The following is a 72,089-nucleotide window of genomic DNA, read 5'->3' as shown; positions in this document are numbered from 1 at the left end:
TAATACACAAGGTGTTGGTCAAGGAATTAGATATAGATGAAATAATAACACACACACACACACACACACACACAAAGGTTCTCTCTAACTTTTGGATAAATGGGTTTTGGATCTTGATAGTTCTCATGAGCTTTATCAACCATGAATCACTACAAGGTTGATCAACTCTCTTTTTCTGGTTTTCCTCAAATAACAGAAAATTACACAAGAACAGTGTGTAGTAAAAAGAAATGAACCTGACATGGATTACCATTCAAGAAGTTGTTCTTTAAACAAGAGAAAGAATCAAAAGTGATAGGAATATACACACTAGAGAGGAGAAGACAAATTAACATTTTTGTCTCAATGGGTTTCACACACATTGTTTCGTGCATTTTTTATTGGATCACAGAAACAACCATTTAAATATAAGGTGGAAAATTGAATTTTTTATGTTATGATTCAAGTTAAGAAGAAGTCATGATTTGAGTCCCAATATGTTGGGATTCGAGTCAAGTTTAACTCATGATTCAAGTCAAATTAAGCAGAGCCCAAACTTAGCTTTTAAGGAAAGCTATGATTTGAGTCAAGTTGTTTAAACCATTCTTCGACTCAAATCACCCACAAGACAAATCCAATTTTCACAATGAGCTTGATTCGAGTCACATATTACACATGATTTGAATCAAAGTATTTTGCACCTTGATTTTAAGTGTTCTAACTTCTAATTCAAGCAACACTTGATGAAACGACAAAAATTAACTTGCTAGGCTAAAAAACAAACATTATCATGGATCAAAACTCTAACTTATTGAATAATGAAGGATCTTAATGGTACAATGCTAAATAGTTGAGGCGAACACGATACAACTCAAATTGTTAATGAATTACAAACACGCAAATACTTGAATAACAAGCAAATTACAAATAAGTGAATAAACACTATCATATACACTCAAATTGACAAAAACATCAAAATAAGTAAAACGATATCACATAATAATGTGACTGCAATTTCAATCTCCCCCTTTTATGTTTGGAAATTTTTTAGATATTATCGTTGATTAATTGATTTGAGCGTTTATTTGGAATTTGAAGATAAAGTAAATTCAATGAATTTCCTTAGCGCACTATAGATGAGCGTATAACGCATCGCTTGAGCTCTAAAGCTTCCTCTACATTAAACACTTATTGCGTGTGGATATCAATAATATCACGATAACTTCTCCCCTTTGACAAATATCAAAAAGAGAAAAGAGAAAGAGAAGAAGAAAAAAATGAAAACAACTTAATCCATAATAACATAAATATCCAAAAATAGAAATGTCATGCTAGTGAACCAAACTTACATCATAGAAATTGTATATGATATAAACTACCACAAACAACGCGGTTTAAGAAAATGATCAAGATAAAGATAACATAGAGAAGTAATACAGAGATACCCAAAATACGTGACTAAAACTTGTCACTACGTACATAGCCAAAACATAATGTCAATGTCACAAAATAGTATCAGTCAATCCAAAATGACAATAATTATATAAAGTGCAAATGTCATGATATGCAATGCATGAAAGGAAAAAATAAGCCATGATAAGTTTGCTGGAAGATCAGTAGAAGGAGCATCAACAGTAGGATTGGAAGAAACATCTATAGGATCTGGAGCAACATATGAAGGAACAATTGCAAAAACAAAAGTGGAACTATGAAGATGTTCAACAACACCTTTCAAAGTTTCCACTTCAGCCATGACTCCAACTTCACTTGATTTCTTCTCAGCTTTGATCTTTTCCTTCATCTTCTACCTGCCTTCTTCAGCTTTCTTAGCAACAACCTCAATGTCATCCATGATTTGGCCTTACGAACCTAATTATCTGTCACGATTTTCCCAAACAACTCATTAAAGTAAGCTCTAGCATTTGCAGACAAAACACCATTACCAGATGAACCAGCCTCATGAGTAGAACTCTTTTATGGCTCTACAATTTGATCATCATATACTTTCCTGTCTGATTTTTCCAAGCAGTAATAGACGTCATCCTTATCATGGTAAGAACTCATCATAGAAATCACAAGCTCTTCCATAATCTTTGGATATTCCAGCAGTTCATCTTCCTTAAATACAATGCCATTAAGGTCCAGAATCAGTTGAACGAAGGATGTGAAAAACAAGGACCTGCTTGGGTTCTCCTTGCAATGAAACATTCTTTCAAAATGAACTCTACCCAATCAAATCCTTTTCCAGAAAGAAGTTCCCACATTAAATAAAGGTCAAAATCATCAGCCCTAGCCCAATTCTTTGGCTTCCTATAGAAAACTTTGACAATAATCCAGTGTAGAATCTGCATATCAAACTTAACTTGGCTAATGTGCAAATTCACCATGCCAATATGATCAAATCCATACATAGAAATGGACTGTACAAAGGAAAACATATCATAATCAAGTGATCTCGCAACAGCGACGCCCATTCCCTCTGATTTCAAACCAAAATTTATAGTAAATTCAAGGTAACTAAGCTTTACTACATGATCTTTAAACTTACTTTCAAGTCATGCAGTAGTCAGCTCAAGGTTGCATTAGAAGGCAATGGCATGATGAAGGTTGAACTATTTGTTCAATCCTATAAACCTCAGTAAATCATGCTCAGCAAAAGGTTGAAGGAATTTCACCCTCAAATTAACTTTAGCACTTTTATTAACATAATAGTCAGGTTCTATTGGTTTGTTCAAAAACTTCTCAAAGTACAACTTCAAATTTTCCTCAGGAAACAAATGTTTTACTTTGTGGCACATAGAAGAGAGATTTTGATTTTGAGCAGATTACTTACTTGCCTTTTTGTACATTCTTGCGTCAGATGAGTCTTTGCTTGCTTGCATCTTGCTTCTGGTTTTTTAGGGATTGGAGGAATGTCAAATGACGATGATACAACCCTATTTTCTTTTTGCTTCTCAAATAAGCTCTTTTGTTGGAGGCTTGAGGAGATTGTGATAAGGTTTGGAGAAAATGGGTTTGATGATTATGTGATGATGATAATGTTGAAAATGATATGAGATGAAGGTTGATGATGAGGAAGTTTCAAAAATGGGTTTTGAGAGAGTGAGAAGGTTTAAAAAAATTGAAATAGATAGAAGTGAGTGGAAGTTGAAAAATGGTTCAAATCAACTTTTGGGTTTGTGATTTGAATCAAGTTGCAATTGTGATTCAAATCACGCGTTTATATTTTTTTTGTGAAAAAACACTTTGATTTGAATCAAGTGCATGTCCTGACTCGAATCAAACTGAGCAAACCCAAAATTCACCAACTTTCAGACTTGTGATTCGAATCAAGTTATAATGGTGATTGAGATCATGAGTTAAATTTTTGAAAAGTTTTTTAAAAAATGAATGCATGAGTACGTGTTTTAATGAAATGCAAGATTTTGAATGATGATTTTAAATGCAAAATATTTTTTATGCAAATTCCAAAATGATTTTAATGCTAGGAATTAAATGTTGATGCATGAATGGATGAATGATGCACGTGTAAATCCTATGAAGGGACGAAATAAAATTAAATTGATGAATGTAATGATTGAATGAATGAAATATGATATGCACAAACATATCACATACACATACACATTTCAAACAGACAACACATTTAAGTAAAGAAATAACTACAGCGATGTATACTATAACAAGAAATAAAACAGGGTTGGAACGACCATACCAATTTAGACGATCTAGCTTTCACTTGCTCCACACAAAAAATGTTAGTAATCAACAACAAGAACATCATAAACTAAAATACAATCAATTATAAACAAATGGGATACAATTCCTTCTGCACGTCTGAACATTATCAGACTTTCCTTCATAAGACTTCAGATGAATTTAAACAGTGTATGTTATACTTATCATTGATTGACATGTCTTAATAATCTCAGATAATTTATTCAAGTCTTTGAGGGTCATTAACATTTCAAACAATACATTTCTACCCTTGAATCTTTTGTAATTATTGAACTGAGAAAATATTGCTAATAACATTTAAGGTTCAATTAAGTAGTAAAAATAACAATTACTCTACCATCATGTTCAATTTGTATTAATGTATGAAATGATAGTAAAACATCCATGCTATCGGTTTCTAACTTTTATATTGCATAACAAAAACGTTTTTCTTTAACAATATAATATTAATATAATAATTAATACTATATAATTATGATATATAATAACTATTTAAAGAATAATGATGTTGACTTTAGGTTATAGAGACCATCCAAATAAAATAAAAAACCAACGTAATTCATAATAATACCACTTTTTCTTTTGATCAACTCATAACAATACCTCCATATCGTTTTTTTTAATAACAAAAACTTGGTATAATAGAACATTCAAAAATAAAACAAACAGTTAAATCATATTTAGGGACCATCATATGAAATTCATTTCAATGTGCATAATCTAGAGAAGAAGAAACAAACACACTTACTCTAAATTAAAGGAATTCATTTTTCCCTAAGAATAAAACTTAATTAAACTGAATTTTAGTATTCCTATCGTTTATTATAAGGCAATATATGAAAGAAAATAAATAGAAGCGTAATTCTAAATAGTGCAAAATGTCAAACAACAACTTAAACAAGAGATTTGGTTTTCAAATATCATCCAAGCCAAAAATGCATTATAGATGAACATGAATAACATTATTTTCACATACTATATATTAGTGATAAATAAATAACACTAAAACCTTTAGAATCATACTAATATAACATGAATTTGAAAATATAAAAATGGAAGGTTTAAAGGGCCGACTCCAGTCTGTATGGATCCCAAGTTTTAGAAGATCCACTTTTCTTTTTTTAATTTTTAAAAAATACATTTTACACCTATGTTTTTAAAAACAGATGTAGAATCATAATTTATTTTCAAAATCTTTTACATATATTTTTTAAAATGAGGTGTAAAATCATAATTTATTTTTAAAATCTTTGCATTTTTATTGATTTTTTAAAAAAATTGATATAAATTAATATTTTTAGATCTATTTTTTAAATTATAACATGACCTTGAATTGATTGGGCCGACCTTGACTAAGACAAAGCACAGATCCTTAAGATTGTTATAAAATTTGGCATCCGCATAACCTGGTTCTCTCTTCTCGTAATAGTAATCATTAAGCCTACAAAATAATAAATAGTTAAATAAATCTGAGGTGTGTAAGAATATTGTCTTTAAAGATTCATCAGTCTCATACGCGTAAATCCCTCAAGATTCAACAATTAAATAAACTCGAGGCGTGTAAGAACATTATCCTTAAGAATTGATATGCCTTATACGCACAAATCCTCCAAGATTCAACAAACTATTCTCGATATAAATATGAAGTAACAGAAGAACAAAATGTAATATCCAAGATAATTGGAAGATGTAACGAGGAGAAAAATAAAACAGAATAAAAGGAAGTACAAAAGGTGTTTTTCCGTTCTATTATCTACTTATTTTTCTTGTTTGTCTCTTGTAAAAAGGTAGGGACATTATATAAGAAAGAGAAAGATAGAGCACTGAATTTCACTAATTTAGATCAAACTTATTAAATTTTTTGGACCAATTCAAAATCATCATAAAATAAAATAAATAATAATAGGTAATAATAATAATCATTAATATTAAAAAAAAAATCTAATATTTGTTACTTAAAGGTGAGATAAAATTATTTAAAACCTTTGAAATATAATCAAGATTTACAACCAAATTTTGTAGTTTTTTGATTTTGAGAAGGTGGTTTGATTCAAGATTGAAGACATTGAAGGATTTTCAACCTAATGAGATTTGTATAGTAGAATAAGAATCGAGATTCAGGTATGTGTTGCTTAGCACTTTTATTTAAGTTTCATATTGTCTGTTATTAACTTTTGCATAAAAGACACTGGTAAATTTCATATTAGTGAAAGACTTAATGATTTCTTATGATTTATCATCACATATTAGATTAGGTGCAAGTGAAGACGGCGCACCGAATCAATAGAAATCTTGGTATATATTTTCTCTATTCCTTCTTTCTTTTAATTTCTATATAGAATTTTCATATTTTTAGGTTTTATTTTCTTTCTAGTTTTAAAGTGATTAGGTATTTTTTTTTCTCATAGAGATTTAACGTTTAAGCTTAGATCTTTGTTAGATCTAGTCTTCCAAACATTTCTTTCTGATGATTATTTTGGAAAACTATAATTCTAGACTTGTGTATCTACTAATCAAATTTTATTTAAATATCTTTATTTAGATCTAATTAGATTAATTAACATATCGTTGATTAGTTAATGCATTATCATCTTGTTATTATTGAATTCATATATACATCAATTTGATCATGTAATCCTTTTTAAAATACGCTATTTAAAATTTCGCTCCCGTGTTTTTTAACTATGAATTTGAAAACAAATTTCATTGGGGAAAGGTTTATATAACCCCTTTCTAGACCATTTTGTGTCGATATTCCACCTAACACTCAAATCCCCCAACGTCAGGTTCCTTTGCATCCCTGGCCTTCTTCTTGGAGTTACTTTCCTCGCCCTTTATATAGCATTAAGCATGCACTATAATCTATTCCATGGAATCTGTGGCCTTTTGGATAAGAGACTTGTTGAAGTGCTCATCTTTGAGTCCGTTTTGAAAAGCTCTCACAAACATTTCTTAGTTGAGGTGGAACACTTTAAGGGTCTCCTCATTGAACCTGGATAGGTAATCTCTTGGGGATTCGAAATGTCCCTAACGAATACTAAACAAACTAGTCGTTCAGACCCTCATATGCTTTCTTGTGGAGAACCGATAAGTCAACTTCCTATAGAAGTCTTGGAGCTAGTAATGGAGAACCTAGCTAGGTTCATATACCATCTCAGTGTCGCCTCCTTAATTGTTCTGAAAAAGAATTTACACTATAGGAAGTCAATGACACTATTATTTTCATCTGAGTGTTGATGAGAATAATATGCTTTTGTGGGTCACTATTCCGTCGAAGGTTGCTAGCGGCGGCAACGACTTGAAATTCTCTAGTATTTGCGCATTTCAGATTTTCTCGTAGAAGGGTTTGGGATCTAGAATCTCAATTCTCTACGATTGATCGACCTCGTGTTTTTGTTGCTACTAAAGATATAAAACTATGTCTTATAGTGTTTGTTGTGGCAACATGACTCTTCCATAGTGGCATGCATCCCTGATATGGCTTCTTGATCGAAATTCCTGTTGTTGATGGTGGATCTCGTTATTGTGGAACGATGATCAAGTCGACGATTTTTTTAGATAAGAGTGTGATCCGGGATAGTTTTATCATGCCACACAGTGGACACCAATTCTACTTGCGTTAAGTACAATAGATGTTACTACTTGCGATAACGTGCGCAAGAGGGCTCAACTTTCTAATCTGTAAAAAAAGTGAATGGTTTACTCAACTACCTAACTAAGTATCTATACAAAATTCTGATTGAGGGGTCAATAGAGAGACTGGTTCTGACGGCTACAAAATCGGCTACATATCTCCCAAGTATGATTCATTACATCAGATACTTCATCTATTTTTGACAATCTTATTCTACTCGCTTGAGTCGTGGTTTACCACGTCCTCCACAAGAGGGAGTGGGTCAGACTAGATCACATACTTGTCATGTAATCTCCTCGTATGCTACTCAGGTATTTGTTGGGGAAGTTTTTTTACTATGGAGCATTGAATATTGTGGGACTTCTTTTCTAGAGCAACACTTTTGTGAGGGACACATCACATATTCACCCAAAATCTTAAGGTGATAAGTGAGTGGATTTTCTCACTTATAAATGTTCAAGTCTCCATATTTCCAATAAATGTGAGACTATTACCCATACTACTCACACTTGCTACATTCTCGACACTCCCCCTCAAGTAGAAATTCTTCTTACTTCCACAAACTCTTGTATCGCACAGAACGTTACTTACTCACCATCCTTATGGCGTCGTTGACTTTCGATACAAGTAAGTCGGTCCCTTTCTCGAACCAAAGGCTCATGATACCATGTGTTGGGGAAATTTTTTCACTAGGGAGCATTGAAGAATGTTGTGCCATTTCTTTTCTAGAGTAACACTTTTGTGCGAGACACATCACATATTCACTCAAAATCTTAAGATGATATGTGAGGCGATTCTCTCACTTATAAATACTCAAATCTCCATATTTTCAACTAATATGTGACTATTGCTCACACTACTACACTCGTTACATTCTCAAGAGTATTTGTCTCGTTAATTAAATGTTGGGAGAGTTGGTGGACCAAACACTTTGGACCTCTATGGAAGATGTCCAGTTCCAATTCCTAATATAGTATGAATTGCTTAGTATATATGCATTTTTCTTAAATAAATGATGATGAGTTTTATAATCAGTTAGTTATGATATGATTCTTTCAAAAGCATCTGTATATATGATCGTAATTTGGTACTAATCATGTAGCATAATGTTAGGCTAAGGAAAGTATATAAAAAGAATAAACCAAGAAGATCCTTTGTAAACCATAAGAGTTTTTTTATTCATTGAATAACTTAAAATTTGCAGTAAGTATAGTTTTATTCTAAAAGTTACTTTTAGAGTGTAAAAAAGTCGGGTCAAACGGAACCTAAGTCTTATCCCACTACGTAAGATCGGCTAATACATGGTTAAAAAAACATATAATTTTTATCAAACTAATTTTTTTTCACTAACATAAAGGTAAAGTAGAATATAATACTTTGAAAGAAATGTATATAATATAAATTTAAAAAAAAAAATCAATTTTTGTTTAAAATAATTATGTTGGGTGAGAATATGGATAAAGAGGTCTATGGATAATGTATTACAAGATATCACTATGGACTTGATACTTTCTAATGCAACTCAATTACAAGATAACCAAAGTCATTTTAAACAAAGCAATTTAAAAACACTTTCCGTAGACACTCATTCAAGGCATAATTGGACTTATGATGATCCAATGAGATTTTTGTACCGCACACCTAAGTTTACAAACTAAATCTTCATAAGTCTAACCTAAGTGACATACAAACGATGCAGTTTTACACTAATGCAATAACCATAGTAATGAATTCTATAAAATTAAAGGAGCTAAGGGAAGAGAGAAAAGATACACAGAGATATATAATTTATCGACGTTCATCCTCGATTTTTCTATTTCACTCTTCAATGGTGTTAAAAAACCATCAGAGAATAGTTATGATCTTTCACTATTTTGATAAGTTTGATACAATAATTTTGATTACAACGAAATATCACACGATAATTCTCTCTGTTGATACAGACACTTAAACTGCTAACAAAAACAAGATCTCCAAAGATCTTGATCCAATAAGCTTGTTATCAACAATAACCTGCTCCAAGTCTTCGTATGTGGCGATCCACTTTGACCTCACCGATTTTCTTTTTTGAGCGATTGTCATTAGCTAAGATTTGATTAGACAACTCCCAACTTTGTCTATGATCTTTACACAACTTCACCAAAGTTGGACAACTTCTAAATCCGACTTACGAAAAGTTTGTACTCGGCCTCACCAAAGTCTTCCATGGAGTATATTGAAACTCTCTTCTTGATGGATAGCAATAAGAACTAAATTGAATTCAAGAAATGATTCGTGCACATGTTCCAAACAAAAACATTAGATACCTTAATGTACCACTAGTCTCCCTTAAACACTCAATCTTTAGAGATGAAGGTCAACAATAAAGGAAAAGGACTAGGGTTGAAAATGATGAACAATGTCAAAGGAATCTCACAAAAAATCTAATACACAAGGTTTTAGTTAAGGAATTAGATGTAGATAAAATGATAACACACAAAGGTTCTCTCTAACTTTTGGATAAATGGGTCTTGGATCTTGATGGTTCTCACGAGCTTTATCAACCATGAATCACTACAAGGTTAATCAACTCTCTTTTTCTGGTTTCCCTCAAATAACAGAAAATAACACAAGAACAATGTGTAACAAAAAGAAGTGAATCTGACATGGATTAACACTCAAGAAGTTGTTCTTCAAACAAGAGAAAGAATCAAAAGTGCTAGGAATAGACACATTAGAGAGGAGAAGACAAATTGACATTTTTGTCTCAATGGGTTTCACACACATTGTTTCATGCATTTTTTATTGGATCACGCAAACAACCATTTAAATATAAGGTGGAAAATTGAATTTTTTATGTTATGATTCGAGTCAAGAAGAAGTCACGATTCGAGTCGCAGGCTATTGTGATTCGAGTCAAGTTCAACTCATAATTCGAGTCAAATTAAGTAGTGCCCAAACTTAGCTTTTATGTAAAGCTATGATTCGAGTCAAGTTGTTTAAACCATTATTTGACTCAAATCACCCACAAGACAAATCCAATTTTCACAATAGGCTTGATTCGAGTCACACATTACACATGATTTGAATCAAAGTATTGGACACCTTGATTTTAAGTGTTCTAACTTTCGATTCAAGCAACACCTGATGAAACGACAAAAACTAACTTGCTAGGCTAAAAAACAAACACTATCATGGATCAAAACTCTTTAGAATCATCCAAGCCAAAAATTCATTATAGATGAACATGAATAACATTATTTTCACATACTATATTATTAGTGATAAATAACACTAAAACCTTTAGAATCACAAACATATTTTAACAATCATTGAACATAAAAAATAAAACTAATATAACATGAGTTTGAAAATATAAAACTGGAAGGTTTAACAACATCAACTATGACAAAGCATAAATCCTTAAGATAGTTGTAGAATTTGGCCACCGGATAACCTGGTCCTCTCTTATTGTTATAGTAATCATTAAACCTACAAAATAATAAATAATTAAATAAATTTGAGGTGTGTAAGAACACTGTCTTTAAAGATTCATCAGTCTCGTGTGTGTAAATCCCTCAAGATTCAACAATTAAATAAATTTGAGGCGGGTAAGAATATTGTCCTTAAGAATTTATCTGCCTCATACGCGCAAATCCTCCAAGATTTAACCGACTATTCTCGATATAAATATGAAGTAACAGAACAACAAGATGTAATATTCAAGATAATTGGAAGATGTAACAAGGAGAAAAATAAAACAAAGAATAAAAGGAAGTACAAAAGGTGTTTTTTGTTCTCTTATCTATTTATTTTTCTTGTTTGTCTCTTGTAAAAAGGTAGGGACGTTATATAAGAAAGAGAAAGATAGAGAAGTGAATTTCACTAATTTAGGTCAAACTTATTAAATTTTCTGGATCAATTCAAAATCATCCTAAAATAAAATAAATAATAATAGGTAATAATAATAATCACTAATATTAAAAAATATTTTCTCATATTTGTTACTTAAAGATAACATAAAATTATTTAAAACCTTTGAAATATAATCAAAACTTACAACAAAATTTTGTAGTATTTTGGTTTTGAGAAGGTGGTTCGATTCAAGATTGAAGACATTGAAGGATTTTCAACCTAATGAGATCTGTATAGTAGAATAAGAATTGAGATTCAGGTATGTGTTGCTTAGCACTTTTATTTAACTTTCATATTGTTTGTTATTATCTTTTGCATAAAAATACACTTGTAAATTTCATATTAGTGAAAGACTTAACGATTTCTGATGATTTATCATCACAGATTAGACTAGGTGCAAGCGAGGACGGCGCACCGAATCAATTAAAATCTTGGTATACATTTTCTCTATTCCTTCTTTCTTTTAATTTCTATATAGAATTTTCATACTTGTAGGTTTCATTTTCTTTCTAGTTTTCCAGTGATTAGGTTTTTTTGCTCATAGAGATTTATCGTTTAAGCTTAGATCTTTGTTAGATCTAGTCTTCCAAACATTTCTTTCTGGTGATTATTTTGGAAAACTGTAATTCTAGACTTGTGTATCTATTAATCAAATTTTATTCAAATATCTTTGTTTATATTTAATTGGATTAAACAATATATTGTTGATTAGTTAATTCATTACCATCATGTTATTAATGAATTCATATATACATCAATTTGATCAAGTAATCCTTTTTAAAATACGCTTTTTAAACTTTCGCTCTCGCATTTTTTAGCTATGAATTTGAAAATAAATTTTATTGGGGAAAGGTTTGTATAATCCCCTACTAGACCATTTTCGCCGATATTCCACCCAACACTCAAATCCCCCGATGTCGGGTTCCTTCGCATCCATGGCCTTCTTCTTTGAGTTACTTTCCTCGCCCTTTATATAGCATTGAGCATGCACTATAATCTCTTCCATGGAATTTGTGGGCTTTTGGATAAGAGACTTGTTGAAGTGCTCATCTTTGAGTTCGTTTTGAAAAGCTCTCACAAACATTTCTTGGTTGAGGTGGAACACTTTAAGGGTAGTCTCATTGAACCTGGCTAGGTAATCTCTTGAGGATTCGAAATGTCCCTAACGAATATTAAACAAACTAGTCGTTGCGACCCTCTGATGCTTGCTTGTGGAGAACCGATGAATCAACTTCCTATAGAAGTCTTGGAGCTGGTAATAGAGAACCTAGCTAGGTTCATATACCATCTCAGTGTCGCCTCCTTAAGTGTTCTGAAAAAGAATTTACACTTCGGGGAGTCAATGACACTATTATTTTCATTTGAGTGTTGATGATAATAATATGCTTTTGTGGGTCACTTTTCTGTCGAAGGTTGCTAGCGGCGGCAACGACTTGAAATTCTCTAGTGTTGGCACATTTCAGATTTTTTCGTAGAAGAGTTTGGGATCTAGAATCTCAATTCTCTAGGTTGATCGACCTCGTGTTGTTGTTGCTTTTAAAGATATAAAACTATGTCTTGTAGTGTTTGTTGTGGCAACATGACTCTTCCGTAGTGGCATGCATCCCAGATATGGCTTCTTGGTCGACATTCCTGTTGTTAGTGGTGGGTCTCATTACTTTGGAATGATGATCAAGTCGACGATTGTTTTAGATAAGAGTGTGATCCGTGATAGTTTTATCATGCCACAAGGTGGACATAAATTGTACTTGCATTGAGTACAATAGAAGTTACTAGTTGCGATAATGTGTGCAAGAGGGCTCAGATTTTTAATCTGTAAAAAAGTGAATAGTTTATTCAACTACCTAACTAAGTATCTATACAAAATTCTGATGGAGGAGTCAATAGGGAGACTGGTTCTAATGGCTACAAAATCGGCTACATGTCTCCCAAGTATGATTCAGTACAACAGATACTTCATCTATTTTTGACAATCTTATTCCACTCGCTTGAGTCGTGGTTTACCACGTCCTCCGCTAAAGGGAGTGGGTCGAACTAGATCACATACCTGTCATGTGATCTCTTTGTATGCTACTCAGGTATTTGTTGGGGAAGTTTTTTTACTATGGAGCATTGAACATTGTGAGACTTTTTTTCTAGAGGAACACTTTTGTGAGGGACACACCAAATATTCACTCAAAACCTTAAGGTGATAGGTGAGTGGATTTTCTCACTTATAAATGTTCAAGTCTCCATATTTCCAACCAATGTGAGACTATTACCCATACTACTCACACTTGCTACATTCTCAACACTCCCCCTCAAGTAGAAACTTTTCTTACTTTTCCACAAGCTCTTGTATCGCACATAACGTTTCTTACTCACCATCCTTGTGGCGCCATTGACTTTTGATACAAGTAAGTTTGTCCCTTTCTCAAACCAAAGGATCATGATACCATGTGTTTGGGGAAATTTTTTCACTAGGGAGCATTGAAGAATGTTGTGCGATTTCTTTTCTAGAGTAACACGTTTGTGAGAGACACACCACATATTCACTCAAAACTTTAAGGTGATATGTGAGTGGGTTCTCTCACTTATAAATGCTCAAATCTCCATATTTCCAACTAATATATGACTATTGTCTCGCTAATTAAATGTTGGAAAGTTGGTGGACCATGCACTTTGGATCTCTATAAAAGATGTCCCGTTCCAATTACTAATATAGTATAAATTTATTTTAATGGCTACAAAATATTCTTAATAGCAAAGACTGTTTTCTGAAAAATTAAAAACTTGATTTTCTTTTGCATGAATTGCTTAGTATATATGTATTTTTCTTAAATAAATGATGATGAGTTTTTTAATCAGTTAGTTATGATATGATTCTTTCAAAAGCATCTGTATATTATCGTAATTTGGTACTAATCATGTAGCATAATGTTAGGCTAAGGAAAGTATATAAAAAGAATAAACCCAGAAGATCCTTTGTAAAGCATAAGAGTTTTTGTATTCATTGAATAAATTAAAGTTTGCAGTGAGTATAGTTGTTTATGACTTTTAACTAAAACCTGGTGTCTAATAAATAAATAAAACCACCAACTCTGACTCTAAGAAGTTGACATAACATAACTACTTTCATGACAAAAATAAATAAATAATATTGCATCATTGTTCATATGCTTCAGTACATTACATGGTTTGTTTCCACCGTATATTTTTGTACTTGCTACTGATAGGGAACAATTTACAAAAATCAGTAACCAACGGTTTAAAAAGCATCCAATGGAATCTCAGTTTGACCAATGAAGAAACAAATACACATATTAAACAACACATGGTTTCTATACCATATGTTAGTGGTTAAAGAATAGTATATGCTTTTAAAACTGATTACCATTTTCTATATATATAGTAGGAATTTTTCAATTCTTCTCATCAACCTACTAGCATTTTCAAAAACATTACCTCTTTTTTTTGTCCAAACAAACTACCTTCTGATTTTTTATCAAGTAAAAGAGAAAGATGAGTGTAGAAATTCTTGATGGTGCCACCATTGTCCACTTTCTTGAAGATGAAGAAGCATTTAATGACACTGTAGGTAACCGATTCGCTCGCCTTGACACAGACAATGATGGTCTTCTCTCTTATGACGAGATGTTAAAGGAGCTCCAGGGTCTAAGAGTTTTCGAAACACACTTCGGTATTGATGTGGAGTCTGATCCAGATGAGCTTGCCCGTGTTTATGCATCCTTGTTCATACAATTCGAGAATTTTTTTTTTAAATATCCAAAAATTTCAAAAAAATTTCAAAAATATCCAATTTTTCAAAATAATTACACAAATGGCCAAAATTGGCCATTTTTTACCCTTAGGCGCCACCCTAGTTGGCGCCTACCCTTCATGGGGAGGGCAAGTCGCCACTAGGGGTGGCGCCTATGCCCAAATCCTTTTTTTTTTTTTTTTTTTTTTTTTTTTTTTTTTTTTTAATGTTTTTTTTAATGTTTTTTTTTTTTTTAATTTTTTTTTATTTATAAATTTATGTTTTTTATTAAGTATATTAATTTATGTTGACACATATATTTTGTCTAAATTTTTTTATTTATATATATATATATATATATATTAATTTTATATATATATTAATTTATATATATATATATATATATTAATATAATTTATAAGTAATTAATATTATTTGTAAATTTTTGGAAAAAAAATTAATTTATATATGTATAAAGATATGATAGACAATATTTTTAAAGATAAAGATAAAGATATAAAGATAATAAACAGAAAATATTTTTATTTAAATAATAAACAAGGCAAATATTACAAAGATATGATTAATCACATATGATGCGGTCCCTTGTACGATCCGCACGGGGGAGGTCTAGTTACTCGCCTAGACGGTTCACGTGGTGGTGGTGCTTCCCTATTACCACCCCTTGCCCTAACGCGCCCCCTTGCCGCTTGCCGTTGTGGTTCGGTCGAAGTCCCTTCAGTGCTGTAGGAAAGACGGGTCCCCTCTGCGCCCTCGAAGCTTTGTCTCGGTGGGACAAACTGACTACTGCTGGGTGCGCCCTCGAATTGTGGTCTTTGGTAGTTTAGGGTTGAATCGGGTTGGCCAAAGTGCAATGTTTGTTGTGGTGTGTAGTAGTCCTGTTGGTAGTCCTCTTGTATACCCGTGTCGGGGCTAGGTGGAGGACTGGAAGAGCTTGGGAAATTGCCGTGTTGGAATTGTTGGGATTGGTGGAAGTAGGGGGATTGATATTGTGGTAGGTGTTGGGACTGTTGATGGTGGTGGGAATGTTGAGTTTGTTGTTGGTAGTCTTCATGGTATTGGGATTGAGTTTGTGGTATGTATTGTTGATTTGGTTGGGGGGTGGACATGTGTTGTGGTTGTTGTTGTTGGTAATATGGTGGTGGTGGTTGTTGTTGGTAATAAGGTGGTGGTGGTTGTTGTTGGTAAAATGGTTGTGGTGGTTGTTGTTGGTAATAAGGTGGTGGTTGTTGTTGTTGGGAATACTGTGGTGGTTGTTGTTGTTGGAAATATGGCTGTTGCATCCGGGGATCGTCCAAATAGAACGGGTCAGACACAATCATTTCTGGATTGGTATTTGCTCTATACCATTCCACATATTCCCTTGTCGGCTTCATTTCGTTGGGCGCCACCGGAAATTGTAGAACATAGTGGGCACGGTCTTTCCACATTTTTCGAAACTCCTTAGCAAATTCCTTCCAATTTTGGGCATACCACTGGTGGCTGACTTTTTTTAGATGCCAAGGTTCCATGGACATTGGGGGGCCTGGGATGTCTTGATGCATTCCGAATTGAAGCTTGACACGGTCACTTTGGTGCATCTCCACAGTGGTGAACCGCATTATGGCCGTTTTTGCTGTCCAAACAGCTGCATCTTCGGGGTTTGGTTGATGTTCCAATCCCAAATATGGCCTCCAAATAAACTGCAAAGAAAAAAGTAAATATGTTATTTATCGATAATGCATGACATTAATAAATCAGTTAGAAGTTGAGTGATTTAGTGGTAATACATCCTGTGCTCGGAGACGATCCAACAGTTGACGATAAAATATAATTTTATTTTTGGGGGTAAGACTGTAATCCAGTCCGGTTGTAATGAACCTAAACAAAAAAAGATAAATAATATTAGTTACAAATATTTATAGAATAAATATACAAAATGAAATAAGATCATAAATTTACCTAGTTGCGTAGGGGAAGGAGTAGTCATTAGGATTTTCTGGGGCTAGCCTCGGCAATCTCCACCACCCCCATGTTTGAAGCAAAAAAGAACATCCAGAAAATGTACAGTGCTCATTTTGTGCATTTTTACACAAAGAGCTATATAGGAATGCTAATACTGCAGAACCCCAACTATATGTGCTTATTCTATCAATGTCCCCGAGCAAACTCAAGTACATAAAATTTATGCTATTTCCCGTCCCTTCGGGAAATAGCAAGTTCCCAAACAATAGCATAATGTAAACCCGGGTTTTTATGACTTTTTCTTGTTCGGAGGATTCCTCAGTCAAAGTTATGGAGTCGTGGTACAATTGTAGGCTAGATAATTTAATACCCTGACCCCTTGCTTTGGCAGACCCCTCACCCTCGACCAGATCTACCCCCAACATTTCAACACATATTTGGTTAGGCTGTTGAACATTTCCGGTGACAGGCTTACCATCTATTCTAAGACCTAAAAGCATGTACACGTCCTCTAATGTGACGGTACATTCACCAGTTGGTAGGTGAAAGGTGTGTGTCTCAGGTCTCCAACGTTCACACAGAGCCAAAATGAATTTGGCATCAATGGTGGCATTTACGACATGCATTACATGACCGAAACCCGCACGCTCTATGTAAGGTACGCACCATGGGTCTGGATAAGGCATTGGGTGTGAACGTTGACGAAATTTCTTGGGATCCTTTAAAAACAAACAATATAAAAAATTATTATATTGGACTTTTAAAAAACTAACTACAAACATACGAAAGAGGCAATGTTCAAGAAAAACTTACGAATGAGGCAATGTTTGCCCTAGTTCCTCTGTGTTCTTGGCCCATGGTAAGAAGCGACATGACTGCAATGTAGGAAGAAGCTTGGTGGATGAGAAGTTTCGCCTGAGTTCTCTGAATAAAAGTGTTAGTGGTAGATGAAAACTTGCAAGAATGACCCTCTATTTATACTCTTTTTCAAGTAAACTGAATATGCAAAAATGTGACAAGTGTAAGGCATGCGTGGTAGTGTTGGCATGCATTGGTGGAATCTGATGATGCAGAAACGTGACAAGTGTGAGGCATGCGTGGGAATCTTGCAGAATAGGTGCAGACTACGTGGCAGTGTTGGCATGCATAGGTGCAGACTAGGTGGGAGTTGTCTTGTCTTGGGGAAGACTTGGTGGAATCTGATGATGCAGAAACGTGACAAGTGTGAGGCATGCGTGGGAATCTTGCAGAATAGGTGCAGACTACGTGGCAGTGTTGGCATGCTTAGGTGCAGACTAGGTGGGAGTTGTCTTGTCTTGGGGAAGACTTGGTGGAATCTGATGATGCAAAAATGTGACAAGTGTGAGGCATGCGTGGGAATCTTGCAGAATAGGTGTCACACTGTACAGGTCAGATGAGAAGTTAAGTGTCACAGAGATAGTAGAATCCAATTTTAGCTTTGATATCCCCCAATAATTTATTTAACGGTTGAAATTTGACTTTCAAATATTTATTATTGTGGTGTACGCGTGCACTTTCAAATATTTTTCAAAAAGAAAAACAAATAATTATATTGTAATTAAATTATTTTATGTTTTATTACAACTTTAAATTAAATACTTCATTTAGTTACGCCATACTAATTGGCGTATATGTGTTATAAAAGTAGAAAAAGTCCAAAACACCTGCATGGGATAGGTTGGAATGCATTAGTACAGACTAGGTGGGAGTGTTGCATTCAAGGGTGTGACACATGTAAGGCATGCGTGGGAATCTCTGAGACTTGGTGGTGAAGACTTGATGGGGAACAGGCATGCATGGGAATCTCTGAGACTATGTTCAGGCTAGGTGGATAGGTTGGAATGCATTAGTACAGACTAGGTGGGAGTGTTGCATTCAAGGGTGTGACACGTGTAAGGCATGCGTGGGAATCTCTGAGACTTGGTGGTGAAGACTTGATGGGGAACAGGCATGCATGGGAATCTCTGAGACTATGTTCAGGCTAGGTGGATAGGTTGGAATGCATTAGTACAGACTAGGTGGGAGTGTTGCATTCAAGGGTGTGACACGTGTAAGGCATGCGTGGGAATCTCTGAGACTTGGTGGTGAAGACTTGATGGGGAACAGGCATGCATGGGAATCTCTGAGACTATGTTCAGGCTAGGTGGATAGGTTGGAATGCATTAGTACAGACTAGGTGGGAGTGTTGCATTCAAGGGTGTGACACATGTAAGGCATGCGTGGGAATCTCTGAGACTTGGTGGTGAAGACTTGATGGGGAACAGGCATGCATGGGAATCTCTGAGACTATGTTCAGGCTAGGTGGATAGGTTGGAATGCATTAGTACAGACTAGGTGGGAGTGTTGCATTCAAGGGTGTGACACGTGTAAGGCATGCGTGGGAATCTCTGAGACTTGGTGGTGAAGACTTGATGGGGAACAGGCATGCATGGGAATCTCTGAGACTATGTTCAGGCTAGGTGGATAGGTTGGAATGCATTAGTACAGACTAGGTGGGAGTGTTGCATTCAAGGGTGTGACACGTGTAAGGCATGCGTGGGAATCTCTGAGACTTGGTGGTGAAGACTTGATGGGGAACAGGCATGCATGGGAATCTCTGAGACTATGTTCAGGCTAGGTGGATAGGTTGGAATGCATTAGTACAGACTAGGTGGGAGTGTTGCATTCAAGGGTGTGACACATGTAAGGCATGCGTGGGAATCTCTGAGACTTGGTGGTGAAGACTTGATGGGGAACAGGCATGCATGGGAATCTCTGAGACTATGTTCAGGCTAGGTGGATAGGTTGGAATGCATTAGTACAGACTAGGTGGGAGTGTTGCATTCAAGGGTGTGAATCATACAAACAACTACCACGCTACCTGGCTGCACTACGATTGTATTCACCTGGGACGGTTACTATAATGGAGACCTTGCCTGCACAATCCCCTGACGGAACTCGTCTAGAAGGTAATGGAATTTTCCATAGACTTTTCTGGGCATTCCGTCCATGCATCATCGGGTTCACATTCTGCAAACCACTTGTTCAAGTCGATGGAACTTGGCTGTATGGGAAATACAAAGGATCGTTACTGATGGCGGTCGCACAAGATGGCAATTCAAATATTTTCCCAATAGCCTTTGCATTGGTGGAAGGAGAAACGGCAGCTGGTTGGAGTTTCTTCCTTAAGAATCTTCGAACGCACGTGACTCCACAAGCTGGCATCTGCGTTATTTCTGACAGGCACGCCTCAATAGACAGTGCATACAATAATCCAGCAAATGGCTGGCATGACCCCCCGTCTACCCATGTCTACTGCATCAGGCATATTGCACAAAATTTTATGCGGGAGTTCAAGGATAACTTTTTGAAGCAACATTTGATAAACGCGGGGTACGCATTAAACCAGCCTGGATACCAATACTATCGCCGGGAAATAGTGTTGGCAAATTCTGATGCAGGGAGGTGGATTGATAATATCGACAGAGCGAAGTGGACTAGATCGTACGACGATGGGGTGAGGTGGGGCCACATGACAACAAATCTTGTGGAATCAATGAACGGCGTGTTTAAGGGCATACGTAACCTCCCGGTAACCGCATTGGTGAGTGCGACCTATTTTCGGATGGCAACGTTGTTCGTAACAAGGGGCAGGCGCTGGAATGAAGTGTTGCAGACGAGTCAGGTTTATAGTGAAGCCTGCATGAAGTTTATGAGGCAGGAATCCGCCAAAGCCAGCAGCCATCGGGTTACGGAGTTCGACCGCCATGGCCACACTTTCAGTGTCAAGGAAACAATTGACCACAACCAAGGGCTGCCCAGACAAGAGTATAGGGTCCTAATACCAGACCGTTGGTGCGACTGTGGTCAATTTCAGGCGTATCGTATGCCTTGTTCCCATGTCATTGCAGCGTGTTCACACAGCCACTTCGATGCATTATCGCTAGTGTCTCCAATCTACAAAGTTGCAACATTGCTCAATGTATACGACAATCCCTTTCCGGTGGTAGCATTGGAGGCGTATTGGCCAGAGTATGACGGGGAAATTGTTTGGCACAACGAATCGATGCGGCGGAATAAAAGTGGTCGCCCAAATAGCAGGCGCATTAGAACTGAAATGGACGTCGCAGAGAAAATGCAGAGGAAGTGTAGCATATGTAGACAACTAGGGCATAATAAGAACAAATGTCCATATCGTGGATCTAGTTCCACAACTTAGTTTTCACTTTCATAAATCTGTGTACCAAAATCATTTTAAATTAAAGTTTACTTTTTATTCCAAATAGAAGATGACACTTGAACAACAAACACAAACATCTAACATTACAACACCAATTACTAAAACAAAAACAAATACTGGAACAAAAACAAGTACTAAAACAAGAACAAGTACTAGAACAATAACAAATACAACAACAACATGACAAACAACCATTAAAATCTAAGAAATTACAACAGTTAACACTATGTCGTCTGATCCATGCATCATTTGGATGCAATCAATGTCGCTTTCAACTTCAACCCACCAGCGTATCGTTTCTCCAGTTTCAAATGAGAACCTTGTTCTAAGCCTCTGAATCCTTCTGATGACTTCACCAGGTTGGTAATCTCCCTCTAACCAAGACATCAAGGACCTTTTTAGTTGGTCCAACGAACGGATGTTCCAAAATTTCATCTCCATTGGGGGTTTCAAAGGCGAGAAAATAACATGCCCATCCCTTTTTAAGATTACTGGTTCAGGATCCGGGCGCCTTGATGATGTTCGCTGCCATGACGACGGTCTTGGGGATGCCATGAACTCAACTTGATACAGAAGGTGGTAGGAAACAGTGTTGAAGAAAATGCAAGGAAATAACACTTTATTTATAGGAAAAGATCTGGGTTGTACACCAGTCTACCTAACCCTAATTCTCCCAAAAATTTATAAATAATATTATTTACTTATAAATTAAATTAATATATATATAAATTAATATATATATATATATATATATATATATATATATATATATATATATATATATATATATATATATATATATATATATCTTGTAAATAAATATTTATATATATTAATTAAATGTGTATAATATTAATTGTTTAAAAAATAATTTAATATATATATATATAAATTAATATATATATAAATTAATATATATATATATATCTTGTAATAATTTTATTTATATATAAGTGTTAATATAAATTAATATAATTTATAAAAAAAATATATTTATCAAATATCTAATATTTAAAAAAAAAATTAAAAAAAAAAATTAATAAAACATTTAAAAAAAAAAAAAAAAAAAAAAAAAAAAAAAAAAAAAAAGGGATTGGGCATAGGCGCCACCCCTAGTGGCGACTTGCCCTACCCATTAAGGGTAGGCGCCAACTAGGGTGGCGCCTATGTACACAATTAGGGCAAATTTTGCCCATTTGTGTAATTTTTTTGAAAAATAGGTTAATTTTGAAATTTTTTTTAAAATTCTGGATATTTAAAAAAAAAATTCACAATTCGACCACAATTTAAATGGCACGGTTGATCTGGAAGAATTCAAGACAGAAACAAAGCAGATGATGCTTGCAATGGCAGATGGAATGGGTTTCATGCCAATTCAAATGGTTTTGGAAGAAGACAGCATCCTTAAGAAAGCAGTTGAAACAGAGTACAATAAATTCGCAGCTTAAGTGCTGCTATGAGATCATGCCTAAGATTTAACTAATTCTGCAAGTATTGTAGTACTGTATAACATTCTGTTTGTTGTTCTTATTTGCTACCTTTGAAACTTCTTACACTGTTATGGATTCCAAATGTAGTCATGAAATAAACTATTTTAATTTGAGCCTTTACATCACTTTCAGAAAAGGAATTGTATTGTACTTAACAAGTATGATTGAAGTTATGACGAATTTGACATAGTGTGCAAACAATAGACTCAAGTTCCTCAATTTCCAACAAGCACTAGCACCCAACATCTAAAGCATCTACCGAAAGAAAATTGCATTTACCAGAAAGTAAATTATACATTTTATACCAAGTGATATTAGCTTGTTCTCAAAATCAAACATTACCTACAGGTTTTCCATGGTTTATCCTTATACAAGCTTGCTATAGTCCGCCTAAGTTACAAGAACGTATACATCTCACGAGTCTGAATGAATGAAAGGATGTTTTCACCAAACAGCTCAACCAGTGACGTTAGTATTCGTCCTGAATTCAGCTCTTCCTTCCAGACCTGGGCTAGGGCTGCAGAGATGTTTAAGCCCTGAGTATCTCCTATGCTACTTTTAACTTCATCTGTAGTGATCTGATTTTTCATCTGTCCAGAAGATGACGATGAACCAATTTTTGAATCAGCCGAAGAAGCCTGAGTTCCCGTCTCCTCTTGCTTATGAGATGGTGAAGAATTTTCCAGAACCACACTAGCCTCTCCATCAGTAGTTGTTTTCTTCAAAGGGGGCTGCTGTTCCAATTCCATAGGACTTGCCTTGCGTTTATCTTGATTAATCATGAAAAATGAGTCAGTACACAAACTAATCATTGAAATTACTTGTGAAACCTTCAAAAACTGAATCTGAATATTCCGTGTATTGTTTTCAAAGAATTGTACAAATATATAATCAAGAGAAACATTGTTGAGATCTTTCAATTTTTGAATTAAATCTCAATCAGTACACTATTTAATCATTTATCAAAAATTAGAGGAAAGTTTTGTTAATCACTAGCTTAAAACTACGACATTGATTATCATATATCATTTATATTTCATGTTCCAAAACATCATTGTATCTCTCAGAATTTGGATTGGTCTTAACTCATCCCTACAAAACCGGTTTGGAAGGTGAGGATTGCCCCCATTTATAAACACAACACATGTCATATCTCTAAGCAATGTGGGACTAAACCCACCCCTTCAAAGCCAACACAATGCAGGTGTTAGGGACTGCAATGAAGGCAATCCAAAATGCCGCAATTAAGGCGACTAGGGGTGGACCGCAATTAAGGCGGAAAGTCCAACACATCCCCTCACGCTTGGGCCTCAATGAGCCCGAAGCGTGGACGATGCAGGAAGCCCAACACAATGGATCTAGGATAGGCTCTGATACCACCTCAAAATTTGGGTTGGGCCTAACTCACCCCTACAAAACCGGCTTATAAGGTGAGGATTGCCCCCATTTATAAACACAACTAAGGCCATATCTCTAAGCAATGTGGGACTAAATCCACCCCTTCAAAGCCAACACAATGAAGATGTTAGGGACTGCAATGAAGGCAACCCAAAGTGCCGCAATTAAGGCGACTAGGAGCGGACCGCAATTAAGGCGGAAAGTCCAACAGTATCTTTGAATTTTACAATTCAATGCGATATACAAGTCATGGTCCAACAATAAGTTAGGCAAATACTCACTAGGTGGAGAAGTAAGAACACTTGCACTGGTTTTCCAGACAGTATGAGGGAGAGGAGATGGAAAAGCTGGGAACATCTTTAGTGGAACATATATACATTGACCTGCAGCACGCTGGAGAAAACATACATACAATCATCAGACCGCTATATTATACTGAGACTGATATACTGATGTTACTCAGTTGTAACAAGTATCTCACAAGACACAACATATCTTACCAGCAAGGCTCCATAAACACGCCAAGCTTCATGCCTTTTCATTACATTTTTCTGTGTCTCAAGAAGCATCTCTGGTTCAAGAAGTCGTATATATGTTTCAAGATTTGGCAGCAAAAGAAGGCGAACCTACCTCCAAAGTAAAGATATGCAATAAAATCACATCAAAGGCTCAAAGCCCCCCAAATGTAAATATCAAATCTGAATTGAGTTAAACAACTAAGAATCAGAGATTTTTTTTCTTGAGTCAAATAAATCCTTAAGATTTCATTTTATTAAATGTTGTTATGAAGACTTCAACTGGATTAATTAACAAAATTATGGTTATTATGTGCAAGATAGTTATCTTATATGAATAACATTTACAGTACACATTGCAGGGTTGTATTATATTCAAAGATAGAATAAATAAAATATAAACTGGTTTACTGATTTTTTTTCTTTCAAAATATTTATCATTTTATCTTGCTTTTGGTGTTTCACGAATTCCATAATAGCCAAGAGCATGGATAGGCATAATACCACGTTGGGTCCCAGTGCTCCTAACCCCTGAATAGCACCATAATGTTGTGTTATTGCCTTCTTCGGATCCAAGAATGCATTCAGCAACGTTTTTGTTAACCTGGACTGTAGACTACTATAAACATGTCCAAACCTGCACGACACAAGCATTGGGTTTTCAACAATAAAATCAAGGAGAAAATGTATAATGAATTACAACAAGTTAATGGGATACAAATAAAAATATCAAGTAAAAATACCTTCCATTCCCCTTGATACACAACACATCAATAGAATGAGGATATTTACCTTTTGCATATTGACGCAACCAGGTTAGCAGTGAAGTCTCTAAGTTCCCAATGGTTGTCTGTCAATCTACTTCCCAACCTTCTAGAAACAAGGCATGTCACGATAGATGGCATCAACTGGTGTAGCTGAAGCAGGCAAAAAAGGAAAGATAGAGAAATAAGAGATTATTTCTCATTAGCTCATTTAAGTGAACCACTTGTGCATAAATGCAGTGTATTAGAACTCCAATTGCTAAATGTAGAAATTGCAAACAAAGAATATAAACACTCAACTAGTCAATCAAATATCATGAAAAAACTGCACCTTTAATATTTTTTACTGCTCTACAACTACATCCACTTAAACCTGGTCTTGTGAAGCAATTTTTTTGGTTTTTTCAGTAAATTTTAGATATGACCGCTTGACATGGAATGATTTCTGTAGAACAATTTCAGGGTTTCCACAAGATACAGGAGGGCAAGGATTCATGAGAGTGATATGTTGTTTTTCACTAGCACATTGGGAAAAACTACTGACATCTTCCATAACTTTTCTCAGTACTTGGATTTCATTTGGGCTGCAGAATTTTTTAATGCAGTTTCTAATTATTGTTTTATGTTTCATCATCATGCCTTTTGCTGAGAATGATACAATATCTTCAGGTCTTTATTTACTATTTCTCCTATTTCATAATACTTCTCTTTTAGTCCCAAAAGTTAGCAGCTTAAGGAAATGATCAGGTGGAGATAACCTAATATATTAGTAGAGATTAGAGAATGGCAAAGGAAAACTCAGAAATAATTAAAACATATTTTGATCTAAAAGGCCGCTTTGAAACATTGGTCACATATCAATATGACATAATAAGTTAATAACAAAATGGAGTCATAGTTACTCGATAACCAAACTGATATAAACCGGTACCAAAATACAAATTAATGGTAGAAACTGACTTTTATTTATGATAGAATATGTTTACAACAGACACATAAGTACAAAGACATACATAAACTAATCCAAGAAATTTGAGAGTCTTTGGTCTCTTCCTCCAAGAATTAGAGAGCTTGGTCTCTCCCACCCAAAACCATTCAATAACTATCCCATAATCTGTTTCTCCTATCCTTTCCCTATTTATTCTAAATAATATAACTACCACAATAACTTCTCATAACTGCCTGTAACTTCTCAGCCTATAACTGCCCTTAGAAGAAGTCTAACACAAACCTACCTATCAAGAAAGATTTTTCTTGTTATTAATTCTACAACTCAACTGCATTTCACTACTTTACATACACCAACCAAGACACACATACATCATCTATATATTTACAAATTAAAAAATTAACATAGAAAACACTTAATTAGATAATTAAAGCCGTTGAATACGGATAAATGTGCCGTATTCTCTCAACATGGCCATTGCAACCTGGCATAATAAAACAGCCCATTATTTTGGGCCAGAAAATGGAACTCGTGCCTGGCCTTTCACAGCTGATGGGCCAGCCTACAGACCAGGCTTTTAGAAACTACATTAACTATGTTTTTTTTTTCATTTTAATTTACTTCTGAAATTTTTCTTAATCAATGTTGTTATAGCCATCTTGATGATGGAAAACCAACCTCAATACTAAAGCATAAAGCATGCTTATGTGATTCAATAAAAACATTATTCCAAATAAAATATGGTGATAATAATAATTTAAATATTAATAATACGGCCCTGTTTATGAAAAACCCATGTTATGTTATGTCAGAAAATAATATACAAATAATTTAAATCAATAACAGGTGAACTTACATAAGGTTCAATATGGATATGAGGGTTTTGCAAAAGGCTATTAACAACCCGCATCAAGGCAAATAGACGTGGAAAATTACTTAAACCATGAGAAACCTGAAAAAAAATTGAGAAGCGCACAATTGTAATGAGCTAGCCTAAAGTAACACTTTCATTCTTATCCACCAACACGAGAAAAAGACATATGGTTACCTCATCAGCTACAAAGCATGTAAAATAGGGAACTAATGGGTGAAGTCCTGAATCAGTAGCCAAACTTACTAATGCTTCTTTAAAGAGACCTGAATTAGGCTCATTTAAAGCTAGCTCAGTCACTTTATCAAAATAGAGCTGCAAAAAATAATAAGCTAACATAAATGAACTAAAGGATGATAGACAAGATAGCTTGCAGTGGCGTAATAATTTTGATACCTGAAGCTCTCTAGATAAGACATGCTTAACAGGTAATTTGATGTCAACTGGAAGGTTGTCATCCTTTTGTTCATGTTTTTTGACATCGGAAGGAGCTGAAATTACTGCAAATAAATAATGGAATAACAGATATTCTTAAACAAGGCATGAGAGTGCAACTTATAAGGTGAAAGATTTACAGAGAATCAAATAGTAGATCAGGTAGCATAATAGCATTAAGATGCCAAATGATCCCTATCTGTCTGCAGCATGTGCATCAGGTAGCATAATAGCATTAAGATGCCAAATGATCCCTATCTGTCTGCATCATGTGCATCTCCACAAGTATATATAGCTACCGACATCCACATGTGTAATTTATTGATAACTTCATTTATCGAAGAGTGTAGACATGTAAAGATGACAAATGCTATAATTACTTCTACAAATAGGGAAAACAACTTAAATACTCACAACTCACGATCTAATCACTAAATCGAGAAAAAAAATCAGGAATGGACAGAGAATACATAAGACACTGTAAAAATAATAACATCGAAAAAATATACATCAACCGTTACTAATTGTCTAGAGCTAAGTTTTATTCAACTTAAAATCTAGTTCAAAGAAATGTAGCATCAAACACTCATTTGTGAGCAAAAAAAAAAATACTGGTAGCACTTAAGGTTAGATACCTACCATCTACAGGAGCATTTTCTGGAATCGCAGGTTGCACTCCTTCAATGGCCAGCCAGTGACACGTAAGTGCAGTATCAAGGGGTGCTTTTGGTAAAGAAGCTTCAATGACCTATAATTAGCACAAACTATAATTTAAGACTTCAGGTTTAAATCCAATTGAAGTAACAATGATTGATTGCTCGCTTACATCTTTTAAATCTACATCCTTGTCATCAATATAAAATAAATCTCTGTGACCGACAGCTCGTTTGAACCGTAAAGGACCACCAGATGCAAATCCGTATATTGGCTGACAAAAGAAAAAACAAACAAAAATGATACTGAGATTAGAGACAAAAATTAAACATTTTCGCAATCAATAGACGTTGCTGAAGCTTCCAGACAGTAGTTGTAATATGCATAACTCTGAAAATAGCATAAAATCATGGCACTTTAGTTCTCTAGCTGTGTACAAATCCTTATAACAACAGTCAAGTTCCCAGTAAGTACAAAAATAAATACACATCTTCCTACAACTTTAGAGAATGCTGACCAAAATGAAATATGAAGATACTTTAAAATTGTCTGCTTATATGCTGTCAGATGAGATGTGTCATCTCGTGTAAACTGCAAAAAACAAGGATTGTTTCTACATTCTAGAACTAAACTTATCTTACAAAAGATCAAACATCTTACCAAAAGCATTTCTAAGCGAGACATGCAACAATTATATAAGCACAGTGTTGTCGATGGCGGATGACAGTCCATGGCGGAGAGCCAAAATCCTGCAAAAACGGCTGCTTTGCAGCGCCTTTATAGCGGATTATGGCGGAAAACCCCGCAATATCGACCGATATTTCCCATTGCGGCGAGCCCAAAAACCGCCATGTATATCCGCCACAGCGGCCATGGTGCCGCTATTTGACAACGCTGCATCAGCATAAATCATTAATCAAAGGAGAAAAAAAATATGAACATAATTCTTTTAAGGTTCTTGGGTGAGTGATTAGATTGGAAGCATAAACAAACAACAATCTAATCTAACAAAGATGTATGAAAATTGAAAAACCACCAAAGAAAACATGGGAAACTGATCAACTACTTTCATATTAGAGACTCTACGACTGAGGTCAATTCTTTCCTTCTACAAGAATATACTGAAAAGAAACTTGCTTTATTTCAATCATGTGTGGATATAATAAAAAAGTACACTCAAGTCACAAAAATTAATGTAGGTTTTAATCCATTTCTATCTACATATGTTTTAAGATAGAGTTTGGAGATGCTGTTAGACAAAAGAAAAGACAATAATTCTTCAGGGCGTACATATGAGCTCAAAACATAACAGAAAATTGTGACAATTTGACAAGATTTATAATTATTTTTTTAAACATAGAAATAGGATGACTAATGATGCTACATGATGTGAAACATATCACCCACTTAAAACAAAAATCACCCCCATTGCTTACTTCAACATTCTTCAAGTTGAGCGCAGCATCAACATCATCTGCCGTCAAAGTGGTTCTCCTAGAGTGCAGCATGCATTTGATTGCTTCCTGCATGAAAGTTTCCATGGTCGAATGAAGATGACAAAAAACAAGCAAACCTTTAATCACACAATCAAAACTTTTTTCTTTTTTTGGCTCAACGTTTAAGTTTTCGTCTTGCAACCTAGAGGTCACGGGTACAAATCATGAAAACAGGATCTCCATTTGGGGATCCTCCCCCGACCCCCACCTGGTGAGCCTTGAACATTGGGTGCCCTAAAATCTGAGAAATCTGATACAAAAGCAGTGTCGTCTAGCAGTATAGCAGAGCAGTTTAGTGTAGCAACCATAACAGCATTTTTGAGCTTCTCCTCTCTCACTCTGTCACTCTTGCTGCCATTCTTCAACTCTCAACGGTCAACCACAGCTAATTGTTGAGTTTTTAACTCTAGTATAAATTACATGAACCGAATAGACATTTCAAAGTCGCGGCCATTCTGCTATCCACTAGTGTTTTGGGGGTCGGCCGCTACACTCAGCTACATGGGATTCATATAGATTATAATCAAGCTCGCAATTACAACAAACACCTTATTATCTAACTAACTATTAACAATCCTAACTAACTAACTAATCTCCTAAACCCTAATACTTCGGTTCACTTTTCAAAATTTGCTTTGCTTATTAACAAAAAAAAAAAGAAGAAAAATGAAGAGAACTAACCAACCTGCATGATCTGGCGCATACGGTATTCAACATCGGGAGCAAGAGAGAGAGCAACATCAGGAGATAAATTGGTAATCCCAATACTCTGTGCAATAACTTCGATTGTCTCTTTAGGAACAATGCTCATATTCACCTACACTCACTGAAAGTAACAATTATGAGTTGGTTTTATGAAGTAATTTCAATAGAAATTGCAAACCCTAGATTGAAACATGTGGTTGTGATTTTACCTTTGCCCTATGCGATGTGCGATGGGAGTGCGGAGCGACGGAGCGACGGAGGGAGAAGAGTGTTGAGGTGGATGAAGGATGCGGTCATGTTAATGCGCGCATCGTTCTTTTGTTGAGTAATTGTGATGGAAGATGAAAATTGGTAAATAGGAGCTTCAGTGAGTGTTTATGCTGATGCTGCTGGGTTTTTTAAATTTTAAAAATGGGGGCGTTTTTAAAAAAACAATTGTTTTGCTTTTTGAGATCAATTAAAACTCAAGAGGATCCAATTGCATTCCTTTAAATAAATAAATATAATGTACTAAAAGAAAACTATAATTAGAATTAATAGGAAATATTCCATTGTTGTACCATTTTAGAAAGGAGTATTTAATAAAATTAATGTGAAATTCTTTATCCTCGACTCTCATACATCATTTGAAAAGATATTATCAAATCTTAGAATTAAAAGTGTTTAGAATTTCAACTTTTCTCCACCTCTATTATTTTACAAAATCACATTCTTTTGATATAATTCGTCGTTCGTTTGGATGAAATTTGTAACACCTTGTTTTAATCCAAGACATGATTTAGAATTTAAACATAACAAAAAGTTTTAAAAGTTTAATCAACTCAAAGTTAACCTAAATTCCTTAGACGAAAATCACACTTCTAATTCAATTGAAAGATACAAATGAAAATAAGTTCAAAATGTAACGCAGTCGATTTATTACTACGTGATATTGTTTTTAAAATTCCTTTTTCCCCACCATCGGACATCAAGCAAAACATCAATCACTTTGAAACTCCACATTTATACCTAAATATTGTTGTAAGGGGGTTACTTTCCATTAACCACCTTTCATGTCAAAAATAAACTAAACGAGAGTAGAAATCAGAAAAATACAAATATATCATACCGTGTCCAAGAGAATTAAATAAAAAATATTCACCAAAATTATTAATAACTTAAATGTAAACTTAAAACAGAATACACATAAGAATTAATCAAAATTATCAACCATAAATCTTACATTATTTATATGCAAAAATATGCATGCTCTTAAACTACATTATCCGGATATAATCAGTATGTCACTAAGGCACCACACATAATTCGTCTCATATCAATGAAGAAAATAATATGTCACTAAAGCACCACACAAAAATGCATATGTCATGTCATGATGATGAAAATAAAATCTAACTACGCCACTTAGGCAAGCTCCGTCATTTAGGTAACCACATATCAGAAATAAAACACATCATCATGCACATGACTAGAGTAATAATTTTATTTTACATTTTCACCATTTAGACAACCACAAAATAAAAATAACATTTATTTCCGATCATGCAAATCTAAGAACATAATCTATTAATTACAGTAGGGGTGTTCGAGGTGTGGTTTGAGCAATTTTGACGGTAAAAATCGTTTGAACCACAAGAGAAAAAATGGTGTGGTTCGGTTTGGTTCGATTGTCTTTTAAAAATAAAACCAAATCAAACCAATATGGTTTATATTGATTTGGTTGGTTCAGGTTGTTGAGAAACAAGTGTGAGTTGTGTTGAGAAACAAGTGTGAGTTCTAAGTCTCACATTGCTTAGAAAATTGGAGGTTGAACATTTTATAAGTGAGAGGATCCATACACCTATCACCTTAAGATTTTTGGTGAATATATGGTGTGTCTCTCACTTGTTTGGATGAGTCTTTGACCTTTAGGTGAATGTTTGACCTAATATGAATGTTTCCCCCTCATGATAACCTATCAGTTGTTTGTTGGGTCAAATAGTATATTTTATTCATCCAAGTCTGACATCGGATAGTAGGAAGAGAATAGAATTTGAGTATTAATATAAATAGAGATGGTTAGTTTTACTTTTCTACACAACAACAAAATGTAGCATTTTAGGTATATTTGGGGATTTGAGTAGTTGCGTGTTTAGAGAGAATTTTCTATTTTTCCGTTCAAAAATAGTTTGTTGAGAGGATTTTCTATTTTTCCGTTCAAAAATAGTTTGTTGAAAGGGTTTGCAATTTTTCCATTCAAAAATTGTAGTTGAGAAAGAATTTGCAATTTTTTCATCCAAAAATTGTAATTCAAATAGGTTTACAATTTTTTCATTTAAAAATTATAATTGAGAGATGGTTTACAAATTTTTTTCGTTTAAAAATTGTAATTGAGAGATGGTTTATAATTTTTTCGTTCAAAAATTGAAATTAAAAGAGGGTTTGCAATTTTTCCATTCAAAAATTGCAGTTTGAAGGGTTTGCAAATTTCTCCTTAAGAGAGAGTTTGTAATTTTGTTTTGTAAAGATTTGAATTTAAATAATGAATTTGTGAGTTTTGTTTTTTATTTTTATTTTGCTCTTTTTTTTTTGTATGCTTCAGCGAGCGTAGAAATTTGTTTTTTTGTTATTTTCCCAACAACTGGTATCAGAGCTAAGGTTCCGATCAAGAGAGGAAGAAAGAGTAACAATTTTTCTGATTAAGGGAGGAATGAATAATAATAATTTTATAAATGTGGTTAATCATTATAATTATAATGATCACTTTGAAGATGAAGTTGAAGATATGTGAGACTTTAGATGAAAAGAGGATTTGTTGGGTCAAATGGTATATTCATCCAAGTCCGACATCGGGTAGTAGGAAGAGAATAAAATTTGAATATTAATATAAATAGAGATAGTTAGTTTTATTTTTCTACATAACAACAAAATGTAGCATTTTAGGTGTATTGAGGATTTTGGTAGTTATGTGCTTAGAGATGATTTTCTATTTTTTCATTCAAAAATAGTTTGTTGAGAGTTTTCTATTTTTCCGTTCAAAAATAGTTTGTTGAGAGTGTTTACAATTTTTCCATCCAAAAATTGCAGTTGAGAGAGGGTTTGCAATTTTTTCGTCTCAAAATAGTAATTTGGAGAGGATTTACAATTTTTCTATTCAAAATTTATAATTGAGAGATGATTTACAATTTTTTCGTTCAAAAATTGAAATTGAGTTATGGTATGTAATTTTTGTGTTCAAAAATTGCAGTTTAGAGGGTTTTTTTTTCATTAAAATTTGCAATTTAATAAGAGAGTTTGTAATTTGATTTTGTAAAGATTTAAAGTTAAATAATGAATTTGTGAGTTTTGTTTTTGAATTTTTTCTTGCTTTTTTTTGTGGGTATGCTTCAGCGTGCGTAGAAATTTGTTTTTTGTTATTATCCCAATAACTTGTATCAGAGTTAAGGTTTTGATCAAAGGAGGAAAGAAGAGTAACAATTTTTCTGATCAGGGAAGAAAGAAGACAAAAAGAAGATTGAAGAGTAGTGAAACTTTGGATGAAAGGAGGATTTGTTGGGTCAAATAGTATATTCATCCAAGTCTCACATCGGGTAGAAGGAAGAAAATATAATTTGAGTATTAATATAAATAGAGATAGTTAGTTTTACTTTTCTATACAACACCAAAATGTAGCTTTTTGGGTATATTAGGGATTTGGATAGTTGTGTGTTTATAAAGGATTTTATATTTTTCCGTTCAAAAATAGTTTGTTGAAAGGATTTTCTATTTTTCCGTTCAAAAATAGTTTGTTGAGGGGGTTTTCTATTTTTCAGTTCAAAAATAGTTTGTTGAGAGTGTTTATAATTTTCCCGTCCAAAAATTATAGTTGAGAGAGGGTTTACAATTTTTTCGTCCAAAAATTATAATTGAGAGAGGGTTTATAAATTTTCCGTTCAAAAATTATAATTGAGAGAGAGTTTACAATTTTTCCGATCAAAAATTGTAATTGAAAGAGGATTTGCAATTTTTCCATTCAAAAATTGCAGTTTGGAGGGTTTGCCATTTTCTCCTTAAAAATTGCAATTTAATGAGAGAATTTATAATTTTGTTTTGTAAAGATTTGAAGTTGAATAATGAATTTTTGATTTTTTTTTGCTTTTTGCTTCTTCAATTTTGTGGGTATGCTTCCGCGTGCGTAGAAATTTATTTTTTTGTTATTTTCCCACCATGGTTTTTTACCATACTTGAAAAGTTACTCATATAAAAAGTTTACTTTCGCCCCTTAATTTTGTTTGAAGAAGCAAAATAGATTTTTTTTCTGATAGATTTATTTCATGTCATGTACAATTTTTTGATAGATTGCGGTTTGGAGGGTTTGTCATTTTCTCTTTTAAAATTGCAATTTAATGAGAGAGTTTGTAATTTTGTTTTGTAAAGATTTGAAGTTGAATAATGAATTTGTGAGTTTTGTTTTGAACTTTTTTTTGGTACGCTTCCGTGTGCGTAGAAATTTGTTTTTTTATTATTCTTCCAACATGGTTTTTTACCATACTTGAAAAGTTGCGCATATAAAAAGTTTACTTTCGCACCTTAATTTTATTTGAAGAAGCAAAATAGATTTGTTTTGATAGATTTATTTCCTGTCATGTACAATTTTTTGATAGATTTTTTATTACTACGCACCTTAAAGTTTACTTTCGCACCTTAAGCTTAAGATGTAACGCAGTCGATTTATTACTACGTGATATTGTTTTAAAAATTCATTTTTTCCCACAATCACGCATCAAGCAAAACATCAATCACTTTGAAACTCCATATTTATACCTAAATGTTGTTGTAAGAGGTTAGTTTCCATTAATCATAATTCATGTCAAAAATAAATTAAACGAGAATAGAAATCAGAAAAATACAAAATATCATATTATGTCCAAGAGAATTAAATAAAAAGTATTCACCAAAATTATTAATAACATAAATGTAAGCTTAAAACGGAGTACACGTAAGAATTAATCAAAATTATCAACAATAAATCTTACACGGTTTATATCCAAAAATATGCATACTCTTAAATTACATGATTTAGATATAATCAATTTGTCACTAAGGCATGACACATAATTCGTCTCATATCAATGAGGAAAATAATATGTCACTAAAGCACCACACAAAAATGTTTATGTCATGTCATGATGATGAAAATAAAATATAACTACGTCACTTAAGCAAACTCTGCCACATGACAAGAATAATAATTTTAATATACATTTCCACCATTTAGACAACCACAAAATAAAAATAATATTTATTTACAATCACCTAAATCTAAGAACACAATTTATTAATTACATTAGAGGTGTTCACGGTGCAGTTTGAGCGATTTTGACGATAAAAGTCATTTGAACTGCAAGAGAAATAATGGTGTGGTTCGGTTGTCTTTTAAAAATCAAACATAATCAGACCAATGTGGTTTAGATTGATTTGGTTGTTTCAATTTTTTATCATACTTGAAAAGTTGTTCATATAAAAAATTTACTTTTGCCCCTTAATTTCATTTGAAGAAGCAAAACATAATTTTTTTGATAGATTTATTTCCTATCGTGTACAATTTTTTCATAGATTTTTTTCTATTTATTAAAGAGTTCTTTACTTAAAAATGATTTGACTGATCAAAATTTGGGCTTAATGATAAGTGGAACAAAATATTTATAGCGTAAGTGTATATATTGGTTCGGTTCATTGATTTGGGGGTTCTTAAAAATTAAAACCAAGAACCGAATCAAACCACATTGATTTTTATTGGTTCAGTTCAGTTTTAGAATCGAACCAGAAACAATCAGTTTTATTTCGGTTTGGTTTGGTTTTGATTGTCGGTTTAATTGGTTTTTCTGATCCGCTTACACCCCTAGGCATTGTAATAGAGTCTTTGCTTCCTATAGAATCTCCTTAAAATGTTGCGGATCTGCAAATGGCTCAGGAGACTGGTCCTGGTTCTTCATGTGAGCGCAAAGATTAGGTATTTGATGATGATTGGGTGTTTATTTCCAATATTTCCTTGCAAGCTCTAGAGGAAGAGTTGAATAGCCTGGTGTGATCTGCTATGCGATCTATTGTTACTTTAATTCTAGGCGAGCCTGGTCACAAGGAAGCTCTTTGCACAGACTGGGCATGTGGTGAGAAACGTCATTTGAAGAGGAGTATTAACAACTCGACTCTTTAATGAGATATGTACTTAAAAGAGTTGGAGAAGGTTATCGTCTCTTTGAAAGAGGTGGGGAAAAACTCTAGGCTTTGCTTAATTTCCCTGGCACCGCGGGCAGTCAGGTGATGCACCTAGCAAGGATGATGGAGAGGAAAACTGAGGCTATAGATTCTACTCGTAAGGAACTGGAGTTTCTGCATAGTCAAAATCCTTATCTAACTCAAAAATTGAAAGAATGTACTTCTTCGAGCCTTAGGGAAGTCAAAGAGTCTTTTGAAAATGCGCTACAATAGGTGGAGTATTTTCACTGTTCACTGGTTATTTCAAGGGATCAGATTCGGCAGGGTCTGATACTACAAGATGTGAGGGTCCTATCTATTCTTGAGTAGACCCATGTATTCCACCCCCCCCCCCCCCAATTTTGTTCTCTACATGAAAAATGTTAAGACATGGGCAAATATTTTTATGTAACTATTCTTTTTGTTGTTTTAGCAATGTTCGTCCCATTACCTGTATAAGATGCATTTATTTTATTTTATCTTAAACGTTGTATTACTTTCAGTCGACTTCTTTATGTTGTTTGCGAGCTAGAGGAGTGTCAGTGTTCGATTTTATCCCTTCAATTCATAAAGTTTTCCTACCACAAATAACGTTAAATAATGTTTTGCTTGAAGTGTAAATAACCTTGAGTACTTCGTGAGGCCATGTTTGACTACTTCATTTATAAGTGTGTTGCGTTAAGATGTAGGCGCTTTATTGGTAGGATGTTATTCCGATTTGATATAGTCATGCATTGGATTATGTTTATGATCGTACGCGTGAGATCGACTAGATGTGGTTATGCTTTGAGTCTGACTTATAATAATATGGCATTAGATCGGTTAAATATGGTTATGCTTTGAATAGTATTCCGCGTCACAAGGGGTCACTCCCCGGCCAAGGGTAGAGGATCCTCGTCACTGCCCCGAGGTAAGACTCGAATCTAGGTGGACGTCTCCAAAATCCACCACTCGCATCCCTTAGATGGGCTAGATACGAACGGGGGGTGCATCAGCTACGTAGAAATGTGTGTAGTCGTTAACTATGGGGGAATTGATTGATATAGTAGGACATGCAAAGCTTTTCCAATAGCACCCATGAGGGAATTGGTGTTGTAGTCAAACGTACAAAGCGTCTCCGCTAATTCTCCTAAAATATTTAAGTATGGTCAGCATGGTGGGGTATTGATTGTTGTAGTCGAACGTATAAAGTGTCTCTGATAACACTCTTGAATTTCTTTAAGCGTGCTCGACATTGTGAGATATTAATTATTATAGTTGGATATACACAACGTCTCCGACAACACCCCTGGATTTATTTAAGTGTGCTCAGCACTTTGGGGTGTTGGTTGTTGTAGTCTGACTTACAAAGCGTCTTTGACATCACCCCTGAACTTCTTTATCCTGACCATCAATTGCGTCTATTGTACCTTGATTTCCTCTTTACTTTATATAGTCACAAAGGAACAAACGTTTCAGACTTTGTGTAATTTCATTCATAATGAATAAATCTTTGTATATGCTAGTAGTAGTCAGGGCTGGTCCTGTTCTAATTTTAAAAATAGGCCTAAATTTAAAAAATATATAATTTTAATAATTAAAATGACAAGCAAAAGATAAAATTATATATTAAAGAAATGAAGTACCAAAAACTTAAAGTATTGTTTAAACTATAAACATCATTTCATACAACTTAAAGTAACTAACTACTTAAAAAGAGCCTTCCTACGAACACTTTTTGAAGCAAATTCGTTAACTAAACCTTCATATTTTATTGTCTCCAAAATATCATTTTCCACTGCTATTAATGCCAATCCATTAAGCCTTTCCTATGATATGGTAGACCGCAAGTAAGTCTTTAACAACTATAATTTTGAAAAACTTCTTTTTGCAGAAGCAATTGTTACATGAATAGTCAATAAAATTCTATATGCAATAACTGTATTAGGAAAATAATCTAAGCCTTTCAAAAATAATAATATATCAGTAGGTCTTATGGTTTCTTCAGGCAACATTTCTCTTAGTAACTTCAACTCTGCAAAAAATTCATTCCCGTCAATATCAAATTGCTCATTATGTTTCAATACTTGTTCAAAGTTACTACAACAAGACTTCAAAGTCGCATCATCCAATGATTGTAACTTGTGAGAAGTAAACAAAAAACCAAAAATACTTTCATACTCTTGGTATTGCTCAAATCTCTTATTAAGAGAAACAACAGCTTGATCAACAAGGTAAAGAAAATAATTAACTCTAAAAGATTCTTCTTCTGATAGCTCGACTTCTAGAATATTCAAATTCTCATCAAATTGTCTTTTTCTTTTAATTATACGCCCTTGAGGAAATGTTAGGGCAATATTCAATTCCACCGCAATTTCCTTAGCGTTAACCAATGCATTATAAAAACCTGTTTCTCTATATTCCTCAAAATATAAAATCAACCCCTTTATGTTTTTCATAGCAACATCAATAAGCATATCTTTTTCCTGTAAAAGCTTTCTAACGGAATTAATTGCAAATAATATTTCAAACCAAATAATTATGGCCATCAAAAACTCAAAATCACCAAGCTCATTTGTTGCTAAGGATTTAGCTTCATTTTGTATTTTAGGATCAAGATCATTTTTTGACACTTCAAGTAAAGCTTCTGTAAAATCTAACATTTGAGTTCTTATAGCTTTGACACTTTCTACACGACTCTCCCAACAAGTGGATGACAATGATTTTGGAGTCAACCCTTTTACATTATCTTTCAAAATTTTCCATCTCTTAGTAGAATTGGCAAAAATTGTATAAATGCGTTGAATAACTCCAAAAAAAATTCTAACTTTATTACAAGAGTTAGTCATATCACACAATGTCAAATTAAGACTATGACAACCACAAGGAGTATAAAAGACTCTCGGATTCATGTCTAAAAATCTCTTTTGTACACCTTGATGTTTTCTTCCCATTATCATAACCTTGCCCTCTCACATTAAATAGGTCGAGACCCAGTTCTTTCAATTCATTTTGTAAAACATTAAAAAACTCTTGACCAGTTGTATCATTCACATTCAAAAATCCTAAAAATGATTCCTCAATACTAACAGAAGCTGAAGAAATATCCATATATCTTATTATCAAAGACATCTGCTCTTGGTGACTAACATCAGGAGTACAATCAAGTATCACTGAGAAATACTTTGTCTGTTTGATTTTTCTAATGATTTAAATTTTAATCGTAGAACCAAGCAATGAAATCAACTCATTTTGTATTTTATGCCCAAGATAATGAATGTGAACTTTTTGAGTTGCAACACGTCTAACATGTTCTTGGATGATTGGGTCAAATTCAGCTAACATTTCAATCAAACCCAAAAACTTGTCATTGCTATCTTCGTACAATTTCTTCTTAGAACCACGAAAGGCCAAAATATGTTTAGCAAGAAACTTCACTATTGAAATAACTCTTTTTAAAACATTTTTCCAGTGATCCTTTTCTTTCTCAATTAATCTTTGAGTCGCTTTATCAATAGTTTAAATTTTTTGCAACCTTTGACGATACTCATACCAAATAGTCATATTTTTAACATATTCCATACCTAACCCGTGCTCTTTAATTCTTGCACCAACATGTACCCAATCACTATAACCCTCATTTGCTAATTGTCCCCTGCAAATCCCATTTTTAAAAACTTTACAGTAAAAACAAAATAATCTATCAAGCTCTTTCGAATAAATAAGCCAATCTCTATCTCACATCTCTCCATTTGCTAAAGCTCTAGTATACAAATTAGCCGTAAAGCGTCTATTCAACTTATCTCTAGGACCCTTCACAATAGAATTATCTCTTTTAGGACCTTTCGCAACTAATAAATCAACCATTTTAGGTTGAAGACGATCTCAATTTCTTGGATCAAATATATCATAATCAACATTATCATCATCATTATTAATTTCTTCAAGATTATCAACATCATCATTATTAACTTCATCAACAATGGACACACTATCAAGATTATCATTTTCAATGGGCACACTATCAAGATTATCATTTTCAAAAGGCACACTATCAAGATTATCATTTTCAATGGGCACATTATCAAGAAATTCAACATCAATATTATCAACATAATGACTTTCATTTGAAACTTGTGGTTCTTTGATTAAAAATTTATCAATAGCTCCTACTTGAGATTGAATTAACTCTTCAGTTTTTTTTCTTTTTCTTATGCTTATCATTTCCACATTCATACTTCCTATTCTTAGGAGGCATAGTAAAAAAACCTGGAATATCTCACTATTTCTTTTATGTCTGCTGATGGTCTACTAATAATCTTGTTGTGAAATTGTGTCCCTACACATTAAATTATTACATTAGTAACAAGAAAAATAGAAAATCAATTACATTTAAATAAAGAAAATTATATATTAATCATAAAAAAAACATCGAAAATTAGTAATTACAAATTAGTTTAAAAAAGTGAATTAATATAATAATATTTAATATAATATAAGTTCATCCATAAAATAAAATATTGATACTGTATCACTTTCTTTTTCTTTTTGTAAAAAATAACTATTCAAATCATACTTATTCATAAAATGGTTACTAATCAAATCATACTTATTCATAAAATGCCAAATCAAATTCAATTAATAATAATATTGCGGTGCATACCATTCATTTTTGTTTTTCTAACAAGCTTATCCACCAATTTATTAATAGTAATAATGGAATAATATTAATATCCAATAAATCCTATTAGTACCACTGTACCAAATTAAAAAAAAATCTGCATTTTCAGCAACTTTTTTCATATGCAGATTTTTATAATTACTCTCTTTCAATACCTTCAAAGTCAATTTAAATATTCAATTTATTCCAATTAAAATGACTCTTTTTTCTACCTTCAAAATTAAATCACAGTAAAAAGTAAATAATTTTTTAAATGGATGGAAAGAAAGTGATTCAAGAAACAAACCTGATAGAGAAGAGGATTGATGTGTGGCGGTGGTACATCGTTTTGTTATAGTGGTGCGGCGAAAGTTTTGTTACAGTGGTGGAGAGAAGGTTTTTAGAGAGAAAATTTTGTTTTCCTTTTCTTTATTTCACGGTTCTAAGAAGAGAAAGAGGGAGAAGATCAAAAGTTTTCCTGATACCAAACTTTTTATTTTCCAATATTTGTTTTATATTCAATAATAATAATAAAATATGGGCCCCTTATAATTGTGAGGCTCAGTGCTACAGCACTGCCTGCACATGAAGAGGGTCGGGCCTGGTAGTAGTTCACACACAAATAAACACACACACGTGCGCGCACACGCACACACACACAAGTATATATATATATATATATATATATTGTGTGTGTGTGTGTGTAAAAGAATAAAGAAAGACAAGAAGTTCACAAATATATTTGGCATCCACCGTTTGACTCGATAAAAAATAACTTGGGTCACACACATACAAATTTCACTAACAATCTCAACTCCATTTCACGATGGTGAGGGATGCCACTAGTATGACTACCAACAACCAAACTACCATAGTTGATATGTTAGCCACTATAGAGAAGTTGTGTCGTCAAAATGAAACATTACAAGATAATGTATGTAGTTGGTTGATTTTATGGAGGGAATTATGGCAAGAGCGGAATGTTACATAAAAGAAGAGGAGAGTAATGCTGAAAAGAAGAGGGAATTATGGCAAGTGAGAAATGATGGAGGGAATTATTTACCAATGCGTATGAAAAATAAAGCATTACCGAGCGGATTTTCTGCCTCTTATTTCTATTGTTGGTCTCCCCTTTGCTTAGCCATGTTTGGGCGTGCAGAGGATCATGCTTTGATGCTGATAAGTGAGGGAGGTCCTGTTAATCATCATACTTATGCCCTCTTCATGGTCCTTCTAGAGTGCACGATGTATCTTTTTTGCCCCTTCGTTGTCGGCATGCAAAGCTGATGGTTCTCCATGAAGGTTGTGTTATTTGAGCTTCAAGTGCATGGGGGAGGCTACTACATTCAATGCTTTTGTGAAGGCCTACCCAAAATGCAGTTGTAGAGGATCTTGCATGGGATGACCAGAAAATTTAGTGTTATTCGATCAAGGTCTCTTTCCTTTCCTACAGATACAATAAGCTCCACATATCCCCTTGGATGAATGGTTGTCCCAGTAAATGCTTGCAGATATAAGTTGTCGTATGGTATTAGGCTTCCTCTATCTAGGCCCATTTTTTCAAAGAACGACGAATAAAGGATGTCACATGAAATCCACTGTCTATCAAAATTCGAGAGACATCGAATTGTCTTATGATGGTCGTGATTACCAAGGGAAACAACTCATTAGAAATGCCTCCAAGTTTCTCTGAGTCCTGGAATGTTATCATGGGTCGGTCGAGGATCCTGGATGATGAACTACCTTAGTTTTTGTACATGAACATCATCTCAAAAAATTTCCTTTTGATCGTCCCTTTGGAAGGGAGATTTATCTGGGGTGCGCCGTCAATAATGGCAGTGATATACATCCATTTTCCCTTGCTGGTTTATCTTTTTTCACCACTTGGATCGACATCAAAAACCTTTGTAAGAGACTTGGTTTCTGGATACCCTTATCGGTTATGCTTGTCTCCCTTTACATACTCGAACAGTTGGTCATTCATAATCAGTGTTTCAATCACATCTTTAAGCTGGACGCAATCATCCTGTTATGACTGTGTCCTCTATGGAAGTGGTAGTACTTTGATTTATCTGTCTAGGAAGACTCTCAAACATGGAAAGAAGGTCGGATTCTTGCTTTCTGGAACTCAGTTTTAGCACACTTCCAGTAAATCTTATGCTTGGAAGTATTCAAATGTGATTACTTGTCATGCTTACTGTACATCTCTTTGTAGGCATCTTCTTTTTGCCGATGGGATTCCTTCCTAGATGGGCGGTTGGAACTTCTGTCCGCAGCTGAGGTAGGGTTATCAAAGTGAGTGTTTAGCTTCTTTTCCAACATTATGTATGGTTGAGCCAGATACAACATCTCCTGAAATGTCCATACATTCTTCTTTCATAGTTTGGTGCAGAAGGGATGGTGTAGTGGTAAATTCATGACCCTCAAGCTATGGATAAACTTGACGTCAGTAAAACCAGAGTCGCCACCGCGCTTTTATTGTTTCCAAAGGAGAAGGAAAAAGTATGAACAAAACCCCAAAGATAAGAAGTTTTCAAATCAAAACTAATAAAATGCCAGAGATTACAGGTAAGGGGGTTGGTTACACGGAGGGAAGGTATTAGCACCCAAAGTGTCCTAGGTACTCCTAGGGAGCCCTTTTTTATGTGTGCATATGTGTTTGGTATAAAAGATGTTTGAGAAAAATAGAGTGTGAGTATGAGAAAAGAATTCATTGATTATATTTTTGTGTTTGACAAGACCTTCGGTCTTGTGCCTACGTACCAACATAAAAATGAGGGATCAAAACCTCGTAATTGGTGGAAAAAATTTCAAATAAGTTGGTGAATTGCTTTTACCAAAAGTTTAATAAGAAAAGGGCACAAAGGGGCCCAAAAGTTTGAATTAAGTTGTTAGTTCTTTTTGTATTTTGAAATTTTAAGTCAATATGGTTAAATTTGTTTACAAGTTTGATTTAACAAAAAGGTTTGAAAATTCATTGGGGAGAGAGATTTTGAAATTTAAGAAGGAGAAGGATATGAAGAGACTACCCTAAGAAAAAATTTAAAAGTTAAGAGTTGAAAAGATCTGACCAATGGGATGCAATCTAACAGACAAGAATGCCATATAGAAACCCATTTTCCCTTGGACTTTAATCAAGCAATAATCAATAAGAAAATGAACAATATCCAGACATCATGAAGATTAAGGCATCAAATAAAGATAGCCACATCCAAGCAAGCAATCCCAGAAGCTAGTCGTCTTCTTTATCTTCTCATGTATCAGATGAAATATTCCTTGACCAACTCAGAGCAAGGCATTAGACACAAGATCAAAATAAAAATTAATCACAAAGATAAAGTTGTTGGTGTAAGCCCTAGAGGCCAATACTTTTGGTACTTGTATCGAATTATTTAAAGGCATTTTCTTTATTATGGTTGATTAATAAAGTCCCTAGAATAGATAGTCCCTTTAATGTATTAAGTGTGACTTAATCATGAGAACACATTAAACATAAGGGCACTATTCTTAAAGTATCCGTAGTCGAGCTTTAGTGTGAAGTGGGATAACATTAAAGCATTAAGACTATTATGTTTTTAGACTGATGATCACCTCTCATGGATCATGGATAAAGAGTTATCAAGTCTTAAACATAGGTATGAATATTAGGAGTAATATTTATACCGGATTGACCCGCTATGAGAATACTATATAGAAAGTTATGCAAAGTGTCATAAGTTATTCTCATGGTGATAATAGTGTATACCACTCTTCGACCTGAAACCACTATGGATCCTAGATGTAGAGTTGAGTGCTTTATTACTGATCCAACGTTATCCGTAACTGGATGACCATAAAGACAGTTGATGAGTACTCCACGAAGCATGCTGAGGGACATGAGTGTCCTAGATGGAATTTGCCAATCCTACGTAACAGGATAAATGTCTATGGGCCCAATATTGAACTGGACAAGGGTGACACGGTCTATACCTTGTGTTCAATATAGGCATAAGGGCAAAGGGGTAATTATACACATAATTATTATCACAGGAGGTTTTGTCAGATCACATGACATTTTCGTGACTTGGGTAGCAGTGATGTGTTGCTAGATACCGCTCACTGTTTATTATGTTAAATGCGTGATTTAATATAATTGCCAACGCCGCGAAAACCTATAGGGTCACACACAAAGGACGGATTGATGAGAGATAGAATAATTAAGGAACATCGTAAGGTACGGTGTACTTAAGTAGAATACGAAATATGGTAAGGTACCAAGTACTTAAGTGATTTTGGCATATTATGAGATATAGGCCAAAATGCATTTAAGTGGGCTTTTTGGCTTGAAGCCCACACAAGTGGTTCTATAAATAGAGCTATTGTGCAGAAGCTTTGTATGGGAATACAACACAACTGAAGAGTTGGAATTTCGTATCTCTCTCTCACTCAAAGCCTTCATTCATAACAGCTAGCACTGCGATTGAAGGAATCCGTTCATGTGGACTGAGTAGAGACGTTGTCATCGTTCAACGTTCGTGATCGCCCCGTGGATCTGTATCAAAGGTTTTGATCATTATCAGAGATCTGCATCAAAGGTTTGAATCGCCACAAGAGGTAACGATTCTATCACTGATCATGCCCATTCGTAAGGATCACTAAATGGAGAAATTTTTAAATTCCACTGCGCCTTGGATGGCAATTCTCCAATAGTGGTATCAGAGCCACTTACGAAACCATGAATCTGATATTTGTTTTTGTTCTGTAATAATATGATTAAAGACAGAATGAATCAAAGGTTAAATTGAGATCGATCAAGTTACATATATGTGATATATGTAATCCTGATGCAAAATACATTATATATGATATAGTGTTCTCGTTTCGTTCATTCAAACCCTCGATGATTGTTTTCCTTTGAGCGATCAATGGTCGTTTGCTTCTTGATCCGACATTAGTATGGTGAAGCAATGACGTGTTGATCAATCATACTGAATTAACAATCGAGATGTGTTTGACGGTCTGAAATTGGTGCATCAGGGTTAGTGACGGCACAAGGGTTGTGTTGTCAGAGAGTTATGCGATTAGGGTTTGAACGCACAAGAGTTGTGCTTCCTAAACACTTTTTTGGAACAGTGTTAACCGGTTAACGCGTATGGTTAACCGGTTAACGCAATGCGAAATTAAAATTTTTAAGTTTTCAAACAGTGTTAACCGGTTAACGCATTTGGTTAACCGGTTAACGCAAGGCGGAAAACAGTTTTCCAAGACATTTTCAAACAGTGTTAGCCGGTTAACGCATATGGTTAACCGGTTAACGCAAGGAAATTTTCACCCATTCGGCTAACTCAGTGCTTTAAAAGTGTCAAGTGTTGATACGAAAAGCGACATCGATTTTAAATGAATTGTTCATTAAAATGTGATGATCGGTCGTCGAAATTTAATTTGATTTTAATTAATTAAAGGAGTTAATAATAATAATAAAGTGTTTATTATTGTCTTGTGGTGATCGGTTATGGCCTTAGTTTTCCTTTATTCTGCTTTGGATTTTAAAATACGACCTGCGTGTCGTGCCTCTCTCTTAATCTCCCAAATGTAACTTCTTTTCTCATCTCACTCCCTCGTATGTAAAACGAGTTTCTTTCATGAAATGTAATGATATGAAGAAAGCAAAGAAGTCAGTGCCAAAGGAGGACAACCTTGAAGATCTTGCTTGGAGAAGCTTAGATCGTTGTAGGTTAGCTTAGGTTCTCTCATTGGCTTGGGAGAACAATTGCGCTAGGGGCCATAACTGTTTCATTTTGTTTGTATGTATGTTGATGCATGTGAATGTATGTTGATGCATGTGAGAGACGGTTTATATGATAAACAAGCCGGTGAGATCAGAAAAATTGCAATTCCCTCAAAATAAATATTAAGTTTATGCTTTCCAAGTTTTAACACTCATCAAGACTAGTAATGGATAATGTAGGTTTCGCCTACGCGAGGTGCATGATCTATATATTAGTAAGGTGCGATGGGATAATTGTAATATCCAACTGTTAAAACAATGGGTCAAACTTAACTAAACAAATTATAATAAGATTATATATATGTTTAGAAGCAAGAGTTGGGAATGATCCATATGATGGATTGGAATAAGGAGTTATTCACACAACTGAAATTTTCGAGAGTTGTATGAGATACAATTGGAAGGAGTTCCTACCTAAAATAACCTAGTTTTGTGTAATCCGCCTACGCGGACTTAGAACGAAGTGAAATATGGATCTCGACCCACTAGAAAATCTTCCAACGGGATTTTCCGAATCAAATGATGAGGGTCATTTGTTTTGAGTAAAATAGTGGGAGCATATTTAATTAAAGGCCTAATTGAATATGTCAATGATACTTATATTTTCATTAATCCTTATGTAGATTACCATGACAGCAAACACCTCTAACAACATCCTGCGATCAATCCTTGATAAGGAAAAATTGTCTGGGACAATTTTTTTGGATTGACACCGAAACCTGAGGATTGTCCTCAAACATGATAAAAAGCTGTATGTCTTGGAGACACCTGTTCCTGAAGAGGAACCTCCTAGTTCTGCACCTAAGGCAGAAAGAGATGCTTATAAGAAGCATGTCGATGATGCCAATGAAACTGCTTGTCTCATGCTGGCTACCATGAACTCAGAATTGCAAAAGCAACATGAGAACATGTCAGCGTTCGATATGATCGAACACCTGAAGTTGCTCTATCAAGAGCAAGCAAGGCATGAGAGGTTTGAAGTTTCAAAAGCCCTTTTTCAAAGCAAGTTAGATGAGGGAGCCCCTGTAGGTCCCCATGTACTCAAGATGATTGGGTATGTGGAAAACCTTGAGAGATTGGGTTTTCCCCTCGAAAAGGAACTTGCAACTGATTTGATCTTGCAATCGTTGCCAGATAGTTTCAGTCAATTTGTCCTAAATTTCAATATGATTGATATGGACAAATCTCTTCCTGAACTGCTCGCCATGTTAAGAACTGCCGAGCAGAATCTGAAGTCAAAAGGGAAGTCCATTCTGATGATCGGAAATGGAAAGAGACAGAACAAAAGGCCCACTAAGCAGAGTGATAAGGGGAAGGGCAAGGAAGTTGCCAATCCCAGACCCAATGCTGCTTTGAAGCCTAGTGGAGGCATAGCAAAAGAAGGCACCTGCTTCCATTGCGGTAAGACCGGACACTGGAAGAGGAACTGCCCAAAGTACTTGGAAGATAAGAAGAATGGAGTAGAGACTTCAACTTCAGGTATTTTTGTTATTAATTTATCTACTTCTGCATCATGGGTATTAGATACTGGATGCATTTCTCACATTTGTACAAATGTGCAGGAACTAAAAAGGAGTAGAGATTTGGCAAAAGGTGAAGTCGACCTACGAGTTGGCTATGGAGCAAAGGTTGCTGCTTTAGCCGTAGGAACTTTTGTATTGACTTTACCTAGTGGTTTAATAATTCAGTTAGAGAACTGTTATTATGTACCTGCAATTAGCAGGAATATTATTTCCATTGCTTGTTTGGACAAGTTTGGTTTTTCATTTATAATAAAGAACAATTGTTGCTCAATTTATTTGAATGATATATTCTATGCTACTGCACAAATGAACAATGGACTATATGTCCTTGATCTTGAAATGCCTATTAATAACATTAATACAAAAGGGTGAAACCTAACGAGTTAAAACCAACTAGGTAAGAATATTAAAACTCTTCGATCAGATCGAAGTGGTGAATATTTAAGCCTAGAGTTTAATGACCATCTGAAAGAGTGTGGGATCCTATCCCAACTCACTCCTCCTGGAACACCCCAATGGAATGGTGTGTCTGAGAGAAGAAATCGAACCCTGTTGGACATGGTCTGATCCATGATGAGTCAAGCCGATCTTCCAAACTCCTTTTGGGGACATGCGTTGTTGACCGCAGCTTACACACTTAACCGTGTTCCATCCAAAAAGGTTGATAAGACACCATATGAGATATGGAGTGGTAAGAGACCACATATGTCTTACATGAAGATTTGGGGTTGCGAAGTTTATGTGAAACGATAAATTTCAACTAAGCTTGAGCCCAAATCTGACCAATGCTTATTTGTGGGGTATCCTAAAGAAACAAGAGGATATTACTTCTACAATCCTTCGGAGGGCAAAGTGTTTGTCGCTCGAACTGGAGTTTTCCTAGAAAAGGATTTTATTTCCAAAGGAACCAGTGGGAGGAAAGTAGAGCTTGAAGAAATTCAAGAATCACAGAGCATCGATACACCTATGGAGGAATTAGAGCAGGAAACACAAATGGTTGTGGAAGAGCAACCTGCTCAAGTAGAACAAGACCAGCGTAGGTCAGGCAGGATACGTCACCTACCTGAGATATATGGATATCTGATCAAGGTGATGTATTACTCATGGATCAAGATGAGCCTGTGACCTACTCATGGAATCTTCATTTTGATGAAACAGTAAAACTGTATGGATTCATCAAGAACGAAGATGAGACTTGTGTCTACAAGAAGGTTAGTGGGAGCATGATCGTATTCCTGGTATTATATGTAGATGACATATTACTCATTGGAATCGATATCCCTACCCTGCAACAAGTAAAGTCTTGGTTGGGGAAATGCTTTTCTATGAAGGACCTGGGTGAAGCAAACTATCAGAATCTATAGAGATAGATCATGAAATGCTTGGCCTAAGTCAGAGTACATAGACAAAGTGCTGAGACGCTTTAATATGAATGATTCCAATCTGGTTATGTGTTTTGCTTAAATGGTGGCACTGTGAGCTTGAAAAGTTCAATGCAAGATGCAGTTGCTGATTCTACAATTGAGGCCAAGTATATTCCTGCCTTAAGTGCAGCAAAGGAAGCTGTTTGGATCAATAAACTTGGCATAATCCCTAGCATTGTGGATCCCATTGGTCTCTATTATGATAACAATGGTGTTATCGCACAAGCTAAGGAGCCTAGATCTCACCAACGATCCAAACACATACTTAGGCGTTGTGCGAAAATATGTAAAGTACCTACACTTGACAATATAGTTGACCCACTGACAAAGCCTATTGCACAGCAGAAGCATGATGACCATACTAGATCAATGGGCATACGGGGTATGCCTGATTGGCTCTAGTGCTAGTGGGAGATTGTTGGTGTAAGCCCTAGAGGCCAATACTTTTGGTACTTGTATCGAATTATTTAAAGGCATTTTCTTTATTATGGTTGATTAATAAAGTCCCTAGAATAGATAGTCCGTTTAATGTATTAAGTGTGACTTAATCATGAGAACACATTAAACATAAGGGCACTATTCTTAAAGTATCCGTAGTCGAGCTTTAGTGTGAAGTGGGATAACATTAAAGCATTAAGACTATTATGTTTGTAGACTGATGATCACCTCTCATGGATCATGGATAAAGAGTTATCAAGTATTAAACATAGGTATGAATATTAGGAGTAATATTTATACCGGATTGACCCGCTATGAGAATACTATATAGAAAGTTATGCAAAGTGTCATAAGTTATTCTCATGGTGATAATAGTGTATACCACTCTTCAACCTGAAACCACTATGGATCCTAGATGTAGAGTTGAGTGCTTTATTACTGATCCAACGTTATCCGTAACTGGATGACCATAAAGACAGTTGATGAGTACTCCACGAAGCATGCTGAGGGACATGAGTGTCCTAGATGGAATTTGCCAATCCTGCGTAATAGGATAAATGTCTATGGGCCCAATATTGAACTGGACAAGGGTGACACGGTCTATACCTTGTGTTCAATATAGACATAAGGGCAAAGGGGTAATTATACACATAATTATTATCACAGGAGGTTTTGTCAGATCACATGACATTTTCGTGACTTGGGTAGCAGTGATGTGTTGCTAGATACCCCTCACTGTTTATTATGTTAAATGCGTGATTTAATATAATTGCCAACGCCGCGAAAACCTATAGGGTCACACACAAAGGACGGATTGATGAGAGATAGAATAATTAAGGAACATCGTAAGGTACGGTGTACTTAAGTAGAATACGAAATATGGTAAGGTACCAAGTACTTAAGTGATTTTGGCATATTATGAGATATAGGCCAAAATGCATTTAAGTGGGCTTTTTGGCTTGAAGCCCACACAAGTGGTTCTATAAATAGAGCTATTGTGCAGAAGCTTTGTATGGGAATACAACACAACTGAAGAGTTGGAATTTCGTATCTCTTTCACTCAAAGCCTTCATTCATAACAGCTAGCACTGCGATTGAAGGAATCCGTTCGTGTGGACTGAGTAGAGACGTTGTCATCGTTCAACGTTCGTGATCGCCCCGTGGATCTGTATCAAAGGTTTTGATCATTATCAGAGATCTGCACCAAAGGTTTGAATCGCCACAAGTGGTAACGATTCTATCACTGATCATGCCCATTCGTAAGGATCACTAAATGGAGAAATTTTTAAATTCCGCTGCGCCTTGGATGGCAATTCTCCAACAAAAGTAGCAGATGAATTCAAACAAGATCCAATGCTTGCATCAGATGAAGGTTCAGTTCACAATAGCTTGGTCATAAAATGTTGGCATTGGCCAAGTCCTTTTTGCACAGGTGTTGTTGCCTAGTTCTAGGTCAAAGAGTTTAGATCAAGATCAATAGTCCACCAGACATTTCTTAGGTTTTGTTTTTTGTTAAGTATTTTAAGGTCATAAGACCACAAATAAAACCAAAATGCACAAACAATATATACAATCACAAGATATGACTCAAATGAGCAAAGTGAAAATGACATAAACATAAATAAGTTAGATGGAATGTAAATGACAATGAATGATAAATGACTGAAATTTAAATTGCATAAAGTAAATGACTTGAAAGTAAAGTAATATTAATAAGAATTAGTCAAATGTTAGTTAAAGGTTAATGGTGTTTTTTAATTAATTAAGTCATTCTTTGGAGAACACACAACAATTCTTTCACAAGTATGAATCATTGAACCAAGACATCTTCCATGAGAAGGGCTTCAACTTGGATAATTCAACAAGTATGCCACTAGCTCTCATGAAAGGAAAAATGGTCAAGTCTCCACACAATACCATGAAGAATGGGAGACTTACAATCTCACTTACTAGAATGTTATTCCATTAGGGTCAAATTTAGCTATATGTTAAGCAATCGTAATTGGACTTATGTAGAAGTCACAACTATCTGAGGCTGGGCAATAAAAATTTAGGTGTTAATGCATGTTATAGATTTGGTATGAAGAACTAAACTCCTAAAGCATACCACACACTAAAAGAAAAGATCAAGAGGGAGAGATATATCTCAGTCATATTTATATTGATTCATCTGACACAAGGTCATTGATGAACCAATTAGCCTTAAGACATTAGAGATTTCATTGGGCAAATGAGGGAATGGGAAATAATAGGGATGAAGATGAAGAGGGAGGGGAAGATAGAAACACAAATTGGTCATGGGAGGAGTTTCATCAAATCAAAACCATTCATTCATTTTGGGAGATGAAATGTACATTTCATCAATCCCCTAAATCCAATGGTTTTGATCCAACAAAAGTCAAATCAACCTTGACCAAGGCTCAAACAGAAAGTCAAACATCACAAGACCATAAAAATGGCTTCACAATATTTTTAAGCATTTAATTAATTAAAAATCCAATTTAAAGTGAATTAAAATACATTTTAATTTGGTCAAAACCTAAAATCCCTTCAAAACACCAAATAAATGGCCAAGAGATTTATCCTAGGTTAAACAAGATAAAAGGACCTTAGACAAAAAATTTAACTATTTTTGAAAAGTCAGAAGTATTTTTAAACAATTAAAAATATGCACAAAAACATTTAATTCATGAAAAATATCAAAATTAATCCAAAAAATAATTTTAATTCAGAATATGAAAGAGAAACATATTTAAAGATTTTTGGTGAAAGTCCCATATTTTTTGGATTAAAAATGAAATTAATATGAATTAAACAAAATAAAAGGATTAAATGAAAAATCAGAAAATAAAAAGAAATTAGAAAAAACCAGGGCTATCAGATCTCCCTCATTAATTAAGGTGACAGATCTGATGGCCACACATGCCCTTTCCATGGTGGACACAAGTTAAAGTGATGTACGCATGGTAATTCAAACCAAAGGTCAGGATTAAAACGTTCCAACATGACCAAATGGCCAGGAGGTGTGCCAACACACCACCGGAGCTAGGGCTCCGGTCATCTTCTCCGGTGACCACCACCGGACTGGTCCAACTTCATCTCAATGAAAAATGAAAAACAAGGACACTATTTCAAAGAGAAAATGCTCAGGATCTCGAATCTGGCCTCAATTTTCTCCAATTCCAAGTACATAAAAAGATACAGGGATTTGAATTTTGAGGATCATGAACTGGGTTGCTTCGATTTGACCTCAAAGCAACTCAATCTTATTGCCTACATTGGTAGGACTTCAGCAAACCAAAAATCAAAGAGAATGGTGAAGAATTGAGAGAGAATCGAAGAGATGAAGTTTCTGAAAATTCACCTTCGAGGGAGCTTGAATCTTGCTTCCAATTGGCCTTGGCTTAACTTCAAAAGCTTACAGAAGTTGAATTGGATCAAGGAAGGGCTTGGATTCTTGGAGTTTCAACTTCAAAACTGAAGTGAAATTGAAACTCGGTTTTCAATTGAAAACCTTCAAGTTTGTCCTCTAATGATGAGGGTTAGGATTGTAGGTTCAATGCTTGGGCAAGGTGTCCATAATTCTGATCATGAGGGGTCTTATTTATAGGCTATGCAATTGGTTTTCACACCCTTCCATCAAAATGCCAAAAATAGAAAACTTCACTTGCATGGTTGCCTGGGCGTGTGATAGGCCCATGAAATGATGTAATCAGGTCCAAATTTCATAATGTGCAATGCTGAAAGTGTGTTATGTAATCATGCAATGGAAATTGGAATGTGAACATGAGATTCATCCAAATGGAGTCTTGAAGAGAAGTCATGCACAAGTCATCCAATTCTTGGTCAAATGAGATGATCTTGAACTTTTTGGAAAGGTGAGATCAAGGGTAACAACTTTCATGTTGAACACTTTTCCATTTGAAGCTTGGATCATGATGAATATTGAGGTGGAAGTTTGGAAAATCAAACATAAATGAAAATTTTCTAAGTACCAAGCCAAATGTTCACTTCTTCCACCTTGAATAACTTTTTCTATGAGCTTCAAATGAAAAAAGTTTCTTCATAAAATTTGTATATATTTCAAACCTATTCAATTTGGTCACAAATTTGACCTAATTTGGATTTTTCATGAAGGAGTTATGCATTTTATAAGTTGAGGAAAATCTCTTGTTCAATGGTAATGGCCCAAAATGACCTATAATATTTCCTTTTGGAACATTCCCTTGAAAGTTGAATTTGAATTTATTACAAGAATAAAAGTTGGAGAAGACATCGTAAATTTGATCATGAAACTTGAATGGCATTTATATCATTAAAATTGAGCAATTTACGGTCCTTGGAAGTTGACCTCCTAACTAGGGTTCAGACAAAATGATCTATAATCTTTCACCATAAAACATGACTTTCCAAGCAAAACTAGATTTTAAATTCAACATGAAAGTTGTTTGGAATGTCATAAGGAGTAACATTTCTCTTTGAATCATTTTTATATGACAAAAGTTGTAGGAGATAGGGTCTAGTGAACCCCAATTTTGACCAGTTGACTTTTTCTGGTCAACCACCATGAACCATCTTGCAAACTTGAAATTCTCTTGATCTCTCGGACTCACGGAGGATCATATATGTGTAAGATGATGTAATATGAAGTATCCCTTGAAATATTTGATCAGATGATAAGGAAACTTATTGAGGAAGTCATACAAGATACCCATATGAATTAGGGCTTCCAAGGCAAACAAGCTTCAAACTCTTGATGAATTATTAATCAAAGTGATAAATTAAGATCATGGGGATCCATATATGATATCTAGAGAAAATTTGAATCATCTCTTGATTAGTATCCTTGCATTGAGGGTCTCAAACTCTAAATATGAGCTTGATGAGGCATAGGTAAACACACACACTACCTACAAAAAAAGTAAACTATACATTGATATATTTTTGGTATTTTGGTTAGTAAACAAAGAAAAACAAATTATAATACAATCAAATGTGCTTGGTGATCTCTCCCAATTCAAACCCAATTAATGAGGGGTTAGGAGGATGCCAAGGTGTGATCCCAAAACCAATGCATATGAGGAAATATCATGAGGGGTCTTAGGGTCAAAATTGGGGTCTTATAACTGCCCCTATTTAAGGACATTCTAACTGAAGATGTGAAGGTTAAAATCTTCTTATCAACTTAGTAGAATGGACTTAAATAACAACATATATAAACAAATTTTGGTCCCTAAGAGATCTCATGATGCATATGATATGAATGTTAGAATAATCTTTGTGGGGAATATTTTGACACAAAAGAAAAGAATCCAGAGAGGCTGAAAGTCCACAGAAGCATAATGCATTCCATAAGGAAAACTCATTGGGGAGACAGAGACTCTGGGGGGTTAAGAAGTTGTGCGTAGGCCAGGTTACACCTTAAAAACTGTTGGAGATATGAGGGGAATTTCCATAAAAATAAATCAATGGAAGGACTCGGTTGGGGATAAAGGAAACTCTGCAGGGGAAACGAGTAAATCAGAACGAGGCTGAAATACTCTGTCCAAACAGGAAAAAGGCAATTCCACTGAGGAAATACACACTCAAAATCAACTGGGGAAGAATAATCTTCAACACAGGAGTACCAAAAATGATCTATTACCAGTTACTGGGTAGGAAGATAATATACTCTAACAGAGGGACATCCATTACCGGTTAGGGTAAACATATCAAGGATGACTCATTGAGGAAAAAGAGGTGTATTCGTTACCAAATACTGAGTAAGAATAGCCTGCTGGGGAAAAGCCCAAATAGGATTTACAACTATCGGTTACTGGGTAGAAGACCAAGAGGAGAGAATATCTGTCACCGGTTAAAGTGAACATATCAAGGATAAACTCAAAGGAAGAATATTCGTCATCGGTTAGGATGAACATATTAAGGATATACTACCAGGGAGAAAATATGAATTATATTTATTAGTTATTGGATAGAATACCAAAGAGATAATATCTGTCACCGGTTAGGATGAACATATCAAGGATAGACTCGGAGGGGAAAGTAGGATTTACAACTACCGGTTACTGGGCCGAAGACCGCAAAGAGGAGAAGATCTATCATTGGTTAAGATGAACATATCAAGGATTAACTCTCTGGGGAATAAAAGTAGGGACTACAACTACCGGTTACTGGGCCGAAGACCACAAAGAGGAGAAGATCTATCATTGGTTAAGATGAACATATCAAGGATTAACTCTCTAGGGAATTAAAGTAGGGATTACAACTACCGGTTACTGAGCCGAAGACCGCAAAGAGGAGAAGATCTATCATTGGTTAAGATGAACATATCAAGGATTAACTCTCTGGGGAATAAAAGTAGGGATTACAACTACCTTTTTATTGGGTATAAAACCACAAAAGGAAGAATATTCGTCATCGGTTAGGATGAACATATCAAGGATATATTGCTTGGGGAAACGTGAAAACGAATCCGCTGGGGAAAACAAAGGAAGTAGATTACTTTGACCGGGTATTGGGCAAACGTAAAGTACTCAAAAATTGAGAATAATATTACCAGTTACTGGGTAATAGACCCTCAAGGGAACAAAATATCTATCTAGGTAATAACTAGAAAGAAATGGTCAAACAAGGACTCAACCCAATGAGGATATAACTCAGGGGGATTGGTTCCATCCAGATAATTAACTGGGGAGGAAACTGAAATAATAATCATCCACGAGGAAATAACTCAGTGGGGAAACGAGAAAGATTAAACTCTTTCTGCTTAAGGGGATGACACTCTACAATTGAGGGAGGACAAACACACCAAATCTGCATAGGTAAATGATATCACCAAAACAGGGGATCAGAATAACGAGATCAAATGCAATAAAAAATGCATAATGAAATATCTGATGAATATGCATGTATATGATTGATGATTATGCTGACAAAATAACACAAAGGATATAAATATCAAAGATTTGAATCACTGGTGCAACACTCGGGTAATCTCAACAAGATGGAAACACCAACTGGAGAAAATGCTAGGGATGAAAATAAATCATCCAGCTATGGACAAATCAAATATGGATGGGAAATCATGGAGAACATGATTCCAACCAAAAATGGCAAACTCCACGGGGAGAAAGATCACTGCTGAAGGATAAAAAAACATGTCGAGGATTAGAGAAAAGATATGTTGAGAATACAAATTGTCAACTCCACAGGGAATTTTAGGTCAACACCACATCAAATGGGAGACAACCCTGCAGGGGACAAAACCAAAATAGTGCTCAGAATCCAAAGTTGCCAGAAACAAGGGATCTTCATATCAGAAGACGAACTCCACCGGGGGATACCAGAGGTAAAAAACTATGCACGAGGATCTAATCAAATTGCTGAAGATGTTATAACCAAGAACATCACATTCCTCAAAAATCATCAAATTCTTTCTAGAAATTGCGAAATAAACTGATTCCAAGGAAAAGATAACCGGATCTGATGAGCTGCCGAAGTTATGCAACATAAATATGCTAATGGAAACCAAATAAAGGTTTCGGATTTCCAGAATCACCAACAGGAGGATATCAACAGGAGTATCGCAGTTGTGGAATATGGATTTGCAAAGGGATTAATCATCAGCTCAACTCCACTGGGGATGTGACCCTCTAACTCAGCTAGGGATAACTGACGAACTGTTAGGGAGGAAAATAGTTACCAAACCGACTGCTTGGGGAAGACCAACAAGGTTTCACACTTCAAGACTTAATTGTTCTCAGATTGTTGTTGACATTCCTTGCTGAAATCGATTATTCTTAAAGTGACTATTTTTATTATTTTTAAGAAAAATAATTTGTATTCATTAATTTATTTCAAAATTATCATCATAAAAATTCAATTTTATTTAGCAGAAGTAAGTAAGAGTATAAACAATTGGATAAAAGCTCAACTTTATTTAATAGAATGGTACTCTATAAATGACAAGACTCCATAGATGTTTACAAAGTTGAAAGTGGTAATTTACATGGAAAAGGGCTACATTGAGTACAATGATCATTACTCTCCCTACCATCTTCGATATCCATTGTTCTCCTGGCTTCGGCCGAGAATAATGAATCAGAACCAAATGACTTGCTCAAAACTGCTCCCATGATTAGGACCAATGAATGTAGTTACTTACCATAATCCCTAATTTTTGCCTAGATTGCCCCAAGGTGGGGTACTCAATCTACCGGGATAATTTTCTATTTTATGCCTCTAACTTTTGCCTGGATCGCCTTTTCGGGTTTTCAATCCACCGAGACACTCATTTTTGCCTAAGTCGCCCTTTCGGGTTTTCGACTTAGCGAGTTGTTCTTTTCTTTTTTATGCGAAGTATATCTTGACTGCATCGACATTCACATGACGAGTGAACTCTTCACCATCCATAGTTGTAAGAATCAAAGCACCACCTGAGAAGGCTCTCTTAACAACATATGAGCCTTCATAATTAGGAGTCCATTTGCCCTTGGCATCAGGTTTGAAAGATAGAATCTTCTTGAGCACGAGGTCACCTTCTCTAAACACACGAGGCTTGACCTTCTTATCGAATGCTTTCTTCATTCTCTTCTGATATAACTGACCATGACACATGGCAGTCAATCTCTTCTCTTCAATCAAATTCAATTGATTATATCTGGTCTGGCACCATTCAACTTCAATCAACTTGGATTCCATTAGCACACGCAGTGACGAGATCTCAACCTCTATTGGGAGCACAAATTCCATGCCATAAACAAGAGAGAAAGGGGTTGCCCCTGTTGAAGTGCGGATGGATGTACGGTACCAATGCAAAGCAAACGGGAGCATCTCATGTCAATCTTTGTATGTCACAACCATTTTCTGAATGATCTTCTTGATGTTCTTATTTGCAAATTCAGCAACCCCATTCATCTTAAGTCTGTAGGAAGAAGAATTATGATGTGCAATCTTGAAGTCTTTGCAAAGAGCTTCCACCATATTATTGTTCAAGTTTGATCCATTATCAGTAATGATCTTACTTGGCACACCATAACGATATATAATCTGATTCTTGATAAACCTTACAACAACTTGCTTGGTTACATTTGCATACGATGTCGCTTCAACCCATTTTGTGAAGTCATCAATAGCCACTAGAATGAAACGATGTCAGTTCGAAGCTTTGGGATCAATCATACCAATCATATCAATTCCCCACATGGAGAAGGGCCATGGAGAGGAGGTGACATTCAATAGTGTCGGAGGAACATGAATCTTATCTGCATAAGTTTGACACTTGTAGCATTTCTTCACAAACTTGCAACAGTCAGATTCCATTGTCAACCAATAGTAACCTGCTCTCAACATCTTCTTTGCCATAGCATGTCCATTGGAATGAGTACCAAAGGAACCTTCATGGACTTCAGACATCATCAAGCCTACTTCGTGTCTATCCACGCATCTGAGCAAAACCATATCGAAGTTTCTTTTATAAAGCATATCACCATTTAGGTAGAAGTTGCCAGCTAATTTTCTCAAAGTCTTCTGATTTTTCAAAGACGCCCCAGGCGGGTAAATCTGACTTTGGAGGAAACATTTTATATCAAAATACCACGACTTTTCATCTTTGATCTCTTCAATAACAAACATATGAGCTGGCCTATCAAGATGCATCACAGTCAAATTAGGAACTTCATTCCAAAATTTCACCATAATCATTGAAGCCAACGTTGCAAGAGCATCTGTCATCCGATTTTCATCTCAAGGGATATGATGAAACTCAACCTTTGTAAAGAAAGGTGAAATCCTCCTTGCATAGTCTCTATATGCTATTAAACTAGGTTGATTCATCTCCCATTCACCTTTGACCTGATTCACAACCAAAGTTGAATCTCCATAGACATTAAGATATTTTATTCTAAGATCATTGGCCTCTTCTAGCCCCATAATGCAAGCTTCATATTCAGCCATATTATTTGTACATTTGAAAGTCAATCTAGCTGTAAACGGAAAATGAGTTTCTTGAGGAGTAATAATCACTACCCCAATGCCATTACCATATGAATTAACAGCTCCATCAAATATCATGCCCCAACAAGAACCAGGTTCTGGCCGTTCTTCAAGAAATGGTTCATCACAATCTTTCATCTTCAAGTACAAGATCTCTTCATCAGGAAAACCATACTGCACTAACTGATAATCTTCAATCGGTTGGTGAGTCAAATGGTTAGCCAAGACACTACCTTTAATAGCTTTTTGAGATCGGTATTCAATATCATACTCAGATAACAACATCTGCCAACGGGAAATCGTTCTAGTTAAAGCAGGCTTCTAAAAAATGTACTTGATTGGATCCATTTTTAATATCAACAAAGTAGTATGATTCAACATATATTGGCGCAGACGCTTAGCAGCCCAAGCCAATGCGCAACATGTCTTCTCAAGCATAGAATACCGAGTCTCACAGTCGGTGAACTTCTTACTGAGGTAGTAAATTGCATACTCTTTCTTTCCAGATTCATATTACTGACCAAGAACATAACCCATACTCTCATCAAGCACAGTCAGATACATGGTCAACGGTCTTCCTTCAACAAGCGAAGATAGAATCGGAGGCTCAAGCAGATATTCTTTAATATTATCAAAAGCTTTCTGGAAATCTTCAGTCTAATCACAAGACTGGTCTTTCTGAAGAAGCTTGAATATAGGCACACACGTGGCAGTCATATGCGATATAAATCTTGAGATATAGTTCAAGCGGCTGAGAAAACCTCTGACTTGCTTCTCAGTTTTGGGTGCAAACATTTCTTGAATTGCTTTGACCTTGGCAGGATCAACTTTAATACCCTTCTCACCGACAATAAAGCCTAACAACTTACTAGAATGAACATCAAAAGTACACTTATTGGGATTCAAGTGGAGTTTATACTTTCTCAAACGCTGGAATAACTTCAACAAATGCTCAACATGTTCATCTTCATCACTTGATTTGGCAATCATATCATAAACGTAAACTTCAATCTCTTTATGCATCATATCATGAAAAAGAGTGGTCATAGCTCTCTGGTACGTTGCACCAGCATTCTTTAAACCGAAAGACATCACTCTATAACAGAATGTTCCCTAGGGTGTAACGAATGTGGTCTTCTCCATATCTTCAGGTGCCATCTTTGTTTGATTATAACCGGATCATCCATCCATAAATGAAAAGACTTTGAATTTAGTTGTATTATCTACCAACATGTTAATGTGCAGCAGAGGGAAATCATCTTTCGGACTAGCTTTATTCAAATCTCTATAATCAACACACACGTGGACTTTTCCATCCTTCTTAGAAACGGGCACAATGTTGGCCACCCACTGTGGATACTCAGAGGTTACAAGGAAACCAACATCGATCTGCTTTTGCACTTCCTCTTTGATCTTTACTGCCATATCAGGATGAGTTCTTCTTAATTTCTGCTTGACCGACGGGCATTCCAGCTTTAACGATAATCTATGCTCCACAATCTCATAATCCAAACCAGACATGTCTTGATAGGACCAAGCAAACACATCAGAATACTCTCGAAGAAGATCAATCAACCCCTTCTTAGCTTCTGGACACAATTTAGATCCAATCTTGACTTCTTTCACATCATCTTCGGAACCCAAGTTGACTAATTCAATCTGCTCTTCAAACGGTTGAATGGCTTTTTCCTCGTGCTCAAGTAAACGAGATTGAAATTCTAGTAACAGACTATCGATGTCACACAGGATGTTATGACATCCAATTCTGCGCAGGCAAGTGCTGTACGCAGAAGGTAAATTTAAAAGACAACAAGTAACACAGAGAATTGTTAACCCAGTTCGGTGACAAACACACCTACATCTGGGGGCTACCAAGCCAGGGAAGAAATCCACTATAAGAGGTATTAATTCAGGACTTAAACCAACTGTTTAATCCTATCACTTAAGACCTACCCAATGCAATTTCAATCTAGACTAAGACTTGAGTTCCTACTCACTCCCCCTCAATCACAGCAGTGATTACAACCTTTAATAAGTTTAAAGTCAGTGGTGAAGTTATACTTCAAATAACTCTTGATTGTGCTTAAAAGCTTTAATCAAGAAACACAACACTCACGCTTAAAAGCTTAGAGTGACACAACAATTACAACTCAATAAACACCCTAGTCCAATGCAATCATCTAGGTGATAATTGCTTGGCTCACAAGTAAAACCTAATACAAGACACAAATAAAATTACAGCAAGGAAATACAATGATGTATTTAATTCTTCACACTTTGAACCCTTGAGTTGTTGAAAGTAGGATTGCCATCCTTTTATAATGCAGCACTTGGGCCTTGTACTTGAATTTCCTAAAATTAAGGTCAAGCAAGTTAACCTAATTTCCACACATTAGGGTGCTAACAAATAGGCTATATGCTAGGTCTCTTAATTTTAGCACAGTTGTTAGTTTCCTGGATTTTAGCACAGCTGTTAGATTCCTGAAAAACAACCTGAGATAAATACTGAAGCATAACAGAAAAACTAACTAGCCTATACTTTAGCATTTACTGTCAGGAATGAATGTCATAACATTCAGTTTGACATCCAGACAATAGGCTATATGTTAGGTCTCTTAATTTTAGCTTAGCTGTTAGTTTCCTGAAAAACAGCCTGAAATAAATACTGAAACATAACAGAAGAACTAACTAGCCTATAATTCAGTATCTGCTGTCAGGGATGAATGTCATAACATTCAGTTTGACATTAAGTAAATCCTGTATTAGCTAATCCTGCAGCATACTACTTAAGCATGTCATGACTTCAGTCAAGACATCTAAGTATAATAAGTGTTCTAACACAAAATGCAGCCAATCACAAACATCTACAGACTCCCCCTTTGGCAAATTTTTGGCTAAAACAATTTGGTATCACAACAGAGTTCACAGCAGCAGAAAGCACACATCCAAGCAGAGAATCAAATTAGCTAATACACTCAGCACACATAGAAGTTAAACTTCAAACAGCAACAACGTTTAGAGGACCTTCAACTTCAAAGACATTTGTTGTCCTGGGGTACAGGTGTTACTCCCCCTTTTTGTTAAAAATGTTGCCAAAGCAACACTTAATATTAAAGACCAAACAGACAAAAATACAAGCAAATATCAAAAACACAGGAAATGTTCTAGTCATCTGACTCAGAGTCAGCATCATCATTTGTGCCATCATCAGGACTGGTATCTGCTTCTCCCTCTTCACCTTGTCTTTCAGCTCCTTCTGCAGCAGTAGTAGCTTCACCAAGCACATCACCTTCAGTCATCTCCAATGTGCTAATCAATTTTTCCAAGTTCAGCTTCCTTGCCTCTAACTCCCTGCAAGTTTCTTTGAGCATTGCAATGACAGCAGCTTTACCTGGTTGATTGCTTACACGTGATGTCTCACCTGTTGTCATGACAATATCAGGAACATGGGTACCTAGGAACAACTTATAACTGAAGGACATAGGGCTTTCTCTTTTCTTCACAGAATCATTCTCTGTTAAGATGTTTGGAAACTGATTCAAAACAATACCACAAATGAGAGAAGGAAAGGCTATATAGGCCCCTTCACACTGAAGCTTCCTGCATGCTTCAAAGTTTGATCAAAAATATATGAGCCATAGTCAAAATTGGCTTTGGTTCCAACAACATATATAAACTTTCCAAGCATTACAGCAACTGTAGATTTATGATTGGTGGGCACCCAGTTAGCAGCTCCAATCTTGTGCAGCATTGCATACTTGACACCCAGTTTGCTGGCCACCAATTTTCCTTTGAGAGGCCACTTCCTGACTTGATTAGCAGTGATGACTTGACAGATTTTGTTGTCAATCACCTCAAGCTCAGGTTGAGCCACATCAGGCCTTCCCAAATACTTGTTGATCACTGAGGGAGAGAAATTTACACTCTTGCCTCTCACATACACTATCCTGAATTCCTTAGACTTCCCATCAACACATTCTTCAGACAAATTGACAACAAATTCCTTTACCAACATCTTATAGCACTTTGAGAACTGAGTCACAGTCTTCATTAAACCAGCCTCTTGAATAAGGTCCATAATATCCTTACATTCTAGGACATTCTGAGCTAATTCCCTTTCCAAAGCCAACCTCTTCTGATAAACATATTTCCACCTGTTTACACTTGAAGCAAAATGAAAAGATATGTTGTCAATTGGTACCTCAGGGACACTAGATACAAGCTTGCTTGTGGTTGGCTTCTTCTTTGACAGAGTGTCAGGGACATCACATGGAACATCTGAGTCAGACTCAACAATAACAGACTTGGTCTTCCTTTTCTTGGGCATCCCTTTGCTCCAAGATTTGGTTGGACCATGAACTTTCCTCTTGAGGGAGCTCTCGACTGCCACCTTTGTCTTGGAAGAGGTTGGAACATCAATCTTCTTTCTGGGGGACCTTTGAGCCACTGTTTTATTTTCTCTCTTAGTCCTAACCCTTTTGGCTATGCTAGGGAGAACTGAGGACAACGACTCATTATCAGAAAATTCCTCCAGGTCTACTGTTTCAGCCTCACAGTTAGGGTTGTTACTGACATTATGAGTGACATGAACTTCCTCACCAGCCACATTATCTAAGGGTTTGTCAACATTTGACTCCTTATGATCATCAGTTTGCTCAACATCATCAGAGATATTCTTTCCTAAAGACTCAATATTTTCTTGATAAGCAACACTATCAGGTTCAATAGTGTTTAATGGAATGGAGACCCCAAGGACCTTATGATTACTAGAGAGTATTCCAGTCACCATAGTGGCAATGGCATTGTGAACATACCCGGAACCTTCTCTGGTTCGTTCCTCAAGAGCGATGGCTGAGGAGAAGCCTGATACAGTTTCTTTAGGTCTTCTTGCATGTGAGGTATTCGCAGAGTCAGCAACATGATCTTCTTTGTTAGGGTTGCTTGGTTCAGAGCTAGAGGAATCAGACATGTTCTTGGAGGAAGATGGGTTGGATTGTTGAGACATGATGAGTATCTTAGAGGCGAAATGAAAAGTTTCTTTGAGAGAATGCTTGCGTGACTGAAAGATGAAACGATGGAAGAGGTAACGCTTGTTGCAAGAGTAATAACTATTATTAGTTGACCAATCAGAGCATACTCTCAATTGTTTAATAATTTGAAATATTAAACAGTAAATACCTAACATCATTAGTTGCTATAATTCCTCAGAAGGACATATTCCCACTTTGCCCCTTAAATTTTCAAACTGAGTAGCATCCAAATCCTTTGTAAATATGTCAGCAAGTTGTAGTGCAATTGCCACATGTTCCAAGGTAATCACTTTGTCTTCTACCAGATCTCTTATGAAGTGATGTCTAATGTCAATAAGTTTGGTCCTGCTGTGTTGGATATGATTCTTTGAAGTGTTGATGGCACTGAGATTGTCACAGAATAATGTCATGACATTCTGAGTGACATTCTACTCGGTCAGCATCTGTTTCATCAACACCTGTTGGGAACAACTGCTACCAAATGCTATGTACTCAGCTTCTGCAGTGGATAATAATACACAATTCTGTTTCTTCCTTTCAACTACACCATTTTGCTGAGGAATAATAGGTGAGGACAACTCATGACTTTCAATCTGCATAGGTCCCATTAAGTCCATGTGCAAAAGTTCCAGAGTTTTGGATGTTGTAGGATGTCCAAGCTTAGGATGTGACATCTTGGTTTGCTTGCCAACCTGACATTCTCCACAGACTTTTCCTTCATCCATAAGCAACTTTGGGATTCCTCTAACTGCTTCCTTGGATATGATCTTCTTCATTCCTCTTAAATGAAGATGTCCAAGTGTTCTATGCCACAACTTCACTTCCTTTTCTTCCTTGGCTAAGAAGCACATTGAGGAGTAGTTTGAGACTTCAGGTTCCCATAGATAACAGTTATCTTTGGATCTGGATCCTCTCATAACTTCCTTATTTTCTCCATTCTTCACAACATATTCTTCCTTAGTGAACTGTACATTGAAGCCTTGATGACATAGTTGGCTTATGCTGATGAGATTAGCAGTTAGTCCTTTTACTAACAGCACATTATTCAGTTCTGGAACTCCAGGACTGTCCAGCTTACCAACACCTTTGATTTTTCCTTTAGCTCCATCACCAAAGGTCACATAACTGGTAGTATGAGGTTGTATATCTACCAATAAGTTCACCATCCCAGTCATATGTCTTGAGCAACCACTATCAAAATACCAGTCTTCTCTGGTAGATGCCCTTAGAGATGTGTGAGCTAATCTAGCAACCCATTGTTGTTTCTTGATGGGGGCATTATGCTTAGATGCCTTCTGCTTATGTCTAACTTGAGGGGTCTGGTTAGGATAACCATGCAACCTGTAACATAAGGGTTTTATGTGACCAAATCTACCACAGTAGTGGCATCTCCATCTTTGAAATTTCTTCTTTTGATGGTTAATCCTCCTGTGTCCATGATGTTGTGACATTGGCTGTGACTTCTGCTTGAGTTTCTGAACTTCAGCCTTTGAGCTTTTGAATTCAGATGAGGATTCCTTGACAAAGCATAAACCAGACATGGTTCCTGATTTCTGTCCCATCTTTAGAATCTCTTCCAAAGTGTCAGTTCCTTTATTCAGCATTCTGATGGATTTTGTCATTTGATATAGCTTAGAGGTCAACAAGGTTATCTCACCATTTAGACCATCTATGACTGTCAGATGCTTCTTCTTCTCAGCTTCCAGCTCCTTGATGAGTTTCTTCTGCTTTTCTCCTTGGATACACACTTCTGCACTTTTGACACATAACTCTTTATATGAAGCAGCAAGTTCATCAAATGTAAGTTCATCTCCACTTGAGTCATCATCAGAGGCACAGACACTAGTTAGTGCAGTGATATGTTTTGCAGATTCTCCTTCTGATTCACTCTCAGAGTTTCTATCAGACCAGGTGACAGATAGTCCCTTCTTTTGCATCTTGAGGAAGGTAGGACATTCAGCTCTAATGTGTCCCAAACCTTCACATCCATGACACTGGATTCCCTTGCCTTGGTTGAACTTTTCTTCAGATTTTGATCTTCTACTGATGTCAGATGACGAGTTTTTGACATTTGGTCTACCTTTTTGATCAACCTTCTTTATGAACTTGTTGAACTGTCTTCCAAGCACGGCTATAGCTTTTGATATGCTTTCATCACCTCCAATATTTCCTTCTTCTGAATCCTCTTTAGTATTTGATACAAAAGCTATGCTCTTGTTTTTCTTTTCAACATTCTCACACAAGCCCATTTCAAAAGTTTGGAGAGAGCCAATAAGCTCATCAACCTTCATATTGCAGATATCATGAGCCTCTTCTATAGCAGTAACCTTCATGGCAAATCTATTGGGCAGTGATCTGAGAATCTTTCTTACAAGTTTTTCTTCAGACATTTTCTCTCCTAAGCCTCCAGAAGTGTTGGCAATTTCAAGAATATTCATGTGGAAGTCATGAATAGTCTCATCCTCTTTCATCCTCAGATTTTCGAACTTAGTAGTCAGCATCTGGAGTTTAGACATCCTTACCTTGGAGGTCCCTTCATGAGTTATTTTGAGAGTATCCCAAACTTCTTTAGCCAGTTCACAGTGATGCACCAGTCTGAAAATGTTCTTATTTATCCCATTGAACAGTGCATTCAAAGCCTTAGAGTTTCCAAGGGCTAATGTCTCTTGCTCTTTGTCCCACTCTTCTTCAGGAATTTGCATAATGATTCCATCTTTACCTGTCTTCGTTGGATGTTCCCATCCTTTGTTGACAGCTCTCCAAACCTTGCTATCCAGAGACCTCAAGAAGGCTATCATACGAGGTTTCCAGTCATCATAATTAGAACCATCCAGCATGGGTGGTCTATTTGAGAATCATGCATCCCTGTCCATGGTACTAGAAAGTAACGTCCCTAGATCTCACCCAAAAATTAACAGGCAGGGTGCCTGCTCTGATGCCAATTGAAATTCTAGTAACAGACTATCGATGTCACACAGGATGTTATGACATCCAATTTTGCGCAGGCAGGTCATGTATGCAGAAGGTAAATTTAAAAGACAGCAAGTAACACAGAGAATTATTAACCCAGTTCGGTGACAAACACACCTACATCTGGGGGCTACCAAGCCAGGGAGGAAATCCACTATAAGAGGTATTAATTCAGGACTTAAACCAACTGTTTAATCCTATCACTTAAGACCTACCCAATGCAATTTCAATCTAAACTAAGACCTGAGTTCCTACTCACTCCCCCTCAATCATAACAGTGATTACAACCTTTAATAAGTTTAAAGTCAGTGGTGAAGTTATACTTCAAATAACTCTTGATTGTGCTTAAAAGCTTTAATCAAGAAACACAGCACTCACGCTTAAAAGCTTAGAGTGACACAACAATTACAACTCAATAAACACCCTAGTCCAATGCAATCATCTAGGTGACAATTGCTTGGCTCACAAGTAAAACCTAATACAAGACACAAATAAAATTACAGCAAGGAAATACAATGATGTATTTAATTCTTCACACTTCGAACCCTTGAGTTGCTGAAAGTAGGATTGCCATCCTTTTATAATGCAACACTTGGGCCTTGTACTTGAATTTCCTAAAATTAAGGTCAAGCAAGTTAACCTAATTTCCACACATTAGGGTGCTAACAAATAGGCTATATGCTAGGTCTTTTAATTTTAGCACAATTGTTAGTTTCCTGGATTTTAGCACAGCTGTTAGATTCTTGAAAAACAGCCTGAGATAAATACTAACGCATAACAGAAAAACTAACTAGCCTATACTTTAGCATTTACTGTCAAGAATGAATGTCATAACATTCAGTTTGACATCCAGACAATAGGCTATATGTTAGGTCTCTTAATTTTAGCTTAGCTGTTAGTTTCCTAAAAAACAGCCTGAAATAAATACTGAAACATAACAGAAGAACTAACTAGCCTATAATTCAGTATCTGCTGTCAGGGATGAATGTCATAACATTCAGTTTGACATTCAGTAAATCCTGTATTAGCTAATCCTGTAGCATACTACTTAAGCATGTCATGACTTCAGTCAAGACATCTAAGTACAGTAAGTGTTTTAACACAAAATGCAACCAATCACAAACATCTACAGAGATAATTCATCAGATACTTCTTCATTATCAATCTCTTCCTCAACTTCAAACACAGGGAAATCAAAGTTTGGAGATGGAGTAGGATCATTATATTCAATGGGTTTGAGAGCCAACCTACATAATGATTGATATTTTGATTTTAGAGAAGTGGAGTGCGACTAAATATTATGCAGATGGAAAATTATTATTTATTTATGTTTTTTGTGATTACCATTTTCAGGAAAGCAAAAAAAAAGTAAAAATAGAACATCATAGATGTAGATGAATAAAATTGTTTTTTATTGATGATAATAAGGAAAATGCTCAACAATGTTCATTTCTCCCTTAGGCATAGGAGAAGTATTTTTCTTTAAAATAAATGAAAACAAATTACTTAGAGCAATGAGTAACAGTAGGAACATCAACAGAAACCCAGAATTCATCAGTAGTGACAACACAAAGATTTTTGACGGAGTCTGGAGCAGCTCCTCCACGACATTGAATTCACTTCTTTTAATCAATTTTAAAACTTTATCATCATCGTTAGCCTTCAGTTTGCTGGATTCACCAGATTGACACGTTGAAGCACTAACCAGATTCATCACTGGAATCTCTACCTTCTTACTTGCGGAAACATCTTCTATCTCTTTTGGAAAAACTGGACCAAACACATGACCGCTACGGGTCACCTTTTCTATATCACCAATATTCACTACTGAATCTGCGACTAGTAGAGGAACCTCTTTACCATTCTCGATCATAGTGGCATTGTATTGATATGGCACAACTTTATCGGATGTATACGGAACAGGGCCCGCCAACCGTATAACCAACGGTGATACCAATCTATTATCATTATTACCGCTGCTTCTATCAAATTGGATAACTACCCGCTCAGGGGTCTTAAACACAGGCGCAATCACATTTGCATCATCTCCCATATCCCTCGACTGCTGAATATGGATTACATTCTCATCCATCAACTTTTGGATATCTCTCTTGACAATCATACACCCACGGGGGTTCACACTGTAAATCACACAACCGTCATGGTCATGTTCACAGTCACTGATTAAACACAAAGTCTTATGCATCTCCACTAGAGATCTTCGGATACGTGGCACATCAAAAACTCGGAAATTCCCTGGAAAACCGTCCACCATATTGATAGTAGCATTACCATGAGCAGGCAGAGGATTAAGTTTCACATTTGGCGCTCTATCCTCAAAGGACACCATACATTCTTCACAAGCTTTTGGACTTCATATTTCAATGGATAGCAGTTCTCTATGTCATGGCCAGGGGCTCCCTAGTGAAAAGCACAGTGTAAATCAGGTTTGAACCACCATCGAAATGGCTCAGGAATTTGCGGAGGATTTCTTGGTTGAATCAGATTTTTAAAGACCAATGATGGGTACAGTTCTGCGTAAGACATAGGAATAGGGTCAAAGGAGACCTTCTTCCTCTCGAAATTTTACTGATGATTATTGTTGTTGTTGTAGTTGGCACTTTGTTGTGATTATTGTTAATGTTGTTGTTATTGAATCAGAACTGATTGATTAGAATTATTGGAAAATACAGGAACTACTGATGAAACTTGATGTTGATGCTGACGAGGTTGAGAAATTTTTCTGACATGAGGCCTCATCTGCCTCCCCACTAACATTGAAATAGTTTCTCCCCCCTTCCTCTTGTAGAAACTCCCACCATACTTCTTGTTGGATGATGCTTCTTCTTTAGACAGGCGTCCTTCACAGACTCATTCTTCTAGCCTCATCATCATATTTACCATTTCGGTAAAATCATTGGGGGCACTTGTAATCATACGTTCATAATAAAATGAACTTAACATCTTCAAGAAGATCTCTGTCATTTCTTTCTCTTCCAAAGGTGGACTAATCTGGGCAACCAACTCTCTCTATCTCTAGGCATATTCTTCGAATGTCACCTTATCTTTCTGAGACATAGACCTCAACTGGTCTCTATCAGGCGCCATATCTATGTTGTACTTATACTGCTTGACAAAGGCTTAGCCCGAGTCGTTGAAAGTACAGACGCTTGCACTGTCTAAACCCATATACCACCTCAAGGCAGCTTCAGCCAAACTGTCTTGGAAATAGTGAATCAGCAACTTATCATTATTAGTCTGAGTAGACATCTTTCTGGCGTACATCACAAGATGGTTTAGCGGACAAGTATTCCCTTTATACTTTTCAAAGTCTGGGACCTTGAACTTCACCGGGATCTTAACATTGGGGACCAAGCAGAGTTCAGCAGCACTCTTCCCAAACAAATCTTTTCCTCTCAAAGTCTTCAACTCTTTACGCAGCTCGAGGAATTGATATTTCATCTCGTCCATCTTCTCATACACATTTGGATCCTCAGACGACTCAGAGTGGTAGATAATGTCCTCAACACGAGGCAGAGTGTGAACAACCGGAGGTGGCACTGACATGACCGAGCTAGATACCGATAGAGAAATAAGATGGGTGCATACCCTTCTAGCATAAA

At 35.6% G+C, this 72,089-nt stretch overlaps 4 protein-coding genes across 4 annotated transcripts; all 4 read right to left on the bottom strand.

Annotated features, from left to right (window-relative positions):
• Positions 1 to 15,507: 15,507 nt before the first annotated feature.
• On the bottom strand, positions 15,508 to 18,035 carry LOC127128819 (serine/threonine-protein phosphatase 7 long form homolog). Its single transcript, XM_051058184.1, has 3 exons — positions 16,947 to 18,035; positions 16,775 to 16,865; positions 15,508 to 16,687 (listed from the first exon to the last, which is right to left on the bottom strand). The coding sequence occupies exons 1-3, from the start codon at positions 17,729 to 17,731 to the stop codon at positions 15,572 to 15,574; spliced, it is 1,992 nt and encodes a 663-aa protein (XP_050914141.1). The 5' UTR covers positions 17,732 to 18,035; the 3' UTR covers positions 15,508 to 15,571.
• Positions 18,036 to 22,935: 4,900 nt separating this feature from the next.
• Positions 22,936 to 30,891, bottom strand: LOC127128820 (transcription initiation factor TFIID subunit 6). Its single transcript, XM_051058185.1, has 13 exons — positions 30,676 to 30,891; positions 30,447 to 30,587; positions 29,702 to 29,788; positions 28,438 to 28,539; positions 28,251 to 28,359; positions 27,573 to 27,676; positions 27,354 to 27,491; positions 27,162 to 27,257; positions 25,385 to 25,509; positions 25,097 to 25,229; positions 24,578 to 24,703; positions 24,359 to 24,470; positions 22,936 to 23,448 (listed from the first exon to the last, which is right to left on the bottom strand). Exons 2-13 carry the CDS (start codon positions 30,570 to 30,572, stop codon positions 23,075 to 23,077), a joined length of 1,632 nt encoding a protein of 543 aa, XP_050914142.1. The 5' UTR covers positions 30,573 to 30,587; positions 30,676 to 30,891; the 3' UTR covers positions 22,936 to 23,074.
• Positions 30,892 to 38,367: 7,476 nt separating this feature from the next.
• Positions 38,368 to 40,528, bottom strand: LOC127131737 (uncharacterized). Its single transcript, XM_051060655.1, has 5 exons — positions 40,404 to 40,528; positions 40,246 to 40,316; positions 39,597 to 39,756; positions 38,569 to 39,484; positions 38,368 to 38,490 (listed from the first exon to the last, which is right to left on the bottom strand). Exons 1-5 carry the CDS (start codon positions 40,526 to 40,528, stop codon positions 38,368 to 38,370), a joined length of 1,395 nt encoding a protein of 464 aa, XP_050916612.1.
• A 23,102-nt stretch (positions 40,529 to 63,630) lies between these two features.
• LOC127131736 (uncharacterized) lies at positions 63,631 to 70,339 on the bottom strand. Its single transcript, XM_051060654.1, has 3 exons — positions 70,172 to 70,339; positions 64,158 to 65,525; positions 63,631 to 63,999 (listed from the first exon to the last, which is right to left on the bottom strand). Exons 1-3 carry the CDS (start codon positions 70,337 to 70,339, stop codon positions 63,631 to 63,633), a joined length of 1,905 nt encoding a protein of 634 aa, XP_050916611.1.
• Between the last annotated feature and the right edge of the window lie 1,750 nt (positions 70,340 to 72,089).

Source organism: Lathyrus oleraceus, chromosome 3 (assembly GCF_024323335.1).
Source record: "Lathyrus oleraceus cultivar Zhongwan6 chromosome 3, CAAS_Psat_ZW6_1.0, whole genome shotgun sequence".
Taxonomy (NCBI): domain Eukaryota; kingdom Viridiplantae; phylum Streptophyta; class Magnoliopsida; order Fabales; family Fabaceae; genus Lathyrus; species Lathyrus oleraceus.
The sequence above is the reverse complement of the archived record's forward strand: the minus strand, read 5'-3'. Positions and strand labels throughout refer to the sequence as shown.

Bases quoted from the DNA above. Each gene is read 5' to 3' on its own strand.
- LOC127128819 (XM_051058184.1), bottom strand. From the start codon at position 17,731: ATGTTTGTAGTTAGTTTTTTAAAAGTCCAATATAATAATTTTTTATAT. The intron at 16,866-16,946 runs GTAAATTTATGA...TTTTTTGTTTAG, and splicing joins TCCTTCCCCTACGCAACTAG to GTTCATTACAACCGGACTGG. The intron at 16,688-16,774 runs GTATTACCACTA...TTTTCTTTGCAG, and splicing joins ATCGTCTCCGAGCACAGGAT to TTTATTTGGAGGCCATATTT.
- LOC127128820 (XM_051058185.1), bottom strand. From the start codon at position 30,572: ATGAGCATTGTTCCTAAAGAGACAATCGAAGTTATTGCACAGAGTATT. The intron at 25,510-27,161 runs GTAAGTTCACCT...TGCCTGCTTCAG, and splicing joins ATATCCATATTGAACCTTAT to CTACACCAGTTGATGCCATC. The intron at 24,471-24,577 runs GTAAGATATGTT...TGTTTTCTCCAG, and splicing joins GTGTTTATGGAGCCTTGCTG to CGTGCTGCAGGTCAATGTAT.
- LOC127131737 (XM_051060655.1), bottom strand. From the start codon at position 40,528: ATGGTTGATTTATTAGTTGCGAAAGGTCCTAAAAGAGATAATTCTATT. The intron at 39,757-40,245 runs GTATGGAATATG...ATATTTCTTCAG, and splicing joins AATTAAAGAGCACGGGTTAG to CTTCTGTTAGTATTGAGGAA. The intron at 39,485-39,596 runs GTGTACAAAAGA...TAATAAAGTTAG, and splicing joins AATGGGAAGAAAACATCAAG to AATTTTTTTTGGAGTTATTC.
- LOC127131736 (XM_051060654.1), bottom strand. From the start codon at position 70,339: ATGATCGAGAATGGTAAAGAGGTTCCTCTACTAGTCGCAGATTCAGTA. The intron at 65,526-70,171 runs GTTAGTGCTTCA...TTCATCTTTCAG, and splicing joins AGATTCCAGTGATGAATCTG to TCACGCAAGCATTCTCTCAA. The intron at 64,000-64,157 runs GTAATGCTTGGA...GTTTTGAATCAG, and splicing joins ATCATAAATCTACAGTTGCT to TTTCCAAACATCTTAACAGA.